This window comes from Xenopus laevis, chromosome 5S, assembly GCF_017654675.1.
Source record: "Xenopus laevis strain J_2021 chromosome 5S, Xenopus_laevis_v10.1, whole genome shotgun sequence".
In the NCBI taxonomy this organism is placed as follows: Eukaryota; Metazoa; Chordata; class Amphibia; order Anura; family Pipidae; genus Xenopus; species Xenopus laevis.
This window is the reverse complement of record NC_054380.1, coordinates 8,558,831-8,630,919: the sequence shown is the minus strand read 5'-3', so window position 1 is coordinate 8,630,919 and position 72,089 is coordinate 8,558,831. Positions and strand designations below refer to the sequence as shown.

General features: G+C 39.7%; 1 protein-coding gene across 1 annotated transcript; it reads right to left on the bottom strand.

Annotated features, from left to right (window-relative positions):
* Positions 1–44,023: 44,023 nt before the first annotated feature.
* LOC121394348 (cAMP-dependent protein kinase type 2-like) lies at positions 44,024–47,928 on the bottom strand. Its single transcript, XM_041565175.1, has 9 exons — positions 47,382–47,928; positions 47,003–47,097; positions 46,304–46,471; positions 45,701–45,792; positions 45,562–45,624; positions 45,209–45,341; positions 44,901–45,062; positions 44,638–44,760; positions 44,024–44,173 (listed from the first exon to the last, which is right to left on the bottom strand). The coding sequence occupies exons 1-9, from the start codon at positions 47,926–47,928 to the stop codon at positions 44,024–44,026; spliced, it is 1,533 nt and encodes a 510-aa protein (XP_041421109.1).
* Between the last annotated feature and the right edge of the window lie 24,161 nt (positions 47,929–72,089).

Sequence of the window (72,089 nt, the reverse complement as noted above, 5' to 3'; positions counted from 1 at the left end):
TTCACTAAGCTCGAGTGAAGGATTCGAATGAAAAATACTTCGAATTTCGAAGTATTTTTTGGGTACTTCGACCATCGAATTGGTTAAATTCGTTCGAATTCGAACGAAATCGAACGAATCGAAGTAAAAATCGTTCGACTATTCGACCATTCGATAGTCGAAGTACTTTCCCTTTAAAAAAGACTTCGACCCCCTACTTCGGCAGATAAAACCTACCGAAGTCAATGTTAGCCTATGGGGAAGGTCCCCATAGGTTTGCTAACCATTTTTTGATCGAAGGATTTTCCTTCGATCGTTGGATTAAAATCCTTCGAATCCTTCGATCGATCGATCGCAGGATTAGCGCTAAATCCTTCGACTTCGATATTCGAAGTCGAAGGATTTCAATTCGAGGGTCGAATTTCGAAGTATTTTTAACTTCGAAATTCGACCCTTAATGAATCTGCCCCTAAAATCACATTCTACTATTATATTTTTTTTAGGGATTCACCGAATCGGGGATTGGGTTCAGGATTTGGCCTTTTTCAGCAGGATTAGGATCCTTCCTATGAAAAATGAAAAATTCAGCAGCAGAAAAAAAAGAAGTCAATAAGAGATGAGTGCTTTGCAGCTTTTTTTAAAAAAAAATAAGGATGCACAGAATCCACTATTTTGGATTCGTCTGAATCCCCAAATCCTTCACGAAAAACGCGGCTAAATACCGAACTTCCGAGTTCCTAATTTGCATATGCAAATTAGGGGCGGGGAAGGCAATCACATGACTTTTTGTCACAAAACAAGGAAGTAAAAAATGTTTTCCCCTTCTCACCCTTAATTTGCATATGCAAATTGGGATTCGGGGGTTTGGTATTCAGCCGCATTTTTCGTGAAGGATTCGGGGGTTCAGCCAAATCCAAAATAGTGGATTCGGTGCATCCCTATTTTTTTAAAAAAAAGCTGCAAAGCACTCATCTCCTATTGACTTCTTTTTTTTTCTGCTGCTGAATTTTTCATTCGAGTTTTCAAGTTTTATTCATTTGAGTATTCTGAAAAATCAAAGTTCGAAATTATATTCGAAATTACATTCAGATTATTTTGAACATAATCATGTAATCACTTTGTCTTTAAAATATGAATCACAGATAAAAGCAATCTTGATGTTTAAAAAATCAGCCCCATAGAGGCCTATTAATTAAAGGGCTGGTTCACCTCTATGCAGATTTATCAAGGGTCGAATTTCGAAGTAATGGGAGTTTTTCTTCGAACTTCCATAACTTTGAAATCGGAATAAAAAAAGACCAAATCGAAATTTCTTTAAAAATCTAAGTTTTTAACTTTGGGTGAATAGGCAATGTAGAAATCATTAAAATCTAAGTTTTAGCGAATTCGATCGAATTCGAAACTAAGGGGTGAATTTATCAAAGAGTGAAGTTCCGCCACTAGAGTGAAATTCCGCAGCTCACAATTCATTTCTATGGGATTTTGAAAGGCGTATTTATCAATGGGTGAAAGTGAAAGTTCACCCTTTGATAAATACGCCTTTACAAATCCCATAGAAATGAATGGAAAGTGGCGGAATTTCACTCTAGTGGCGGAACTTCACTATTAACTTCACTCTTTGATAAATATACCCCTATGTATTTGCCACAAAAAATTTTGGTTTTTCAAAGTCCACCAAATGACTCCAAGTAGGTTCTAGGAGGTCCTCATAGGCTAAAACAACAATTCAGCAGGTTTTAGATGGCAAATGGTCGAAGTCGAAGTTTTAAAGAGACAGTACATGATAAATTTCGATATTCGAATAGTCACATTTTTTTAAAATTCAAATTGAATTTGGGGGTATTCGATAGTCAAAGTACACAAAAATAGCTTGCAATTCAATTTTTTTTACTTTGAATTTTCTCTTGATAAATCTGCCCCCTAGTATGTTCTAGTATGGCCAACTTTTCCGTTGGTGTTCGTTATTTTTTTTAATAGGTTTTTTTTTCATTATTTGCCTTCTTTTTTTGACTCTTTCCAGTTTTCAAATGGTGGCCACTAACCCCTTCTAAAAAACAAATCCTCTGTAAGGCTCCACATTTAGGGGCAGATTCACTAACTTCGAGTGAAGGATTCGAATGAAAAAAATTCGAATTTCGAAGTATTTTTTGGGTACTTCGACCATCGAATTGGTTAAATTCGTTCGAATTCGAACGAAATCGAACGAATCGAAGTAAAAATCGTTCGACTATTCGACCATTCGATAGTCGAAGTACTTTCCCTTTAAAAAAAACTTCGACCCCCTACTTCGGCAGATAAAACCTACCGAAGTCAATGTTAGCCTATGGGGAAGGTCCCCATAGGTTTGCTAACCTTTTTTTGATCGAAGGATTTTCCTTCGATCGTTGGATTAAAATCGTTCGAATCGTTCGATTCGAAGGATTTAATCGTTCGATCGAACGAAAAATCCTTCGATCGATCGATCGCAGGATTAGCGCTAAATCCTTCGACTTCGATATTCGAAGTCGAAGGATTTCAATTCGAGGGTCGAATTTCGAAGTATTTTTAACTTCGAAATTCGACCCTTAGTGAATCTGCCCCTTATTGTTATTGCTACTTTTTATTACCCATCTTTCTATTCAGGCATCTCCTATTCATATTCCATTCCATGAATGTTTGCTAAACTAATTGGGACCCTAGCAACCAGATTGCTAAAACTGCGAACTGGAGAGCTGCTGAATAAAACTCCACATAACTAAAAAAACGCAAATAATAAAAAATGGAAACCAATTGCAAATTTTCTCAGAATATCCCTCTCTACATCATCTTAAGGGTCAGATTCCTCAAAGTTCGAAATGAAAATTTGAATTAAAAAAATTCTAGGGAATAGTCCAAATTCGATTCAAATTTGAAAAAAAATTGAAAATTCGAATATTAAAATTTATCATGTACTGTCTCTTCGACTTTGACCATTTGCCATCTAAAAACCTGCCAAATGCTGTTTTAGCCTATAGGGGACCTCCTAGAACCTATATGGAGTCAATTGGTCGACTTTTTAGAAAAGAATTTGAATCAAATTCGATAGAATAAGATGTTACTTCGATTTGTACGATTCTAATTCAGATGAAAACGGCCTATTCACCCGAAAAAATGTCAGTTGCTATTCGAAATTCCACGCTTGATAAATCTGCCCCTAGAAGTTAACTCAAAGGTGAACAATCACTTTAAAGGTTGGATTTTAGTGGTCTAAAACCACAAATGTCATTGAATTTATTAAAAGAGCTGAATATAAAAAGTACAAATGGAAAAAAAAAAAAATCTGAACAATACAAATGCCTTGAAAATCTAAAGTCCAAATTGATTAAAAGCGGTCCAATAAGAACAGCGCAGCTCCCACTGACTTCTATAGGACCTCAACAACTTTAACTTGGCAAAGTTTTGCTTTAGAGGTTTTTGTGGTTTTTATACTTATTAAATCTCAAATTTTTAGAATAAAAAACTGCATTTCGATTGTTAGTAAATGGGCCCCTTAGCGTGCCAGTGATGAGCTAGAACCTTGGTTGGACATGTCTTTTAAATATCGACTTTCCCCGCGCACAGACCCACAATAAACACATTTAGGGGCCGATTCATGAAGCTCGAGTGAAGGATTCGAAGTAAAAAAACTTTGAATTTCGAAGTGTTTTTTGGGCTACTTCGACCATCGAATGGGCTACTTCGACCTTCGACTACGAATCGAACGATTCGCACTAAAAATCGTTCTACTATTCGACCATTCGATAGTCGAAGTACTGCCTCTTTAAAAAAAACTTCGACCCCCTAGTTCGGCAGATAAAAGGTACCGAAGTCAATGTTAGCCTATGGGGACCTTCCCCATAGGCTTTCCTAAGTTTTTTTGATCGAAGGATATTCCTTCGATCGTTGGATTAAAATCCTCCGAATCGTTCGATTCGAAGGATTTAATCGTTCGATCGAAGGAATAATCCTTCGATCGTACGATCGCAGAATTTGCGCTAAATCCTTCGACTTCGATATTCGAAGTCGAAGGATTTTAGTTCCTAGTCGAATATCGAGGGTTAATTAACCCTCGATATTCGACTCTTGATGAATCGGCCCCTTATTGTTTGGAATAACATTATAAATATGTACTGAGCTGAGTTCTAGAGTAACACGTATTTAATTCAATGACAAGCGTTTATAATTACTGTCATTTATCATTAATTGGAATGCAGATCTGTAATCTCTTTTTTTTTTCCCTTCGGAGATACAACTTTAAAGCAGTTGCTTTGTATGCAGACATCGATGTGCCTCCCGGAGAACAGACACAACATATATTTGCATAGGCATTATAAAATCCAAAGTGTTGGAAATTTCATGTATAATGTTTATGTAATAGCAACATTTGCAATTTATAAAGCATTTAAGAGATGGATGGTTCCTTGTTTTTGTCGAGCTTATGTATGGCAGAGTTTGCATTTGTCTCTGCTTGCCGTACCCCAGTGAATCACTGCTTGCAAAAACAGCAATTTCTAACTTTGTCTAAAATCTCTATTCTGGCTGATTGTGACGCGATGAGAACGGAAAAAGGATTTTTAAAGAAAGCAAAAACAGTGCCATATTATAAGCAATAAATCTTATTTTTGTTCTTAGCAAAAAATACTTTCTCACCATTTAGAATTAGGGATGTAGCGAACCGCCGAGTATGTGTTCGCGAACGCCGTTCGCGAACACCGGCAAAAAATGCGAACAGTTCGCAAACTGTTTGCGAACTTCGAACATCCGAAAATCGTTCGATTCGAACGATCGAAGGATTTTAATCGTTCGATCGAACGATTTTCGTTAGAATCGAACGAAAATCATTCGATTTTAGCGATCGAATGGTCGAACGATTTTGACGCGAACGCCTATTGGCGAACGTCGCGCGACGTTCGCGAACTTGCGGCGGACGCGAACAGTCGAAGTTCGCGCGAACTAGTTCGCCGGCGAACAGTTCGCTACATCCCTATTTAGAATAGAAGGGCCCATATTTTACTGATGCAGGGTCTTCTTTTAGGGGCAGATTTATCAAGAGTCGATTTTCGAGTTTATGGGAGTTTCTAAACATCAATTAGGGGCAGATTTACATAGGGTAGAATATCGAGGGTTAATTAACCCTCGATATTCGACTGCCGAATGTAAACCCTTCGATTTCGAATATCGAAGTCGAAGGATTTAGGGGCCGATTCATCAAGGGTCGAATATCGAGGGTTAATTAACCCTCGATATTCGACTAGGAATTGAAATCCTTCGAATATCGAAGTCGAAGGATTTAGCGCAAATGCTACGATCGAACGATCGAAGGATTATTCCTTCGATCAAACGATTAAATCCTTCGAATCAAACGATTCGAAGGATTTAAATCCAATGATCGAAGGAATATCCTTCGATCAAAAAAACTTAGGCAAGCCTATGGGGACCTTCCCCATAGGCTAAAATTGACTTCGGTAGCTTTTAGCTGCCAAACTAGGGGGTCGAAGTTTTTTTTAAAGAGACAGTACTTCGACTATCGAATGGTCGAATAGTCGAACGATTTTTAGTTCGAATCCTTCGATTCGAAGTCGTAATAGCCCATTCGATGGTCGAAGTAGCCCAAAAAATACTTCGAATTTCGAAGTTTTTTTACTTCGAATACTTCACTCGAGCTTGATGAATCAGCCCCTTAGCGTTATTCCTAGCGAACGTTTCGAATGATTTTAATCCATCGATCGAAGGATATTCCTTCAATCAGAAAATTGTTAGGAAGCCTATGGAGACCTTCCCCATAGGCTAACATTGGCCTCGGTAGGTTTTAGGTGGCGAACACAGTACTTCGAATAGTCAAACGATTTTTAGTTCGAATCAAAGTCGTAGTCGAAGGGCGAAGTAGCCTATTCCATGGTCGAAGTAGCCATATTCGACCATTCGAAATTCAAAGTATTTTTTCTTCTATTCCTTCACTCGAGCTAAGTAAATGGGCCCCTTAATTTCTTTTTAAACTCGAATCGCATTTGGACTATTCCCTAGTCGAATTACACTAGAATAAACTCGAAATCTGAATTTAAAAATTAACATTTTCAATTGGACCCTTGAGGAGCAGATTTATCAAAGGTCGAATTTGGAGTTTATGGGAGTTTGGCTTCTAAAAAGGAGAGCCTAAAGCACTGCATATTTTTTTTTTTTTTTTTTTTTTTACGGTTTCAATAATTTTTTATTAAGTATTAGTCAAAGTTTTGGAACTCTGGCTAAGACCATTCCTTCCTCTGTGCATATAGGGGCAAATTCACTAAGTGACGAAGCGCCTAACGCTAGCGTCAATTCTCTAGCGTTGGTCATTTTCGTCACTTCGCAAATTCACTAACGCGCATTGTACTGAACGCTACCTTTTACGCTAGACTTTCTTCGCCACCTCAGACCAGGCGAAGCGCAATAGAGTAGATAGGGATTGCTTCAAAAAAAGTTCACATTTTTTCTAAGTCCCAAAACACGCTGGCGTTTTTTCTATATTATGGGTGATAGGCTGAAAAAGATCGAAAATTTTTTTTGGGCTCCCCTCCTTTCCCCCCCTACATTTCCTAACTCATGGCAACTTAACTATACAGTGGGCACATGTGTAGGGCAAAATAAACATTTTATTTGATGTTTTGAAGGTTTCCCAGGCTTGTGTAGTGATGCTACATATTCCTCCATTGAAATTTGAATTTGGCGCCGTTTGCAAATTAACCATCGCTAGCGTAACTTCGCTTCGCTTAGCGAATCAACGCTAGCGCAACTTCGCAACCTTACACTACCCCTGAGCGCAACTTTGGATTTTAGTGAATTTGTGGAGTGCTGGTGAAACTACGCCTGGCGAAGTGCGGCGAAGTTACGCCTGGCGCAACTACGAATCTTAGTGAATTTGCCCCATAGTCTTACAATTCATGGTATAAATGAAAGAAACCACATCTAAAGATTGAATGGACAACACACTGACCATGGATATATACTTATGCTACAGGTATGGGACCTGTTAAGAAAACTCCAGACTAGGGGTTTTCCTGGATAAATGGTCTTTCTGTATTTTGGATCACTATTAAAAAATCATTTAAAACTTCATTAAACCCCATGAGATTGTTTAGCCTCCAATAAGGATGAATTATATCACAGTTGGGATCAAGTACAATGTACTGCTTTTATTATTCCAGAGAAAAAGGAAATCATTTTTAATTAGTGATAGGCGAATATATTCGCCAGGTGAGAATTTGTGGTGAATTTCCTCGTTTCACCACCGAATAAATTTGTGAAACTGCTGTAAAAATTCTCTAGCGAAAAAATCCGCTGCGTCCAAAAAAATGTTGACGCCTCACAATAATTGCGCGTCAAAATTATTCTGGCGCCCATTGACTTTAATGTACTTGGACAAAATAGGTGCGTATATAAAAATGATGCCTATTGACTTAAACGCGTTTTGTGAATTTTTAGGCGAAAAACGGGACAAATTCGCCCAGCACTGTTTTTAATTTTAAATTAGTAGTAGTTTGATTCAAATTTAGTCTGTGGGAGATGACCTTCCTGTAATTCGGAACTTTCTGGATAATGGGTTTCCGGATAACAGATCCCACACCTGTACTATCAATGGGAAACAACTTGACTGGGCATTAAAATGAGCAAAAATCAAAGGCAAATATAAAGCCTGGGGCTCCGTTGCACCTCTGGGTGAACTTCAAGTCAACTTGGTCCCAACCTATTAATGCTGGTGTTTTGGTTTGCGCAATTCTGTGTCTGATAATAACTAAGAAGATCCACTATATATTGTTTGATGTTTCTGTTCTGTTCCTTTAAACGCTTTGGCTTCTGTTTGGCAGTGGAATTTCTAAGGAGGTATTTGAGGGGACCTGTACAATGCAGCAGGTATTGTGATTAGTTGTGTAAGGAAGCGGCTGCCAATCTTGTGGATCACTGCAGTCGGGGTCGGACTGGGGGGGCCGGGGACCACTGGCACTGCTGTCTGTTGCCCCCCTCCGTCCTCCTGCCCCCCTACTGTGAAAGGCGCTATGTGCGATGCAGACATTTTTTTCTTTTGTACAATCTGAATATCGGGCGAATCTCGCCCCGCTGGGGTCCATGCACGTCAGGCCCATCGGGTTTTTTCCCGGTGTCCCGCTGGGCCAGTCCAACCCAGACTGCTGTGTAACTAAAATGTGACACCTCCCACTATTGGGAGACAAGGGGGCAAATTTACTGAAGGGCGAATTTTCGCCTCAGAAGTCTCCGCCACAATTCGCGCAACTTCGTCAGTTGCCAGTTTGGCCAGTGTGTTGACATTTTAGCATACGGGATATGATGTCACTGACATAAGATTGAGGAGGATGTTGCTTCATCTTATCAGTTCGCCGGGTCTAAGCTGGTGAAGCAGACTCTGGCGAAAAGGGTAATGTAGTAGAAACTTCGCACTTTGATGAAGACGATTGTGAAAATTTGCCTGGCTAAAGGCCATGAAACTTCGTTAGCGCTGAGCTCTTTCGCTAGTGTATTGTCCGCTACGCCTTTTAGTAAATTGGAGATGTCCCTGCAATTTTCACTGTCACTTTGCCCTTTAGTAAATTTGCCACAAGTCTATGGGGCAGATTCGCCAGCGTGACATCATTTCGTAACCTCGCCAATTCCCTAACAGGTGCAGGCGTCACTTCGCTAGCGATGGAGGTAGACGCTAGCGTTGCTTTGCACTCTTAACGACAGGTGAATTTTCGCGCTGGCGAACAGACGTAACTCTGCAAATTCACTAAGATGCGGATTTTACTGAACATTACTGACTTGCCTTCACCAGCTCAGACCAAGTGCAATGGAATGTATAGGACTTCATCAATTTTTACTGCAAAATTTTTCTAAGTCCCAAAAAACGCTGGTGTCTTTTCCTGCAAATTTTTTGGGGTAACCGGGTTCCCCCCTCCATTTTCTAACAAATGGAACATAAACTATACAGTGGGCTCATGTGTAGGGCAATATAACAACTCTATTGTCTTTATTAAAGGGATCCTGTCATCAGAAAACATGTTTTTTTCAAAACGCATCAGTTAATAGTGCTACTCCAGCAGAATTCTGCACTGGAATCCATTTCTCAAAAGAGCAAACAGATTTTTTTATATTCAATTTTGAAATCTGACATGGGGCTAGACATTTTGTCAATTTCCCAGCTGCTCCTGGTCATGTGACTTGTGCCTGCTCTTTAGGAGAGAAATGCTTTCTGGCAGGCTGCTGTTTTTCCTTCTCAATGTAACTGAATGTGTCTCAGTGGGACATGGGTTTTTACTATTGAGTGTTGTTCTTAGATCTACCAGGCAGCTGTTATCTTGTGTTAGGGAGCTGTTATCTGGTGACCTTCCCATTGTTCTTTTGTTTGGCTTCACCGATCGAGATCTGGCCGAAATCGGATGGGACAAAAAATCCCTTCGGATCGCGGCCGCATCTATTCGTTGATGCGGTCCCGTGATCCGACCGCCCGTTAGGCATCGTTAAGGTGGGCATATCGGAGGGAGATCCACTCGTTTGGCGACATCGCCAAACGAGCGGATCTTTCCATGTATGGCCACCTTAACTTGCAGTACAGCAGTAAAGAGTGATTGAAGTTTATCAGAGCACAAGTCACATGACTTGGGGCAGCTGGGAAATTGACAATATATCTAGCCCCATGTCAGATTTCAAAATTAAATATAAAATAATCTGTTTGCTCTTTTGAAAAATGGATTTCAGTGCAGAATTCTGCTGGAGCAGCACTATTAACTGATTCATTTTGGAAATTTTTTTTTCCCCATGACAGTATCCCTTTAAGGTTCCCTGGACTTGTGTAATGTAATGTATTTGCTGCAACATACTGTATACGTCCATGTAACTTTGTCATTTCCTGCCATATGCAAATAAGGCAACGCTAGCGCTAACGCATCTTCGCGGCGTTCGGCTCCGTGGATGCAATTTCGCACTTTAGTGAATTGGCGTTGTCTTATCAAATTTACGCCTGGCGAAGTGTTGCGATGGCGGCAAAGCCGTTGCTGGCGAACTTTTGCAGGTTAGGGAATTTGCCCCTATATGATGTCTTTATGAAATGAAGTTCATGCATCCAACGTATTCATTTTAAAATGGCTTTAGAACCCATTCATATTCTTTATGTAACAGTCTTTCCCTCCGTAAATATAATCTTTTCCAATGAGCACAATGAGCCACTCAACTCTTACAGATAAAGGTCAAGAGTAAAACTGTACAAGTAACCGGCTGCGTTTTATCTGAAATTCTCCGGGGCGCATATGTCTCCGAGACCCCTGTTGATATTCAAGATGATGCAGATTAATTACATATTCTTCTCCAGTCCTTTCTCAGATCATTCTTTCGCTGCATAATTCACCCCAAACCCCTACAGAGTAGTCAAGGTTATACTTCCATGTCTTTCTAAATGTATCTTTTGTGCATTCCGGATACAAACGATCGCCTGCTCGTGCCGGAATCTAATATTCGAATGATAGATTTTACCAGTAACACAATCCTTATCGAATTTGCATATTTACGGTAACTCTCAGGCTTTGATAAAGAGAACCCAGAGTTTCTTGTTGTTTATTGTCCCGTGTGCCGCGTCCCCTGGAGCTGCGATTGGCGTCTTCTGTAAGAAATCAATTTCTTTCAATCTCTTTAAGCGATCTGCCACTTAATTGAGATGCATGTCATGTAAATATTTTGCAGTGAAAGATGAGGTCAACAAGACATGGAGATTCACGGAGAATAGAGAATCACGTTGGGCCCCTACTTTGTTGCTTCATTTAAATCATTGGCATTTTTTATGATTTTTTCCTAATGATCTGCATCCAAGCTGCCAAACAAGGAGGAACCTGCACATTAAAAGAACAACATGTTTGAGTGTTTGTATTAAGTGAACGGTGACATCTCACTGTCTAATGAAAGGTCAATCCAGAATGTACGGTCTCAAGAAATGCATTAATTTATCCTGACAGGCATCACACACTCGGGGAAATTGATGTACCTCACGTCTCAGCAATTTCTGTGCCATTTCATTTCCAAGGTTTTATGCAGATTTCTTTTCCCTTTACGCATTTTGTTCAGTACTTATAAAAAGTTATTTCTTTCTACACAAATTTCTATCCATATTTCAACTCTCTGGTACCTGCCAATTAGTGCCGCCATGGCCGACACTATCCTAACAAGGTCCAAGGTCACATTACATTTTGCACTTATTAGTAAATTCTGTGAGAATGGGCATGGGAAGGGCAAAAACACATGGGATATGGGTGAGCACTTGTAAAACCTTCTATAGAGATGTTAAATATACAAGCGCAACCAGGAGTGCAAGGGCAATGTATATGGGGATTTTATTTGACACAATTCTGGGCCTTAAGATAATAAATGCACCATATATTGTGCTCTGATAAACTTCAATCACTCTTTACTGCTGTACTGCAAGTTGGAGTGATATCACCCCCTCCCTTCCCCCCCAGCAGCCTAACAAAAGAACAATGGGAAGGTAACCAGATAACAGCTCCCTAACACAAGATAACAGCTGCCTGGTAGATCTAAGAACAGCACTCAATAGTAAAATCCAGGTCCCACTGAGACACATTCAGTTACATTGAGAAGGAAAAACAGCCGCCTGCCAGAAAGCATTTCTCTCCTAAAGTGCAGGCACAAGTCACATGACTGGGGGCAGCTGGGAAATTGACAAAATGTCTAGCTCCAGGTCAGATTTCAAAATTGAATTTAAAAAAATCTGTTTGCTCTTTTGAGAAATGGATTTCAGTGCCATTTTGAAAAAACATGTTTTCTGATGACAGCATCCCTTTAAGATAAAATAAAAAAGAAAAATCCTTAAGGTGGCCATACAGGGGCCGATAAAAGCTGCAGACAGACCGTGTCAGCAGCTTATTGGCCCGTGTATGGGGCCCCCCGACGGGCTTCCCCGATCTCGATCGGATGGGACAAAAAATCCCGTTGGATCACGGCCGCATCTATTCGTTAATGCGGTCCCGCGATCCGACCGCCCATTACTATTCAGCCCGATATTGCCCACCTCAAGGTGGGCATATGGGGGGAGAGATCTGCTTTGTTGTGTCAGCAGGGATACTTAAGTACCGTGCCTCTCTCATTTGCAGTTGTAAGAGATAACTATATGAGTAGGGATTAGCAGTACTGTGTTTGTTTGGTTTTTTTTTTTGGCAAATCCATTCTATAATTTCACGTGTGCTCTTACCTGGAAAAAAGATTATTATTATTGATCCCTTACCTTTCATATCAACCAACTGAATCTAAGCCCTCCCTTACCTCTCCACTGTCTGGGTGCCATGTTTAGAAGAAACGGGTGTCCAATGTAAACATGACAGTATAAATAGTGATAAGCGACATTTATCTACAAGTTTGCTGCAAAAATTACATTAAAAAAAAAAAAATTTTGTTGCTCTTTTTGACACCCATAGGGGCTGATTTACTAAAGGGCAAATTGTCGCCAATGACCGCTTCACACACTTCGCACCACTTCCCCGGGAAAAAATTTGTTACCACTGCGCTAATTCACTAAAATGTGTGAAGTTGCCTCCTGGGTGGCGTACGCTGGCGACTCTTCGCCAGCGTTACTTTGGCAGTGCGAGCATTTCAAGGTGGAATTATGCTAGCGATTGCTTCTGCCTAGCGCAAACTTCCTTCGTCTTCTTACGCTTAGGTCAATTTAAATAGGGCGGGTACATTAAAGTCGTAGGGACGTCTTTATTAGAGATGTTGGTGGCCATTTTTTTTACAAATATCCAAGGAATCTGAATAAAGACAAAAGAGATCAGATAATGCCGTACACATGAGCCCACTGTAAAATGAATGTTCCATGGCCCTGAAATGTCTGGGGAAAAATGTTAACACAAAAAAGTTCAATAGTTTAGACTTTTACAAACAGTCCCGCTTAAAAAAAGGAAAAGTCTCCAACGTTTTTACAACTTTAATTGCATTTTTGGCAGACAGGATATGATGTAAGTGACATAAGATTGAGGAAGATTTAGCTTCAGTTTATCAGTTCGTCTGGTCTGTGGTGGCAAAGTCAACTCTGGCGAAAGAGGTAGCGTTCAGTAAAATTCGCACTTTACTGAATTTGTGGAGTAATGACCAAGTGAAAAGTCGCCTGGCGATAAAGTGCTTTGTGAATTGTTGCCTACGCCTGTTAGTTATTTGGCGATGTCCCTGCTAATTGGATTTCTGGTGAAATGTTGCTAGCGTTAGCCACTTCGCCCTTTAGTAAATCTGCCTCATAGACATTTTGCCAATTATTTGCCGTTTTGTGCATTTTTAGCAAAACGGGTCAGATTTGCCCATCACTATGAAGCCTTCAGCATCACTTATACAGTTAGGTGCCACTGGCTAAAGATTGACCATGCCCCCCCACCTCACGAAGTGTCACCATATTTGTTTTTGTTATGAATGACATTTCCCAATTCTCATCTCAGTATTATATTCAGTCTGATCTCCAGAGTATTGTAAAGAAAAAATTTCCTGCTCCATTGATTCTATTATACCCAGGCACAAAGAGACGCCTTAATAGGTTCCTAATGATACAGCCACACGTACTACTATTTGCTTTTCGCTTATGCTGTGAGCCCTTACCTCCCACAGGGAATATAACGCTACAGAATCTGGCCTAACAGGCTGGTGTTCAGAGCTTAATGGAGTAGACCTCAGGAGGTGTATTTACCAAAGGGAAGGACTTTCAGTTCACCTCACCTTACATACAAGTCATTGAAAGACAAACAATGTGATATCTGTCAGGGTAATTCTGCTGACTGAGGTGCCGTGGGTAGCGATGGGCGAATAAATTCGCCAGGTGCTAATTCGCGATAAATTTCTCACATTTCGCCACCGGAGAGTACATTTACGAAACTCTCTCTAAAATTCACCGCGTCGGAAAAATACGGACGCACGTCGCGCGCATAAACATTGTCGTGTGTCAAAATGATTCAGACTCCCGTTGACTTTAATGCATTTGGCCAAAATAGGCGCACGTATAACAATTGTCTCGGGCGTTGAAAATAATTTTGACGCCCCTTTGACTTCAATGCGTTTCACGGATTTTTTGCCGTTTGCGAATTTTGCTGGAAATTCGCAAATTTTTCGGCGAAGCCAAACGGGACAAATTAGCCCATCACTAGCTGTTGGTCTAGTGATGGGCCGGCTTAACTGAAGTCTCTGAATCAAACGATTTAATGGAATGTTGTAAGGAGAACACTGTATTAATAGTTGTGTGATGGTTTTTGTAGCACCTTCATATGCCAGCTGGAGGTTGATTGAGATATTTTATATATAGCAATGGCAGGAAAGGCAAAGACACACATTGTGCTTATCCAGGATCAAAGGGATTGGATGGAGTGACCTGCTGCTTGTGAGCCACTGGTTGGCTGATCTAGTGGGTCATAATTTCTCAAAATTAGCCCTTTCATAAACTGTTATTGATACCGTAAACATTTGGGAGCCGTTCTTTTTTAATGCAGTAGTGATCGGTAAATTTATCCCATTTCACTTCGCCAATTTTCCGTGAAATTTTGACACCGGCGTTAAGGTCAATGGGCGTCCGAATAATGTTGACGCAAGATGGATTTGATGCAAGCAACTTTTCCAACACGCGTCCAAAATCTTTTGACGAAGGTGAAACGCAGAAATTTGCAGCTAATTCGCGCCTGCCGAATTTATTCGCCCATCACTATGTACTGCCGAATGCAGCCAGTGCCTTGTATAGATAGATAGGCACAACTTTTTGTGTACCATTCCAAAAAGAATCATGCCTTAGAATGTATGCACTTTGCACCCGGCCCCAGTTTTATATAGTAAAAAAATGTATATTGTTTTTAAAATAAGCGGTGCGGAGGAGTCAACCAGAAACGTATGGAGACACAAGAGAAGAGCTGGTGTGATGTCAGAGGAATGAAGGGAATGTTGTGCTTTGTGGGAAATCATAATAATGACTTCACCAGGGCAGGGGCCTGTTCTCTTTTGGATGAGACTGTAATGGGGAGAGATGAGAGTTAAAGGAGAAGGAAAGCTACAGAGGCATTTTATTGCCAATATATTAGCTGCAATAGTGCAAGCTAGAATGCTATATTTATTCTGTAGAATGCTTTACCATATCTGAGTAAAAAGTTCTAGAAGCTCTGTTTGTTTAGGATAGCAGCTGCAGTATTAGCTTACTGTGACATCACTTCCTGTCTGAGTCTCTCCCTGCTCACTTATAGCTCTGGGCTCAGATTACAGCAGAGAAGGGGGGAGGAAGAGGAGCAAACTGAGCATGCTCAAGCCCTAGCCCTGGAGGTTTAAATGGAAGGCAGCAAGTCTGATACAGAAGCCCATGAGTACACAATAGAAGGAAAGAAATGCTGTGTTTCTTTTGACAGAGGACTCAGAGCAGCATTACTTTGAGGGTTTACTGGTATATTTAGATGGACCTTTCTGATAAGGCTTACTTAGTTTTAACCTTTCCTTCTCATTTAAGGAGCCAGTTAGTAGCAGTTTGCTGTAGTCCAGGTGGGATAGCATGAGAGCATACATGAGCATTTGTTGCTTGTGACAGAAAGAAAACATTTTTTGGCAATACTGTATAAGAAGAAGTGAAGGTTTTAAAAGTGGTGTTAATATGGTCAGAGAAGGAGGAACCAAAACTAGTGATGAGTGAAATTGTTCACCAAGTTTTGATGCGAAAAAGACGCCCATAGACTCTAATGGGTGAAAAAAATTGTCAAAAATTTGTTGCACAATCATCATTAAAACTACCCCCAGACAGGGTTAATGAGTTGACAGGGTTAAGGAGCACGTCATTACATAATTTCGGCCCTGCTAGTGCAGCGAGGACAATTGCACTCTATGCATTAGCATTGTGGCCCCTCCTTGCTCCGCTCAGGTGCTATGAAAGGAATGTGCCCGGTGCAACTGAAATGCCACCTAAGGGCACCAACATGGCCAGAAACACCCCTGTGTGAAAGCACATGGCTATTTTGTCTATTATTATGACTATTTGTCATAATGAAGTGGTACAGGATGGCTTTGCCTCACTAGATGTTGTTAAACTACAAGTCAAACCTTTCCACTGGCATCTGAAGGTGCAACAGCTGAGGTTCTACCAAACAAAGTCCAGTGGAGAAAAGAAAAACCTACAGGCTCGAAAGCTGACATTCAATAATTATGTTATGATGTTGCTGTTGCTTTAAAGTCCCTACTGGTATTACAACAATTGGAAATAGTAATGGCCCATGCGTGTGGGTGATTCATGTGAATCCCTATACTGTCAGAGCAATAACAAGCATCACATACAATTGGATGACAGCACTGTACATAAGACAGCCTCTCTCTTCATAAAAACACCTGCCCGATACAATTCCAGCAACACATTAAGTCACGAAACATAAGAAAGTAGACAAGATGCGACCCCTGGAGTGCGGATGATAACATTATAAATAGAAAGGATAATTAAAATGACTTTGCTTCTCAAAAGCATGAAGGTAACAGTAAGTGGCAGGATTCTATTCGGAGTTATCCTTTAGAGACGTAAACAGATCATAAACACCAGCACTTTCAACAGGCACCCCACTAAACCTGCAGAACCCCCAAGCTGGATGCATCCAACCTATTGGCCATCACCCAGAATACAACAAATTAGAGCGCTGATTCTGTCATAGGAGGCCGCTCCTGCAATGCTGCCCCCCCAGCTTACCTGTTGGGAGGGGAGGCAGGAACACTAGTGCGGAGAGCGCAATTGCGCAATTGTACTCTCTCGCAATAGTACAGCTGAATTTCCGGTTTAAAAAACGGAAATTCAGCTCTTAAAGGTGCAGGAGCGGCTTTTTGCCGCCCCTTGAAACCTCTCCAGCACTGCCGTCTGAGGCGAGCGTCTCAGCTCGCCTCATTGGCGGAGCACCCCCGAGCGGAACCAATTTCTAAGATCTGTACCCGCAGCCCACGACTCGAACCGCAACCCGGCATATTTACCCACTTTGATCCGCTACCCGACTTGGACCCGCAACTGCCTTATCCGCAACCTGACCCGCAATCCGCCAACCACCATCAAACAGGAAGTGATGTTGCTGCAAACCAGAAGTGACATCATCAAAAGTGGGCAGGGACAGAAACAAGTTTTGTAAAATTTTAAAAGGAGTAAATAGACAATATAACATAAGATAAGAAATTTAGATGAGACCCGCAACCCACATACCCGCATCTATACCCACACCTGAAAATCCTACCCTCATTCCGCAGGGTACCAGATTTTTTTGCGAGTAACCTGTGGATACCCGACCCACTGCAGAACTCTACAACAAATGTGAAACTTAATAATCATATGAGTTATTTTTATAGTGCCAACTCATTGCTCATCAGTTCCTGTCCCACTGGAGCTTACAATCTAGGTCTAGTTTTATCAGCAGCCCATTAAACTGCCTAAATTTTATGAGCATGGGAGAAAGTGGACCCCAGCACAATAAGGCAACAGTGCCAACCAATGAACTTCATACAGATACATTCATACAAATGCATTGCAGTGATCAAAGATTTCAGGGTTTGGAGAAATGTGGCACATGTTTCAGCTCTGGGACTGCTATGTGGTCATTCAATTCAACTACAAAATTGGATTGATTAGGCAAGAAGTGCTGCATATGTTGGTACTACATATAAAACATTTGGGTTGTCTCCATTAGTCTGGATAAAGAGCTAAAAAGAATTCACATTCAAAAGGCAAAAGCTTACAAATGTGTGAGTATTCCCTATTCTGCTCTTACTCAAGCTTGTTGGGCAAACACTCGAAATTCCCACTCTTTCCCATCAACATTGAAAAAGGTGCTAGAATTGCAGAGGAAACAAGACAACAAAGAGTGATTGTTTTATTGTTTCTGTATCCAAATCAAATATTCAGCAAAATGAATCATGGGAGGTTTCTGTTTTTGGAAATACTTCTGTGCAGTTTTGCAGGTTCCAGATAAATATCTGCCTTGAGAAAAATGCAAAAAATGTGACTTTGAATCCCCCTGTTTGATATAAGTTATGACCAAACCATATTATGAGGAAGTAAAATGTTTTATTAGTTAGATTAATAATGGCATCAGATAAAACCATACCAGGAACCTATATTTTCCTTCCTATTTCCATCATTCCTTTATTTTTCTTCAGAAAGAGCTGAAAAAACATCCAGGTTACAAGTGGGGAAGGTCACTACACACTATTGGCTCCAAGAACGCGGGATGAAGAGCTGACGAGTTTGAAAAAGCAATATATAAGGTGACTCGTACATTATTTCTGCTCTCATCAGAAGATTAATTCCCATGCATGCTCCTGCTGAGAAGATTGTGATCCTGTAGAATATTGCATTTAAATTTGCTTTTAATCCAGGCTTCAAAAAGAACCTCATTGTTTTCTATTTATCGTTCTGTCTCCTGTTTGTGTGAAGAGGGAATGCACCAAGGAGAGGAACCATTGTTTTAAAGGATATCAGTTTGGTTCTTGTGTAGATAAATGAATGCAGATACAGAATGAGAGACCCTGCCCACACAAAAAGGAAGTTAAGGGGCAGATTCACTAAGGGTCAAATATCGAGGGTTAATTAACCCTCGATATTCAACTAGGAACTAAAATCCCTCGACTTCGAATATCGAAGTCGAAGGATTTAGCGCAGATAGTTCGATCGAACGATTATTCCTTCGATCGAACGATTAAATCCTTCGAATCGAACGATTCGAAGGATTTAAATCCAACGATCGAAGGAATATCCTTCGATCACAAAAAGTTAGCCAAGCCTATGGGGACCTTCCCCATAGGCTAACATTGACTTCGGTAGATTTTAGATGCCGAACTAGGGGGTCGAAGTTTTTTTTAAAGAGACAGTACTTCGACTATCGAATGGTCGAATAGTCGAACGGTTTTTACTGGACCTTCACCAGATAGAAGTGAAGGTGAGGGGTGAAACAGAAAGAGGAACTATAGATGGACCTTCATCTGATAGAAGGGAAGGTGAGGAGTAGACATAGAATGAGGAACCGCAGATGGACCCTGCCCAGGCAGAGGGGGAGGGGACTGGTACATACAGAATGGGAAACCAGCATAGATGAACCATACTCAGAAAGAGGGGGAGGCGAAGGGCACATACAGAAAGAGGAACAACATATGGAGCCTGCCCAGACAGAGGGGGAGGTGAGTGGTACATACAGAATGAGGACCTACAGATGGACCCTGTCTAGACAAAGGGAAGGATGGGTACATGTAGGATGAGAAACGACAGATGGACCCTTTCCAGACAGAGGGGGAGGTGACTGGTACATACAGAATGAGAAACCACCACAGATGAACCATACTCAGAAAGAGGGAAGGTGATGGGCACATATATATAAAATATAAAGAGGAAGATTAATTCCCATGCACGCTCCTGCTAAGAAGATTGTGATCCTGTAGAATAGTGCATTTAAATTTGCTTTTAATCCAGGCTTCAAAAAGAACCTCATTGTTTTCTGTTTATCGTTCTGTCTCCTGTCTGTGCAAAGAGGGAATGCACCAAGGAGAGGAGCCATTGTTTTAAAGGATATCAGTTTGGTTCTTGTGCAGATAAATGAATGCAGATACAGAATGAGAGACCCTGCCCACACAAAAAGGAAGTTAAGTGGTACATACAGAAAGAGCAAAAACTTATGGAGCCTGCCCAGACAGAGGGGGAGGTGAGGGGTACATACAGAATAAGAACCTACAGATGGACCCTGCCTAGACAAAGGGAAGGATGATGGGTACATGTAGGATGAGAAACGACAGATGGACCCTTCCCAGACAGAGGAGAAGGTGAGTAGTAAATACAGAATGAGGAACCACAGATGGAGCATTTTGGACTGTTTTCTGAATAGTGTTGGTTTAAAACAGGATAGCATTGTTCTTCTACTAAACCTTAACCGTCATCTTCTACTTTTTTTGTACTTATTGGGTCACGATTGCCTTGAGGACAAGTGATAGGGATTAGGCCAATACACATTTAGGTGCCTCTGAGAGGATAAAAGTGTTAGAGGTCATCCTTATTGCATATCCGTGAGACCCAATATACTCTATTGGCAGGTGTGGTGACCTACTAAGTTAATGTATACCGGCTGTACTGTTCATTATTCAAATTGATCTTATACCCTTCGTTCACTATTTCCATATCTCCCAGATAGCAAGTTTACTGAGTACAGGTCTTTTTTTTTGGTCAGATGTGATGATCTAGGTGTCATTAATTTATCTGTAGCACACCATTGAGTGTACTTTTGCTGTGTATTAAGGCTGTGTGTGACCAGGCTAAAACTGCTTGTAGTGTTCCCCGGACCCCCAGTGTACCCGTGCAACTCCCTGAAACTCCCGGTACCTGGTGTAGATCAATCCAGCAGGATATTCAGCCAGACAGTTTCTTTGCAGTAAACTATAACTTGTTTATTTACAGAGAACAAGTTATAGAGAACAAGGTAGTATTTCACAAGCACTTTGATGTTCACAGCAATCATAGGAAAGCTTCAAACAGCAATATTCCCTCCAGGGGGTACAAGGTACAGCAGACAGGCTAATATTCAATATATATCAAAGTTACAGCAACAATAGACTTGGGGAATAGTTACCACTCTCACTGGGCACTATCCCTCTGGTTGAGCACTAAGGCATGGGTTTCTCAGCCTGGGGTCTTGTATCTTGGCACTGGACTTGGTCCTCACTTCACCCACTGTATTCAGCCTGGGGTCTTGGGTCTTGGTATCCTATCTGGTCCTCAACTCACCCACTGTAGTCCCTGCTCTAGTGGTTCAAATACCACAGGGTCCTAACCCCACTTTTTCTCCTCGTTGGAGCCACATCTGCTCACTAGCTACCCTGTGCTGACTCTCACTCCTAGAGTGACTATTACTGCATTTACTATCACTAACTCACACTTAACTAACTTCACCGGCAGACCTGGACCTGTAGTACCTCTCAGTGAGGCAAAGTTCCAGGACAAACCCCAACCACATGGTGCTAAACACCTTTATATTATCACATAGTGCCACCTAGTGGACAAACTCCGTGAACTAATGTGGACCCAGCAAGGGACATAGCTTCCAGAGTTAACTAAAGGACCCTTAGGTGTCCAAATACTAAAGGGGAACTGCCTGAGTGATTTAACCCCAAATCTCAGGGTCCCTACATATCCATTGTTATTACCCAGTATAATCCCGTAAATCCAGGTCTACACATCACAATTATTTTTAAGTGTTTTTAACCCCATGGATTTTCCATTGATTTTAACTGACCAATTGTTACGTTTAGAATATTACAGCACATGATCTTTGCTCAATATGAACCATCAGAGTGATTAATACAGGGCACTTTATTAACTGGAAGCAATTTTTATTTATGATTCAATAATCTCACCATAAATTCAACCACACGAACGATTCACGATGTTTGATACAAATTAATTTATTGCAAATGTGCACAATGAATTTTTCTGAGAGTCACAAGAATTTTCCATCACCTTGAATTATTCTATTAACTTTCTTCTCCTTTTTATTACACTACAATTATGGTATGTGGATGGCGCAACACAGTATAACTCTTCTGGTAGTTCTTCTGTACAATTCAGTTAATGGAGTTGTCTGCACATCCATTCTCCTCCAATTTCTACCTTTTAGGCAATGATGATGCAGCTCAGCCTTCTGCCTATAACAGACACCTTTGGCTTCAGGTGGAGCTCTCCACTACTCGGGGTCTTAAATTGAGAGGACCAGGGCAAAGGTTGTGGGCGATAGAATAAGGACTGAGGCAACTTTCAAGAATCAGAGTCAGGCAGGCAGGATTCAGAAGAGAAGTCAAACAGGCAAAGGGGTCGCCAAGGCAGAGTTCCGTTGAAGTCAGGATACAGGTAGGGGGTCAGGAACAGTAGAAAAGCGAGCAAACCTAGGAGCTAAGATAGAAAGACCCATAATGGGCGTGGAAGGAACTGAGGGGTAGGGATTTATAGGCTGGATGATTGAAGATTTAGAACAGAGATCACCTATAGCCATCATACCTGCCTGGAAAATAAGGATATTATTGAAATGAACCAGGAACCGAGCAGTTTGCTGAAATAGGTGAGAGATAAGGAAACTACATAGTAAGCAGTGGGTTTCTGGTTCAAATCGAAACCGGACGTTACAAAGTAAAATCCTGATTTCTTCCCTTTCAGATTTATTTAACATACATTCATTTCAAATATATGATAACTATGACTACTTTGGCATGTTTCAAAGGCAGTAGCTTTGGTAACAGTATTGATTGTGGGAGAATAACAAATGTCATTCAATTGACAGTGTTGCACTAGATCTTTCCCACAATCAATAAGGCACAGGGAATAAGCTTATTTGCAAAGAAAACCTGCAGGGCCACAAATAGGAATTCAGGTGCGTTTAATGATTAATATAATGATTAATATATGATTATATTCAGTGTATTAATTAATCACAGATACGTTCACTTTGGGCAGATAATTTGACATGATATCCTGTTTTCAAGTCTTTTCAAGACCTTCCAGCAACTTCACTACATTACTGTTTCCAGTTGGATTAATGATCAGTTGAAGCTTTAGTTGCCCACCTCTATCAGCTCCTGTAATAGGACTAGTGATGCACCGAATCCAGAATTCCGTATCGTGATTCGGCCAGGATTTAACCATTTTTCAGAAGGATTTGAATTCGGCAGGATCCTTCTACCAGACCGAATCCGAATCCTAATGGTGGGGAGGGAAATCGTGTGACTTTTTGTCACAAAACAAGGAAGTAAAAAATATAAGGATTCGGTTCGGTATTTGGCCGAATCTTTCAAGAAGGATTCGGGGGTTCGGCCGAATCCAAAATAGTGGATTCGGTGCATCCCTAAATAGGATTATGCTCCCAATGCCCCTGCTGAACCTCTCACAGTTTGTATTACATTTTAACGAGGAATTAAGACACTGTCACTTGTTTATTTCAAATTTATTAACATAAGCTGTATAAGTTAACAATACAATACAATAAAAATACAAAATGTTCCCAATTTTAGTGGTATAGTTAAGGCCCACATTGTCTTTTGCATTAACAAGTTGATAGTAGTTATGGTCGAATTTATTAACCAGGTGCGAATTTGTGGCGAATTATCGCATTTTTGCGGGCAAATCAATTTGAGAATTTAGACCCAGGCAAAGATTAACGGATGCCTATTGGCTTTAATGGGTGCCAGCGTCAACTTTGACTACAGTGCCAATTTTGATGCGTCAAAATCCATATTTCACAAATTTTTCACCCATTTCGTGGTAAGTGAAACGGGACAAATTTTCCCATCACTGCTTGATTGTAGTGGGCCAATCAGATGTTACCCCATGTATCACAGTGGGGCTTGTGGATTGTAGGACGTAGGAAGGACGGTAGTGTCAGGGGGCCTATCGGCTCCCAGTTGGACAAGTCCGGAGCAAGGAGGAAACTTAGGGTTAAAGTCCAAATTCGCAGTATCCAAAAGGGGTCAGGCATAAGCGTAGTCAAGTTCAGGCAAGTGTTCAATAAGGCAGGCAGCAAGAATCAGGGTCAAGCCAAGGGCCAGGAGGCCAGAAACCAAGAATTCAGGAAGCCCATGAACACGATTCAGCAATTCCTATAATCTGCATCAAACCCGTGACCTGGAAGTCCTTTTATTTTCCAATTTCGCGCAGGGTGCTTGACGTCATAACGCTATCTTGATGCCGGAGACGGTCCATGTGGATCATGGGCGCCACCATTTTGGAAATGATGACCCGGAGACGGGATCACCAATGGGCACTCCTGACAGGTAGGAAGGTAGGCAGGTTTGGTGTTGATCTCTGTGGCTGATGTCTCTTCCAGTCCTACAAGATGACAGCAGTGATGGATTTTTGCAGTGAATTTCCATAAAAATTTGGCGGCGTCAAAAGTTCTGGACACATGTTGGAAAAGTTGCTTGCGTCAAAACCTGTCGCGCGTCAACAATATTCGGACGGCATCAAAATTGACTCAGGCATCAAAATTTGCATTTCGCACATTTTTTGCATATCGTGAATTTTGCTGGAAATTCACAAATTTTTCATCGAAACGGGACAAATTCATCCATCACTAGATGGCAGCTATGTCAATCTCCTCTGAAGATTCCTGTGAAATAAAAATACATCTGTTAGTAAGTTGATCATTAGAATGGACAGCTACATGAGGTGCTATTGATATTAAATCCTGAATCTGCCCTTGGCACACACAAACAGAGCATGTTTTCTGTATATCCACCCATATCCCCTTGTATGAATTACCCATCGGTTTACTAATGTACTAGGTTGGGAATACCCAACTACCAAGTACTGTTGGAGGGGGGAGCCAGCAAGTTAACTTTTTAGTTGATGTCCCAATGGTTGTGCATATTGCTATGTCTGCAACTGGACTATAGCACTGATCTGTAGTGTATGGCTCTAAAGTTATAAAACTACAACTCCCAGCATTCTAACAGCAACATTTCCAAGCCAAATGAGACACTTCATTACAGTAAGTTGCCTGTCTGCATTCATATTGTAGATCAGGGGTCCCCAACCTTTTTCAACAGTGAGCAACATTCAGATGTAAAAAGAGTTGGGGAGCAACACAAGCATGTAAAATGTTCCTGGGAGGTGCCAAATAAGTGCTGTGATTGGCTATTGGTAGCCCCATAATGGACTGGCAGCCTACAGGAGGCTCCATTTGGCAGTACATCTCTTTTTATGCAACCAAAACTTGCCTAAAGTCAGGAATTAAAAAATAAGCATCTGCTTTGAGGCCACGGAGAGCAACATCCAAGGGGTTGGGGAGCAACATGTTGCTCACGAGCTACTGGTTGGGGACCACTGTTGTAGATGGTTAAACATTGGTCACTGATTCCATTGTGTCTGTTTAATGTGTCTCTATGTTTTTCTGTAATTAAGTCATTATATATCCACTTACCTCATGGATATTCAAACGTACAGATGGATTCTGTGCCGGTAATGGACACTTCTATTGATTAGTCAATGTGCTGTTGCCTTGTGCTGGATCAGAATAGGGATCATGGGTTTTTCAAGTCTTGCAATTCTTTACATATGAATGATAACCCCTTAAACTTATCCTGTTGGCGGGTAGAAATGGGAGTCTTGTCTTCATCAGAGCCGTCTAGTTCCTTGTATGGAACAGGGTCCTGTATTTGCTTTGCTGGAGGCTGAAAGAGGAAAGATTTTATTAGAGATGAAGAAAGACCAGTATCTAAATATTTAGTTTCCCTTTTTATAACCACACCCATCTGAGCCCTATCCTCAAACTCCCCCTAGACCTCTCAAGAAGGTACTTTCTCTACATAGCTTTTTCTTAAAACATGAAGAAACATTACCATATCCCCAATTGTGTCAGCTTGTGAAAAGACAAGAGAAAATCAAATAAATGGGGGGGGGCACTGCTTTTATAAATTCCTAACCAGCATCCTTAGCAGAGGTGCACCATGCTGCCATTGCTCACAGGTATACACAAGCTTGGGGGGCCCCATACACAAAACACCCCAACTGTTACTATAAGAAAACCTTGAGAGAAGATAATGGCAGGACTGTATCTTGGTTTAGTTAATTTTATCTTTTTATTGAAAAAGAGCAGTGGCCCAAGGCAAAAAAAAATATCTCTTTTGCTTTCTGTTCTGATCAGTGATATTAATGTGCCTAAACTAACCAGAATCAAATAAGAAAAATAACTTACTAGTATAACAGGAGACTCCGTTTCTCTTGCTTCTAGGGCGTCCCAATTAATGGGCCTAAAAAATGGATGTTTCCTTATGGAGAGAACATACTTTCTCCTTTCAGGCCAAATGTTGCATGTTAGCTATGAAATAAGAAAAGATTAATAAATATCATATAGATTAACATCAACCCAGCAATCTGACAAATCAGCATTATACTCACCTTCAGAATAACGTCCCTGAGGTCAGGGTCGAGGTTCTCTAAACATTTTTTGCCCTCTGGTAAATGTAGGTATTCAGCATTCAACTGAGTAGCCAACCGGAACATTACTACTCCCAGTGAGTAATAATCTGCACAGCCGTCATACATCTGCTTGTAGAGCATCTGCAAGTGCACCAATGAGAGAGTTTATTAGGGGAATAATTTAAAGGATTAATATATTTTCAGGTTTATTTTTCTATCATTGAGTCCTTACTTTTGATGTGATATTCTGTAATATAAACTTTTATAAACATAACACAATAACAAGAGAAAATGGTAACTTACCTCAGGAGCTATGTACCCAGGTGTTCCAGCTCCGCCTTTGGCCATTCCATAGGTCGTTTTTAGAGCGAGACCAAAATCCGCTACCTTGATATGACCTTTGTCATCAAGCAAAACATTCTCCAGTTTTATGTCCCTGTAAGAAAAGAGTGTAGGTCATATAAGTCCTATTGGCTTGTAAGTTATCTGGTCAATAACACACGGCACTGGTTCAGCCTTCCAGCCCATTAGAAGTGGTGTATAAAATCACTCAGTGCCAATCCCTGATCACACTACCCCACTGGGCAGAACATTCCCACCGCTGTTTATATGGCAGGTTTGAGGTTTAGCTCCCAGCTGATAACGAGGCTACTTACCGATGGATAATAAAATGGTAATGCAGGAACGTCAGTGCGCAGATCATTTCTGCTGCCATGAACCTAATGAAGGAAAAACAGTTTATTAGACTCAAATTTTGTATTTTTATCAGATAGACACAAATAACTTTCCATGCTACCTACCTTATTGTGTCGATATCAATGGAATTTCCATCACGAATAAGATCGAATAAGGTTCCTCCAGATGCATATTCCATAACAAAATAAATTCTGTCCTGTTAGAGAAACCAGAGAGAAGAGGTTATAATAGAGGAATGGAGCCCCCCAACAGGATACAGAGTATGTGCAGTACAACTCTATAGGAAGGTGAGCAGATCATCTGAACTATCAAGGCCCCTTCCAAAGGATTGGTAAAATTATGGGCAACACACCACCATTTTTAATTGTTAGCAACAAATGAAGAAGTTCTGGGTGGAGCAGGAGTGACAAGCAGCAGTGGGTCCTTCAGTGACTTACACACCCCCTCGAGTCGGGTACCCGGTGAGCCCTAAGTAACCCAGTCCGACTCTGGACACAGACATATAAGTCAATCCCTCATGTATTTAGATGACCTAGTGGACTGTCTGTATGGAAGGGCAGACAATGAAAAAGACAAATCACGTCATTGGTACCTCAGTCTGAAATGCTCCAAAGGCTCTTGTAAGGAAGGTGCAGTCCTGTGCTATTTCCAGTATCTTCTTCTCAGACATAACGCTGTTCCTCCTGCCTAACAGTGGCCTCTTCTTAATTATTTTTATGGCAACCCACTGTCCTGTGAGAAGGTCTCGTGCCAGGACCACCTGAAGGAGATAGAAGGGAGAGATGAGATGGCAAGTTACAGGGTCAGTCATTTGGCAGAATAAGTATGTAATTATGTGACAATTAGAATAGAATGCTTAGCTGGGGTTGTTATTCTGCTCTTTGTGATGCATTATGACATAGTATTGACCCTTAATACTACTATTAGTTTCACCCACCAAGAGCTCATACACTCAGAATCACTACACATATATATGTAATGGTTAATGTGGGATTTTCGAGCTGTAGTTTAACAGAAATCTTAATAGTTGAGGTTTGACAGCAGTGATTTGGGTTTGTTTGGGTTAATATTTACCCACTCATACAGTGTCATTTATTGACCCCCTATGCACTTTTATAATTAGGAATTTTGAGATCTTTATGTGTCAGCCTTCAGCCACAGTATCTACATACGGACACATCATTTACTGGTACATTTCAATATCCTTATCACTGATACTATAGGAAGTGTGATATCCTGTATTTCTACATGATTTTATCTGTTAGTGGTGCACATAATGTACCTTTCCAAAGGCTCCTTCTCCAAGGACTTGATGGAAACTGAATCTGTTTATTGACAATGTGGTGTCAATGGGGATGGTACTTCCACCTGTTGGAGCTGAATAAAAAAGAAGTATTAGAAAGTAACAAGTACACCCGGAGCCTCATAGTATTAAACTTTTATAATTTCATTAGGGAGCAAATGGCAGTTAAATGTCAGTTGGAGATGATTTGCCTGAGCAGCACTAGATACACAACCCAGAAAGTACAGTGATTCTCTATGGGGTTGATGGGTGGCTAGGAAAACTAATAGGCAAGTTATCTCTGACACTTGTAAGAAACACTCTGGGAAGCGCATTCATCTATTTTATATCCAGTATAAATCTCTGATTCTCTACTTACTTGGTGCAGGTTGGGTTTCTGTGTCATCGGTGGATTGTGTTGCACTTCTGAATCTTTTCACTTTTACATCTTCTTCTTCTTCTTCTTCTTTGTCTGATCTAAGACGCTTTATTCCTTGGTTGGGGAAAGGACCAAAGAGCTTCCCTTTCTCCCAACTGCATGGAGCGCGTTGGCTTGATTGAGCAATATTATCAGGCGTGTTGGCTTGCAGCTCGGGCAAGTCTCTGGCAGGTGTCATTTCTGGTGGGCTGAGGTCTCCAGGTTGGGTCCTGCTCTTCTTTATCGGGATGATGTTTTCCTCACCGCTTTCCTCTCGCTTTCTCTTTGTTTGCGCGACCATCTTCTCCTCCTGTTGCTCCTTATTCAAAGATGATCGAGTGAAAGCAGCCTTTATTTTCCTATGGATGTTTCTCAGGGCAGTGAAAAATCGGTCTTTGAAGCCCAGGGTCTTGCGTATCCCAGTGTTTTCACTCTTCTTGCTTTCACTGCCATGTAATCTGCTTTTTCTTTCTTCTACTTGCATTCTTTCTCTGCTGTCTTCTGTCATTTTATATTTTTCAAGGTTTGAACTAATTTTGTTATTTGCAAAGTCTATCAAAGTAAGAGAAATAGTAACACTACTCCTCCTTCTTCGACAACTTCACAAACACTGAACAGGAAGTGACCGTTAGTAACACTTACCAGCTGTGTTGATGACATCACAATGACTTTGAGTTTGTTTATCTGTGATGTCACAATGGGCTGTTGTTTATCTGTGATGTCACAATGGTCTGTTTACCTGTGATGTCATAATGGGATGTTGTTTATCTGTGATGTCACAATGGACTGTTTATCTGTGATGACATAATGGGCTTTTTATCTGTGATGTCATAATGGGCTGTTTAGCTGTGATGTCATAATGAGCTGCTGTGCTGGTGTTTGTGTGTGATATTATCTTATGCAGCAGTATAACACATGGCAATGCCTGTTTATTATGCTGTATAAAAAAAGGTAACTAAATACACCACAAATCACCAGACATCACTGTGTATCAAGCTGTTTGATTTTTAGCAATCGTGTACCTCTGTGTAACAATCTGGTGTCATTGGAATGCTATGGGAAAATACAGCATTTGTTCATTGCGGGTTTTCTGCATTTTTTTCTGCTTGAATTTTTTTCTTGCTGCTTGAATTTTTCCCATTTATGAATGGATTATGCAAGGTTTTAACTAGTGTAAAATAACAGCATCAAATCTGGCGTTTGCGCAGCGTAAAATAAAAATATATATATTTTAATAAAGTCGCCATTTATTTTATACATCTTTTTACACCATTTTTCTGGCTTTAATTGTTTTGACACAGTATAATAAATAGGCCATAAAATGTAGTTACCGTATTAACCATTATCTTTAGTTCTGAAACAAAATATACAAAACCACAACATTTAAAGCAAAGGTCTTACAGGAAAACTATAAATATAATATGACGCTTGGTCCAGGGGTTAAGTGGGAAATTCACTATAACAATTAACTTTTAGCATGTCATAGAAAATACATTTCTCCAATGAAATACATGAAATCACAACTATTTAAAGCAAAATCTTAGAGGAAAGCTAAACGTATAATAAGGCACCAGGTTTATGGGTTAAAGGGGAAATTCACTTTAACAATGAACTCTTACATGTCATAGGAACAAGTATCCACAGTCTCTGATTGGTCTTCATATATTATTATTTGTACTTTTTCAATTTCTCTGCTTTGTGTGACTCTACACTACAGAGTGTCAGTGAATATCAGTAACAGAAATAATAACAAATGCGTGGCCTGTAGATCACTGATACAGACAAGCAGCATTTTAAATTGATTTAAAAAAAAAAAAATAATTATGCAATGAAGAGAAATGTTGATTAGAGCTGGACAATCTATATCATAATAAACAGTCATTTCAAGGGTAAAGTTTCACAGTTTAAACTTAATCTACTGAAGTCTAATACAGGTATTTCCTTGGTTTGAATGATATATCCCGAAAAACTGCAGAATTATTGACTGAATTACCAAAATCATTTGCATGGGCGGATGGTACATGACTTACCCATTAGAGACAACCCATATTACAGTTATGGGATCCATTATCTGGTAACCCGTTATCCAGAAAGTTCTGAATTACGGAATGGCCATCCTTATTGGAAAAAGAACCAGCCTATTGGGTTTATTTAATATTTAAAGGATTTTCTAGAAGACTTAAGGTATGAAATTATGGAAGGATCCATTATCCGGAAACCCCCCGGTAGGCAGAGTAGGCGCCCGCCAAGGTCACAATCATGGGGGGGGCGCACTTTTAAGGGGATTTTTTTCAATTTTATGAACCCTCTGTTCCAACTCCCTTTTGCCTGTGATTCATACTGCAGCAAAAGCACTCCCCACCTCCCTCTTCGCAGCTGCTGGTACAAATAGGGTTGTCACCTTTTCAGGAAAAATACTGGCCTTATATAGTTATCTTTTTTCTCAAAATAACATTGGGATCAACCGGCATTTTTACTGGCCAGGCTGGTAAAATACCAGCCAGGTGGAAAGTAAACAGATGATTAGGGGCAATATGATAGGGTTTTTTTCTGCTGCTGTCACAGAGAAATATTTGGGGGCAATATGATGGATTTTTGACTGCTGCTGGCACAAGTACATATTTGAGGGCAATATTGTGGATTTTTGGCTGCTGTTGGCACAGATACAGATTGGGTGCAATTTGAGGGATTGGCTGTTGCTGGCTCAGGTACATGGGGCAATATGGTGGCTGCTGGCACAGGTACACAGATGTTTTGGGCAATATGATGGATTTTTGGCTCCTGCTGGTACAGGTACAGGGGGCAATATGAATGGTAAAGTAGTAAATGGTAATGCAGGACCGGGTGGGGGGCACTGATTGAAGCCTTTGCCTAAGGTGCCAAAATACTTTGACTGACACTGATGGACACACACTATAGGACTCAATTTAAAAATGACCTGCCTTCAGTTGGAACACTGAGCATAACTGGATAATATCACCCATAGAGTTAAAGGAGCAATATTGTGTAAAACCATCTGTGTTGCTGAATTTATGTGATTTACATGTACGAAAAAAGCTGTTATGTTTTGCTTCATATGCAGAAGCCTAAACCCTGTACCTTGTGTAGAACTTGTGCCAATACAGAGCTAGAAATGAGAAAGGCTGAATTATTTGTGTCAAACTTTGTGCACTGTGCAGGAGTCCCTATTTTGTACAGGTATGGGACCTGTTATCCAGAATGCTCGGGACCTGGGGCTTTCTGGATAATGGATCTTTCTGTCATTTGGATCTTGATATCTTAAGTCTACTAGAAAATTATTGTAGGGAATTAGTGCAAAACCATTGCACTTATTCCTATAAGAGATCAAGCACAGAGCCAGGGTCTGTGTGCTGTAAGCTGTTACCTAGCAACCAGCTGTTCAGTGCAACAGGAAGTGACACAGCAGCTAGTGAGTGGCTGGCAGGAAGAGGAAGTCACAGAGACTGGCAAAAGAAGAAAGCCTGGCATAGAGAACCACATGGTGGACAGAGAGAGAGACCAGAGAGCTGCTGGTGGGCCCAGAGAGCTGAGAGGCTGCACCACAAGTATTCATTTGGATCAGGCTGCACAGGGAAGCCACATACTGTGCCTGGAGGGACAGAGAGTGAGAAAGGAATCCAGACTGGAGGAACAACCAGCAGGAGATTCCTATCTGAGCATCCAAAGGGGCTGCTAGTCTCACTGTATGTCTGACTGTGCTGGACTCACCTGAAGACAAACTCTAAAGCATCCAAAAAGGATTTGGAGTGAGAATTGATATTTAAAGTGACAGCGTATTAAAGGAGCGCTTGAAGAATACTACTATTTTGTATTACTTGGCTGTGAGGAGCCATCCATTACTTTAAAGGACTTAACCAGTTATTTAGTCAGACAGATTGCACAAGCAAGTTAGTTAGTGAGGCCATATTTAGGAGTGCTGCATGTACTAGTTGCCCCTTTATTTTAGATAAACATTTATTCAGTTTAACCAATACTGTGTGTGTGTTATTTCTGTATTCCTAGTGCTGCCACCCACTGTGGGTGGCTCAGGTTTGTCCCGTGTCATCAGGTAAGCGCCACACATGGAGTGTAACAGCGACAAAGGGCTGCCGAAAGGGTTACATCATGTAAACATTAAATAAACTTAGGCTGGTTTTGCTTCCAATAAGGATTAATTGTATCTTAGTTGCGATCGAGTACAAGCGACTGTTTTATTATAACAGAGAACATTTTTAAAAATTTGGATTATTTGATTATAGTGGAGTCTGTGAGAGATATCCATTCTGTAATTTGGAACTTTCTGGATAATAGCTTTTCTGGATAACTGTACTTCAAGGCTCCCTCTTTTTCCGAAAAGATCACTATCTGTGATCCTGTAACAGAGGGGGATCTCACAGAATGTAAATGCAGAGCTGAAGTGAAGGATTTATTGAAAAGAACAGGAACTTCTTCTGAGGGGCACTGACCTTTGTAGCACATCATTACAAAATAACATAGTAGGGTGTTTGCTGCTAGTCTTCAGTATCCTCCAATATACCCCAACAGCTGCGTGCAGGACCTGTCCTGTTTCTGTGCTCCCACCTCAAAATAATTTACATAATAATTACAGGGTTACTTCACACAAATCAGTTTGATCCTTCCTAATCTTACAGCAGCATTAGGTATTGGGAGAGTCTTATTCAGGAGCCGATGTTCCCACAAGGCAAATCCAACAACGCCCCAATTGGAACCAGCAATGTATCAACAAAACCAAATCTTCCAGGATATGCAGGTTGTAGGTTTTTTTGCTCTTATTTAGGAATGTATTATGCATGTTTGTGGAGGTTTAGCCTCCCCAAGCCTTAATGAAAATCCACCTATGGCTACAGCCTTCCGTATCCCCTTATGTTATTTTCCAATCTTCTAAATAGAATTCATGATGTTGTAGTGAATTCGAGGGATGAGTGAAATATTTGGCAGAGAGGAAACACCCATAGACACCCATATAATGGATAGAGATGAGTGAACTATTTCTCCTTGTTTTGCCAAGAAAAATACTCCCCTAAACCATAATGGATAGTAAAAAAAATTGTTGCACAGTTTTAAAAATGTCACACTGTTTGACAGTTTTTTGTCATTTCTGAAATTTTTGGCAAAGCAAAATGGGTCAGATTTGCCCCTCACTAAAAATGCTGCGTGGTTTACAAAGTGTCGTGTGGTTTAAAAAATTGTCTCATGAAAAACTGGCAATTTACTTCAATGCTTTTGCGACTTTTTTGCCGTTTTGTTTATTGTTGGCAAAGCGAAACGTGTCAGGTTACCCCTCACTAGTGAATTCTAATGACAACAGTCAGCCAGAGACCTAAGTGATAATCTTAATAGCAAGAAGAACTTTCAGATTTTGCTTCTTTAAGTTTCTACATCCAGCAAGCCACCTATTTCACCACTTCTGGTAGACTTATCTCCTTTGGGAAGGGCTACAGTAGATCTATGTATTTATACAAACAAAAACAAAATTGTTTCGGTGCCTTTTATCTTCTCTATGTATATTGCCTGTTTGGTTCACTTGTGTCAGTATAAGCCAAACTCTTCCTTATCTGCAAACACTTGCATTTTATAGTTTATAGTTACAGTAAACTAGGGACATGACGGCATCATTTGGTGTTCAGTAAATATCTATTATAGCTGAGGTCAGCTCATCATTTCTAAATAACTTTCCGGGATCCTGCAGCACAACATGTGGATTGATAATGTATGTAAGAATGAGATGAATTGCAAACTTTCTTTTTCATTCTACGGAATATATTTTTCTCCGGTAGAAAAAGCATCAAGTGAACAGTGATTTGCCCTTCTTTACAGAAGCAAGAAACGTCTGAGATAATCTAGTAAATATAACCACAATGATATCTGCTCATAACAAGTAAACTATGCGCCCGGCTGCCTGGGACATTCCTTTTAAATAGAAATTCAATTGTTCTTTCAGTGGTACTTAACTAAGGAACTAATGAACCTTTACACATGCACAGTCACTACCCCATAATAAAAAAAAAAGTTATAAGAAATGTTAGTGGACCACACAAAAACACTTTGGTGGCCCTCCTTTTAAAATAGAAGATTGCATTTTTAAGATGCCATCTTTGCAATCATGCATGGTTTCTACTAAGGTTGAAACAGCAGGTTTAATTGAATTGTTTGAGCATGAGAAGAGTGAAGATTCTTTCAATGAAGATTGGTAAGAAGAAAGGATTTAAATATTACTGATTCTTGAACTCCAGAACTAAAGACTTCTTCTGGATCACCTGGGACCTAACAGAAATACACTTTAAAAATACATTTTTATTAAAGGTTCAGTTGACAACATCTCAGTTGGACATCTCCCATCTTCAGGATTACCGAAATATCTATATATAAGTAACTTTATAAGTTGTGTGAGCTTCAGGTAGCGAAACCCAAGGCCTCGGCACAGTTTTCAGCACAGAGAATGGAGACTGACACCGCCTTTAAGTTTAAATGCAGCTTTGCTGATTTTTATTTGGCACAAACACAAATCTTCAGCCCACTGGCTTCACATTGGGGATAACATTAGCTTCACATAAGCAATAACAGTCCCAATTCACACCCTCACTGGTGTTAACTTTAACTCACAGTTTCCTTAGCCCTCACTGGCTTTTGGGTGGACCGCAAATCCCAGAATCCTCTCTGGGCACACTCAAGACACACTTGTCTCCTGAGACGGGTTTCTCTTTTCCTCTCCAGTCCTTTAGAGCTCTCTCAAAAACACAGGTCAGCAGGGAATCACTCTCCTTCCCAGCTACACACAGGCACCTTAACTCAAGAAGGTCCTCACATGGCCCCACACCCTCCTCCAACTCCAGGAGATATCCAGGGGAAGAAGCCTTGAGGTGTTGCTCCACACCTCCTTTTAACTGCAGATCACCTGTAGCTTAATTAGTTAACTGCCGCAAGCTTGGCAGCTGAAAACCCTTACTGAAGCAAGGAATGGAAGCCCACCCTGCTCTCTTCCATTCACTCCAGGGACCCACTATCCAGCTTTTCCTAAGCCAGAATATAATTAAACAGCATTACTTGCTGCAGCCACACAGACTTTTCCCTGGAGTTTATACTTCACCAGCCTAATGCTGGTAAAATACACATAATAGTGGGCCCTTTTGACACGCATATCCTACAGTTGTTATCGTTCTTTTCCAACTCTCGTTTATTCTTCTTGTGAGCAGGTGAGCTTGTAGAGCAGTGGTTCCTAAATGATAGGGCTAGCCTCTCTTTAGGGGTTCAGAGCTTTGGTTGGGTGGGGGCCCAACCTGAAATCAGTTAGGCTTCTCATGAAAGCCTATATTTGAGGTTAATTTGTTCAAGATCAAGGTGAACATTTCTTTGATCTCCTAAATATCTGAATCTGACATATGACTAATTAAAGGACAAGGCAGCCCCTGGCAACTGCAATCCTCCCATTTTAAGTGCTCCTTTGTGCCTCCTGAACTGCTAGTTTTTTTTTATTTACATACTTTTTACAAAATACTATACAATGCAATACGAGGTTTGCACTGTATCCTTTATTGCACTGACATTTACCCCCACTGATGTCACCAAGATGGCCACGGTAGATACTAAGGCCCACGATTATAGTGTCAAAGAGGCTTTATCTGTAGTTTTATGCGCAAGGATGGAAATGTCGTTTGTGCAAGGTCTTGATCTTGGTATAGACTGAAGAATTATCGGGAACTCGTGCCAGCCAAGGTGGCAACATTTTTAAGAGTATTGAGCCGGTACAGGGAAAGCTTACATCACTGAGAAGATTTATCAGCCGGATGTCAGTATTCAGTAAAAATAGGCTTATCTAATGACATGGTATCTTTTAGAGGTTTGCCTTGTCCTTTAAAGGGAAATTAAATTCTAAAATATAATAATGCTAGAAATGCTGTATTTTGTATACTAAACATAAACATGAAGTTACTGCACCACAAGCCTAATCAAACAAATGATTTATGTTTTCGAAGTTGGCCACAGGGGGGTCACCATCTTGTAACTTTGTTAAACATCTTTGCAAGACCAAGACTGTGCACATGCTCAGTGTGGTCTGAGCTGCTTATTGATCGTCATAAATTATCAAAACAGCACAAATCAAATAATATCCACCATAGAAGCAGATATAGCAAGACTAATAATCAGAATATACAGACTGCACTGGGTCCTGTGTTGTCATGTAATCTAACGTGGATTTTGTAGTTTTTGTATTATTTAATACAAACTTTCTCCAAATAGAATCCCAGTTTATCTGTTTAAAGGAGAAGGAAAGCTTCAAGACAATTTATTGTGAACAGATTAGCCACAATAGTGCAAGCTAGAACGCTATATTTATTCTGCAGAATGCTTTACCATACCTGAGTTAACAGCTCTAGACACTGTCTCTGTTTGTTTAGGATAGAAGCTGCCATATTAGCTTGGTGTGACATCACTCTCCCTGCTCACTTACAGCTCTGAGCTCAGGTTACAGCAGGGATGGGAGGAGGGAGGGGGAGAGGAGCAAACTGAGCATGCTCAAGGCTGTGCCGTGGAGGTTTATGCTGAAAACAGGAAGTCTGATACAGAAGCCCATGTGTACACAATAAAATGAAAGAAATGTGATGTTTCTTTTGACAGAGGACTCAGAGCAACATTACTTTGAGGGTTTACTGGTGTATTTATATAGACCTTTCTGATAAAGTTAACTTAATTTTAGCCTTTCCTTCTCCTTTAAATCTGGCTCCATGATCTTTGTCCCTGCAGCTGGATTAGCCTTTCCTTCTCCTTTAAATCTGGCTCCATGATCTTTGTCCCTGCAGCTGGAGTTGGAAACATGAAAGAGGATGTAAAGTCAAAAATAAAATACCATTTTTACTTTATTAATTGAAAAAGAAACCTATCCCCATTATACCTCAATCAAAAAATCTGTACAATTTTTGTAAGAACTCTGACTTATGCAATGTGTAGAGATTCATATCAGCAGCAGGAGATTGGTTTATTTTTCATTAAAGAAATTAGAAATGGAATTTTATTTTTTTGCCTTTAAATCCCCTTTAAGCAATGTTTTCATAAATACCTCACACTAAACACAACTCAAGTTTGCATAAATAGCATCTAAACTTTCTCAATAGTATATGACCATACATTAATTATACAAGCCAGAGTATTGACCAAAGAAAATGCCATAACTTCAGGAATGTCATACCATGTATCCATCAGTTGTTGATTTTGATCTAAACCAGCGGCTGATTGACTTTTTTTTTAATTTAAACCCCACTTGGGGTATCAGCTTTGTTCAGAGACCCCATCAACTTATAGCAATGTTACAGATAAAGGAAACCATTAGTGTATAAGTCCAAGAATATCTTTGACTTCTTACCTGGGCATTTAGGAGTAAGAGCAAATTGTCATTGTCCCTAAATCTGAACATGAATGGCCTTTAAGATGAGCCACCCTGCCCCTGCTCCATGATCCTCCCACTTAGGGGGCACAATTTGGAAACCCCTTCTCTAAAATGAGCTACATTTAGGGATCTGCAGTTTTTTTGCCCCAAACTACAATTCCCAGAATACCTTAAGCTTTTTAGGGAGGAGTCATTAGGCTTCACAATCAGGCTCATAATCCAGACTCTATCCATTGGTTAAATAAATGAATTCTGAATCAGTTCATTTCTTTGAATATCATTTTTATTTAGGAAATTACATCTACATAACCAGTTAGAGGAAGAAAATCTGAAAGAGGCAGTGTTAATCTTCAATGGAAAACCTTTCCATCACGCTTTGTGCAATGGTTTCATTTACATAGAGATTTCTCCTGGTCCTCCATCCACTATGGATATTAATATTTGTCATTCAAATAAAGAATTATTTTTCCAGCATACAGAGCATTCATCCCGTGAATATGACAATTTAAATCTCGCTAATCTCTTGGATTTATTCCTTTCTGCCAGGCTTGATCGTTTGCTATGGATAACATCTTTCAGAAAAGACAAGTCAGCATTAAAAGACAGATGAGAGAAGATACATCAGTCCTGGCACCAGGCTGTACTGATCAGGGAAGGCCCGGGAATGAATGTTTTGGCAGAGATATCATCTCTGTACATAATTTCCATTGGCTCCATTGACAATCATGGATTTTCAGGTCTGCAACTGTTGTCCACTTGCAAATAAAGCTGTTACTGATTACACAGTTTAAAAGGGAATAAAGCAATGACTAAACATATATTGTCAGTATTTCTAGGAGGTATGATTGTATTGCTACTTCCCACACCAATAGCCCAATGCCACTCAAGATGGAGCTCCTCCCATCATAATAACCATCAAAATAACTTCCTTCTCCAAGTCTTCAGTTGCATTGTGCGTGTGTCATTACACCAGCCATTTGTGTTCTAAATAACCACACGTATGTAATGCAGTTTTAACAGTCAGCATTTTGAGCATGATCATATTCTAGCATGAGCTATAAAAAGTACAAGAACGTGCAACTAAATTGGTAAAGAATGGTAACAATTACATCTTCAAGAAAGCCTCAAAAGTAATCTCTTTCCACATATGTTGGAGGCCACCTCGTTGGACTGGAGGAGGAGTTGGCTTCTTCTGAAGATGAACTGTTCTTTACCATGAGGCTGTGAAATGTTTCCTGATGATGATTCCCTTATTGCCTTAAATAGAGACGTGGATATCTTTCGTCCTTGGCGAACTATGCTGGCCAATTTTCACTAGCCTTACTTTGGTAATGCGAGAAAATCAAAGCGAAGAAGCGGGGCCGGAACTAGGGGTAGGCAGAAGAGGCAGCTGCTTAGGGCGCAACAATTGGGGGACGCTGGGAAGCTACCTCTTCTGCCTACCCCTAGATCAAACCCACCTGGAACTCTGCTTGCGCTATGCAGCCCGCACATGCGTCTTCCAGTGGGGTTACGGTGCATACGCTAAGTTATGGTGCGCACGAGTGGTGTTACTCTGCTTACTGCAGGAATGGCTTTACTGCGCATGTGCTCGTGACAGGGGAAAGGAGGGGGCGAGCTGGCTGGCTGGGCTGCCTAAGGCGCCCGGCCTGCTTGGCCCGCCTCTCGAAGTAGCGCCAGCATTCAATTCTGCTAGAGGTCTTGCACTCAAGCTAATTTGCATACGGTGGGAAATAGACCTCTTTATGTTATATGGTACATCTAATACATTACATTTACACTGATAACTACACATGCCAAGGGAACCCTAATAAAGTCAATAGAGGTGTTATAATGCCCTACACATGAGCCCACTATATAACAATGTTCCATATGTTATATAATGTATAGGGGAACCAGGTTACACAAAAAAAAGAAATTAAAATACTTTTGCAGCCTATCACCCTGCCATAAAGGAAAAGATGCCCGCATTTTATGCTCTCAAAATATAAGATGTAAGTAACAGAAGATTAATGCACTCCATTGCACTTCACCTGGTTTGAGCTGGCGAAGGCAACTCTGGCGAAAGAGGTAACGTCTGGCCCGGATTTGTGGCAAGGCAGGAATTCAGGGACGGCATGTCGCCCAGCCGCATATTCAAGATGTGCGCATGTGCAAATAAGTCATGGCACAGGTGGAGGACAACGTGGACAGGAAGGGGAGGGAAATGGGAACCAACAATAAATGTGTAGCTTTACAAAGCATTTTTTTTAGATGCGGTCAATAACCCCAATTTAAAAGCTCGAAAGATGTAGAAGAGGAAGGAAAACAATTCAAAAACAAAAAATAAATAACGAAGACCAAGTTGCTTAGAATTAGCCATCACATAACATACTAAAAGTTAATGTAAACTTTACATGTAAAAAGGACATGAAATTGAGGTTTCACTGTATTATAATGATATAAGGCAAAATGTACCCCCTTCTGAAAATGATAAGGATATTAGAAGTCACTGAGGGGTTTTTCTGTGACCATATAAAGGCACAAGGCTGTAGGCTGAGTTATACAGGGAACTCTGAGTATCACTCATGTATTATAATGTAAATTAAAAGGATATAAATAAGCAATTAAAGACACAAGACTGCAGACAAAGTACCACTCGTATCAAAAAATACTATTCAGGCCTGGTTAAGCGCTAAACAATCAGGTACTAGAAACAGCAATGTAACAAAAACAGCAAAAACATACAGCTAGTTGTAATTAGGCTACTAACCCCATTTATTCACAGGCAATTGCAGTGACCATTATATCCTTGTTTTAGGTACATACAGTTGAAGTTGTTGAAAACTTTCATTTACAAACCTTGATCTTTTGGTTAATGCAATGCAATTTGGCTTTGCATAAATGAAATAAATTCCTAAATTTGTATGTAGGTGTTACTTTACCTGCTAAATTCTCTGTGTGGCTTATGCTGCCATAGTTATATGGGATCTCTCTGTACAGACTGTGAGCAAACTTAGGTGGCTGTTCCTGCTGAATTGTGCACTTACAATCAGAGTTTCTGGCTCACTTTGCAGTTTGGGTTTTGTCCAGACCACCATTGTCTCTCAGGGTAGCTACAGGCTGTGCACGAGTTTTGTGCAAGTAGCACGGGATGCATGTTGCTTAAACTGTGCAAGTTACTAGGTACCACTGGATACATATCACATATATTATACAAGTAGCAATGTACACCATACATATATTGCTGTGTGAGTACCTAGGTACGACTGGATACACATTTCTTATACAAGTCTGCTCACTAATAACTTATTTATCAGAGGTTCATTGTTTGTCAAAATCTTTTTAAAGTATGTGTTTGATAAATACAACGTAGCCCACCCAAAGGTAGTGATGTCACCTTTCCCCATCCCCCTTTCCAGGTTGGTATGATGATATCATGGGACGGGAGGGGCGATGACTTCCCAGGGCACAGCAATGATGTGGGGATCGGCCTGGTTTTCCTAATTGGGAAAACCGTCAGGCAGTAGTGATGGGCGTTTTTTTACCTGCCATGGATTTGCGGCAAATTTCCAAATTTCACCATCTGCGAACTGTGGCAAAAATTCGACTCATAAAAATTTGGGGAAAAAAAATGTTGCAGAGAAAAAATGCCCACAAGAACAAAGAAAAGAAAGAATAAATTCCCTTTCACTTAAATGTATTTGGACAAATAAGGGCACCTACAAGTAGGGTTGCCATCTTTCACCAGTGACATCACAGAGTTGGCCGGTGACATCGCCAGGTGGTTCAGATGATATCATGGGGCAGGTCTATGCCACAATCATCATTTCAGTCTAGGAGTAACCTGCCTGGTTTTCCTAACTTCTAAATCTGGGCAGGCAATTGTCTGAACTGTCCTGGTGGTAACCCTACTTACAAGTGCAGGAGAACTAGATGTAAAACCTGTAATTGACATGTCAAAACATTCAATAGTACAGTTACCGATGATACATATACAGTAATATTAATCAGTATTTTAACTGTTTGTCAAAATGAATTTTATATCTTGCTACTCGCAACTGTGGTTCCCAGTAGTGATGAGTGGGTCGGGTAAAACCTCCCGTCCCGTGCCCGTGAGTTGTGGCGTGAGGCTATGAAATGCTTTAAGCGTATGGTATGAGGTGTCCTTATTATAATTGATTGTAAATGGAAACAATAAAAGTGACATTTTATGAAATTTTATTTGATGTTATATTCTTTTCCATGAACAGTGATGGCTCATTGGTGAAAGTCCATACTAATCCTTCTAGATCTTTCCGCAGCCTTTGACACAGTTGATCACGCACTCCTCCTAGACATTCTATACTCAGCTGGCATTCGTGACACTGATCTTTCATGGTTTATATCTTATCTGTCTGACCGTTCCTTTAGAGTTGCCTTCTCTAACTCTACTTCTACTACGTTCCCTCTAGTTCCTCAAGGCTCTGTTCTAGGCTCTTTGCTGTTCTCAATCTATACAACTTCGCTTGGAAAACTTATTCAGTCATTTGGACTTCAGTATCACCTTTATGCTGATGACTCCCAGCTCTACTTGTCTACTCCTGACCTCTCTCCTTCTTTCCTTTCCCAAGTTACAGACTGTCTCTCTGCTGTCTCTTCCTGGATGTCACAGTGCCCCCTGAAACTGAACCTTTCTTAAACAGAACTCATATTTCCTCCAAGATCTTCCCCTGTCCCTCAGATATCACTCACAGTAAACAACACCACCTTTCATTCCACCCCACCGGCACGCTGCCTAAGAGTTATCCTAGACTCGCATCTGTCTTTTTCACCACACATCCAAACACTTGCAAAATCTTTTCGTATTCAACTGCTCAACATTGGCCGAATACGACTATATCTCAGTTCAGAATCAACCAAGACACTTATTCAGTCTCTTATCACCTCCCGTCTTGATTACTGCAACCTACTCCTGGCAACTCCAATCTGTTCTAAATGCTGCTGCTAGACTCATACATCTCACGCTCAGCATCAGCTGCTCCCATACGCATGTCCCTCCTCTGGCTCCCACCTCCTCTTGAATCAAATTCAAACTTCTCACACTTTAAGGCCCTTCACAGTAAAGCTCTGATCTCCAAATTCACTCCTTCATGCAACCTTCGCCTCGCTTCTCCTCTCATCACTTCTGCCCATTCTCGTCTACAAGACTTCTCTTCCTTTTTTCCAAACTTTGAAACACTCCTTAAAGACCCACTTTTTTAAAGAAGCTTATTCAATGTACCTTAATTAATCAATCATTGCTGTATGAAAAATCACAAAATTGTTTCTAACATACTAATGTCTCAATTATACCCTAACCTTTAATTTGTAAACTCTAATTTGTAAGGCCCTCTAATCCTATTGTATTCTGTAACCCTTGTTTGTTATCCACCATTTATACCCTGTTTGTTATAACCAAGGTAAAGGGCTTGTGGATGGTAGGACATAGGAAGGACAGTAGGTAGGACATAGGAAGGACAGTAGGTAGGACATAGGAAGGACAGTAGGTAGGACAGTAGGTAGGTAGGCAGGTTTGGTGTTGATCCCTGTGACTGACGTCTCTTCCAGTCATACAAGATGGCAGCTATGTCAATCTCCCCTGAAAATCCCTGTGAAATAAAATACATCAGTTATTAAGATGATCATCTGGTAGAATGGACAGTTACATGAGATGCACCCATATCCCTATGTATGAATTACCCATCGACTTAACTGTACAAGGTTGGGAATACTCAGATACCAAAAGTACTGTTGCAGCGGGGGGGGGCAGCAAGTTAACTTTTTAGTTGATGTCCCAATGGTTGTGTATATTGTTATGTCTGCAGCTGAACTATAGCTCTGATCTGTAGTGTATGGCTCTAAAGTTATAAAACTACAACTCCCAGCATTCTAACAGCAACATCTCCAAGCCAAATGAGACACTTCATTACAGTAAGTTGCCTGTCTGCATTCATATTGTAGATGGTTAAACATTGGTCACTGATTCTGTTGTGTGATTTTAATGTGTTTCTATGTTTTTCTGTAATTAAGTCATTATATATCCACTTACCTCATGGATATTCAAACGTACAGATGGATTCTGTGCCGGTAATGGACACTTCTGTTGATTAGTCAATGTGCTGTTGCCTTGTGCTGGATCAGAATAGGGATCATGGGTAGCGATGGGTGAATAAATTCAGCTGGCGATAATTTGCGGTGAATTTCTGCATTTCGCAAATTTTTCAAGAATTTATCCCTGTTTCGTGAATTTCGCAGGAAATTCAGGTTTTTTTTGGCGAAGTGAAACTGGAGAAATCCGCCCATCACTAATCATGGGTTTTTAAAGTCTTGCAATTCTTTACATATGAATGATAACCCCTTAAACTGATCCTGTTGGCTGGTAGAAATGGGAGTCTTGTCTTCATCAGAGCCGACTAGTTCCTTGTATGGAACAGGGTCCTGTATTTGCTTTGCTGGAGGCTGAAAGAGGAAAGATTTTATTAGAGATCAACAAAGACCAATATCTAAATATTTAGTTTCCCTTTTTATAACCACACCCATCTGAGCCCTATCCTCAAACTCCCCCTAGACCTCTCAAGAAGGTACTTTCTCTACATAGCTTTTTCTTAGAACATGAAGAAACATTACCATATCCCCAATTGTGTCAGAAACAAATAAATGTGTGGGGCACCATTTTTTTTTTTTGCTCACAGGTATATACAAGCTTGGGGGGGGGCACATGCACAATACACCCCAACTATTGTTATTAGTAAACCTTGAGAGAAGAAAAATGGCAGGACTGTATCTTGGTTTAGTTAATTTTATCTTTTTATAGAAGAAGAGCAGTGGCCCAAGGCAAAAAAATAGCTCTTTTGCTTTTGTGTTCTGATCAGTGATATTAATGGGCCTAAACTAACCAGAATCAAATAAGAAAAATGACTTACTAGTATAACAGGAGACTCCGTTTCTCTTGCTTCTAGGGCGTCCCAGTTAATGGGCCCAAAAAATGGATGTTTCCTTATGGAGAGAACATACTTTCTCCTTTCAGACCAAATGTTGCATGTTAGCTATGAAAAAAAAAAAAAGATTAATAAATATCATATAGATTAACATCAAAGAGCTTACTTGTCCTTTAAATCCCAGAACTTGTGATGCATACACATTTTGGATTCAACTCAGCAATCTAACAAATCAGCATTATACTCACCTTCAGGATAATGTCCCTGAGGTCAGGGTCGAGGTTCTCTAAACATTTTTTGCCCTCTGGTAAATGTAGATATTCTGCATTCAACTGAGTAGCCAACCGGAACATTACTACTCCCAGTGAGTAATAATCTGCACAGCCGTCATACATCTGCTTGTAGAGCATCTGCAAGTGCACCAATGAGAGAGTTTAGTAGGGGAACCATTTAAAGGATTAATATATATATAATTGAGTCCTTACTCTTGATGTGATATTCTGTAATATAAACTTTTATAAACATAGCACAATAACAAGAGAAAATGGTAACTTACCTCAGGAGCTATGTACCCAGGTGTTCCAGCTCGGCCTTTGGCCATTCCATAGGACGTTTTTAGAGCGAGACCAAAATCCGCTACCTTAATATGACCTTTGTCATCAAGCAAAACATTCTCCAGTTTTATGTCCCTGTAAGAAAAGAGTGTAGGTCATATAAGTCCTATTGGCTTGTAAGTTATCTGGTCAATAACACAGGGCACTGGTTCAGCCTTCCAGCCCATTAGAAGTGGTGTATAAAATCACTCAGTGCCAATCCCTGATCACACTACCCCACTGGGCAGAACATTCCCACCGCTGTATATATGGCAGGTTTGAGGTTTAGCTCCCAGCTGATAACGAGGCTACTTACCGATGGATAATAAAATGGTAATGCAGGAACGTCAGTGCGCAGATTATTTCTGCTGCCATGAACCTAATGAAGGAAAAACAGTCTATTAGAATTTAGTATTTTTATCAGACAAACACAAATAACTTTCCATGCTACCTACCTTATTGTGTCGATATCAACGGAATTTCCATCACGAATAAGACCAAATAAGGTTCCTCCAGATGCATATTCCATAACGAAATAAATGCTGTCCTGTTAGAGAAAACAAAAAAGAGAGCAGAGGTTACAATAGAGGAATGGAGCCCCCCAACAGGATACAGAGTATGGGCAGTACAACTCTATAGTAAGGTGAGCAGATCATCTGAACTATCAAGGCCCCTTCCAAAGCATTGGTAAGATTATGGGCATCTGGACTCAGGTCTTACTCATCGGAATGGGGTCTGGAAAAATCCTGACCCTGTTGTTCCCTGCCTGCAAGCCAGCTGCCCACAGCCAACACCGCTCCCTGCACCACTGCTGTGTGGTCTACTGTGGAACACACCACCATTTTTAATTGTTAGCAGCAAAAGAAGAAGTGCTGGGGTGGAGCAGGAGTGGCAGTGACTTACCCAACCCCTCGAGTCGGGTAGCCAGTGAGCCCTAAGTAACCCAGTCCGACTCTGGACACAGACATATAAGTCAATCCCTCATGTATTTAGATGACCTAGTGGACTGTCTGTATGGAAGGGCAGACAATGAAAAAGACAAATCACGTCATTGGTACCTCAGTCTGAAATGCTCCAAAGGCTCTTGTAAGGAAGGTGCAGTCCTGTGCTATTTCCAGTATCTTCTTCTCAGACATAACGCTGTTCCTCCTGCCTAACAGTGGCCTCTTCTTAATTATTTTTATGGCAACCCACTGTCCTGTGAGAAGGTCTCGTGCCAGGACCACCTGAAGGAGATAGAAGGGAGAGATGAGATGGCAAGTTACAGGGTCAGTCATTTGCCAGAATAAGTATGTAATTATGTGACAATTAGAATAGAATGCTTAGCTGGGGTTGTTATTCTGCTCTTTGTGATGCATTATGACATAGTAATGACACTTAATACTACTATTAGTTTCACCCACCAAGAGCTCATACACTCAGAATCACTACACATATATATGTAATGGTTAATGTGGGATTTTTGAGCTGTAGTTAAACAGAAATCTTAATAGTTGAGGTTTGACAGCAGTGATTTGGGTTTGTTTGGGTTAATATTTACCCACTCATACAGTGTCATTTATTCACCCCCTATGCACTTTTATAATTATATCACTGTGGAATTTTGTGATCTTTATGTGTCAGCCTTCAGCCACAGTATCTACATACGGACACATCATTTACTGGTACATTTCAATATCCTTATCACTGATACTATAGGAAGTGTGATATCCTGTATTTCTACATGATTTTATCTGTTAGTGGTGCACATAATGTACCTTTCCAAAGGCTCCTTCTCCAAGGACTTGATGGAAACTGAATCTGTTTATTGACAATGTGGTGTCAATGGGGATGGTACTTCCACCTGTTGGAGCTGAATAAAAAAGAAGTATTAGAAAGTAACAAGTACACCCGGAGCCTCATAGTGTTAAACTTTTATAATTTCATTAGGGAGCAAATGGCAGTTAAATGTCAGTTGGAGATGCTTTGCCTGAGCAGCACTAGATACACAACCCAGAAAGTACAGGGATTCTCTATGGGGTTGATGGGTGGCTAGGAAAACTAATAGGCAAGTTATCTCTGACACTTGTAAGAAACACTCTGGGAAGCGCATTCATCTATTTTATATCCAGTATAAATCTCTGATTCTCTACTTACTTGGTGCAGGTTGGGTTTCTGTGTCATCGGTGGATTGTGTTGCACTTCTGAATCTTTTCACTTTTACATCTTCTTCTTCTTCTTCTTCTTCGTCTGATCTAAGACGCTTTATTCCTTGGTTGGGGAAAGGACCAAAGAGCTTCCCTTTCTCCCAACTGCATGGAGCGCGTTGGCTTGATTGAGCAATATTATCAGGCGTGTTGGCTTGCAGCTCGGGCAAGTCTCTGGCAGGTGTCATTTCTGGTGGGCTGAGGTCTCCAGGTTGGGTCCTGCTCTTCTTTATCGGGATGATGTTTTCCTCACCGCTTTCCTCTCGCTTTCTCTTTGTTTGCGCGACCATCTTCTCCTCCTGTTGCTCCTTATTCAAAGATGATCGAGTGAAAGCAGCCTTTATCTTCCTATGGATGTTTCTCAGGGCAGTGAAAAATCTGTCTTTGAAACCCGGGGTCTTGCGTATCCCAGTGTTTTCACTCTTCTTGCTTTCACTGCCATGTAATCTGCTTTTTCTTTCTTCTACTTGCATTCTTTCTCTGCTGTCTTCTGTCATTTTATATTTTTCAAGGTTTGAACTAATTTTGTTATTTGCAAAGTCTATCAAAGTAAGAGAAATAGTAACACTACTCCTCCTTCTTCGACAACTTCACAAACACTGAACAGGAAGTGACCGTTAGTAGCTCTTACCAGCTGTGTTGATGACATCACAATGACTTTGCGTTTGTTTATCTGTGATGTCATAATGAGCTGTTGTTTATCTGTGATGTCACAATGGGCTGTTTATCTGTGATGTCATAATGGGATGTTGTTTATCTGTGATGTCACAATGGGCTGTTTATCTGTGATGTCATAATGGGATGTTGTTTATCTGTGATGTCACAATGGGCTGTTTATCTGTGATGTCATAATGGGCTTTTGTTTATTTGTGATGCCAAAATGGGTTGCTATGCTGGTGTTTGTGTGTCATATTATCTTATGCAGCAGTATAACACATGGCTAGTGATGGACGAATTTGCGTTGTTTTGCTTTGACGAAAAATTAGTGGATCTTGTGCAAAATTCGCAAAACGTCGGAAAATTCGTGAAACGGCGCGGGCATCTCGTTTTTGACACCGGTGTCAGTTTTTTTGACTCCGGCGTCCGTTTTTTGGCGAAAATGCATCTGCGCCCAAAAAAACTGACGCTGGCGTCCATTTTTTTTTTGTCGCCGGCGAATTTTCGCGCCCGTTTCTCAAATTTATTCGCCGATGGCAAATCGCGCAAATTCGCGCTTGGCGAATAAATTCGCCCATCACTACACATGGCAATGCCTGTTTATTATGCTGTATAAAAAAAGGTAACGTAAAGGTAAATACACCACAAATCACCAGACATCACTGTGTATCAAGCTGTTTGATTTTTAGCAATCGTGTACCTCTGTGTAACAATCTGGTGTCATTGGAAGCAGCCAATCAAAATGCTATGGGAAAATACAGCATTTGTTCATTGCAGGTTTTCTGCATTTTTTCCACCCTAAAGTTCTTGCTGCTTGAATTTTTCCCATTTATGAATGGATTATGCAAGGTTTTAACTAGTGTAAAATAACAGCATCAAATCTGGCGTTTGCGCAGCGTAAAATAAAAAAATATATATTTTAATAAAGTCGCCATTTATTTCATACAGCTTTTTACACAATTTTTCTGGCTTTAATTGTTTTGACACAGTATAATAAATAGGCCATAAAATATAGTTATTAACCATTATCTTTAGTTCCAAAATGAAATATACAAAACCACGATATTTAAAGCAACGGTCTTACAGGAAAACTATAAATATAATATGACGCTTGGTCCAGGGGTTAAGTGGGAAATTCACTATAACAATTAACTTTTAGCATGTCATAGAAAATACATTTCTCCAATGAAATACATGAAATCACAACTATTTAAAGCAAAATCTTAGAGGAAAGCTAAAATATATAATAAGGCACCAGGTTTATGGGTTAAAGGGGAAATTCACTTTAACAATGAACTTTAACATGTCATAGGAACAAGTATCCTCATACAGTCTCTGATTGGTCTTCATATATTATTATTTGTACTTTTTCAATTTCGCTGCTTTGTGTGACTCTACACTACAGAATGTCAGTGAATATCAGTAACAGAAATAATAAAAATCGGTGGCCTGTAGATCACTGATAAAGACAAGCAGTATTTTAAATTGATTTAAAAAATGTTTTAAAAAATATAATTATGCAAGAAAGAGAAATGTTGATTAGAGCTGGACAATCTCTATCATAATAAACAGTCATTTCAAGGGTAAATCTACTGAAGTCTAATACAGGTATTTCCTTGGTTTCAATGATATTTCCCGAAAAAGTGCAGAATTATTGACTGAATTACCAAAATCATTTGCATGGGCGGATGGTACATGACTTACCCATTAGAGACAACCCATATTACAGGTATGGGATCCATTATCTGGAAACCCGTTATCCAGAAAGTTCTGTATTACGGAATGGCCATCCTTATTGGAAGAAGAACCAGCCTATTGGGTTTATTTAATATTTAAAGGATTTTCTAGTAGACTTACGGTATGAAGATCCACATTATGGAAAGATCCATTATCCGGAAACCCCCTCTTAAGCATTCTGGATAGCAGGTCCCATATCTGTATAACTGTATTACTATGGGAAATTAAAATGAGAAAAAAAAACCTGCTGAACTTTAACACATAAGAGCTTGTTTATGACCACAAGTGCATGAAGATCCACATTATGGAAAGATCCATTATCCGGAAACCCCCTCTTAAGCATTCTGGATAGCAGGTCCCATATCTGTATAACTGTATTACTATGGGAAATTAAAATGAGAAAAAAAAACCTGCTGAACTTTAACACATAAGAGCTTGTTTATGACCACAAGTGCAACCATGGACACAATGTAACATGTGTTAAATATATTTTTGGATGGGATGAGCGTTAGTGCTCGATGCTGAGATCTAACACACTGTGGAAACTGAATGTGACAAAATCTGACTTTTCTTTAACACCACAGGAAAAGGAGTAATAGCCTGTAGTCCATGTATGGCCACGATTAGTCCAGACAGAGCACCACACGTGTCATTTATCCATCTCAGCTACTAACAGGTTGATGTATTAGAACATGTTTGCCATTAGCTGGAGGAAAGGTGGGTGAATTGTGATACAGACAATTTTGTCTCTGGTGAAAGCAGGGTGCCTCCTGCATTATTATCTATTGGTCTCAGACTTTGGGGCACATTTACTAAAAGGCGAATTGTGTTTTTTTGGCAAAAATTTACCAAAATGACAATTTGCTAGTGATCGGAGATATTCAGCATTTCGCCACCAGCGAATAAATTCACGAAATTCATAAAAAAAATACCGCGCGGCAGAATAGTTGTGCGCATAAAAATTGTCAAGCATCAAAATTATTTAGACGCCCATTGGCTTTAATGTATTTGGACAAAATAGGCGCGTGTATGGGTCAGTGCTATAGGCAGAGGGTGGTTTTTTAGTTTGGGGAGGCTAAAAGCCAAACAAAGGAACAGATCGAAAATCAGTATTCAAGAGCTAATACGGGACACACACTATAGGACTCAATTTAAGAATGACCTGCCTTCAGTTGGAACACTGAGCATAACTGGATAATATCACCCATAGAGTTAAAGGAGCAATATTGTGTAAAACCATCTGTGTTGCTGAATTTATGTGATTTACATGTACGAAAAAAGCTGTTATGTTTTGTTTCATATGCAGAAGCCTAAACCCTGTACCTTGTGTAGAACTTGTGCCAATACAGAGCTAGAAATGAGAAAGGCTGAATTATTTGTGTCAAACTTTGTGCACTGTGCAGGAGTCCCTATTTTGTACAGGTATGGGACCTGTTATCCAGAATGCTCGGGAAAGTGAGGGGGTTTAACGACTTTTTACTGTGGTGTGGGCGTAATTTGGGGTGGGGCTTGGTGGAAAGATCTGGGGTGGGCGGGGACCAAGGGGCCCAGAAAATGTTGCTCTATGGGGCCTGTGATTTCTGATGGCGGCCCTGTCCTTGAGAGCCCAGAACAGGGGCTTGGGTGGGCAGGTAGGGTAAGAAAATGCTCTTCTAGATTATCTTTGAAGATCAAATGCTGTCCAATGATCAATGACTTTTTGTTGGACATTAGCCTACATATCAATAAATATTCATCCTGAGAAAATTGCAGTCTGCTTGTGAATAAGATATCTGCCTGTCAGTCATCAAACAAGCACATTTTCCATTAAATAATCAACATATTTATATACGGCTCTTTTGTACAAATCATTAACGTTTTTGCACTTGAGTCGTTCTGTGCTGAAATGATGTCTCTGTATCTCAATGCCTCATTAGTTCTGACATGAAAACATAATCGAGACTAGCGTTCCATACATGCGTTTATGATCGCTGATGTGTTTTGATTTAAAGGCTGACTCGTTGGTTTAATATTAATTGCCAGTCTATTTAAAGACTTTGGATTAAAAAAACAAATGTCAAAGGTGGAAGTGCAGGAAGCCGGTCCCTTTTAGCCTTTAATAAAAACATTGTAAAGATTCCACGGAAATTCTTGCATTTCCAGGATTTAATAAAAATCTAATTAATCACTGGACTGTTTGTTTGCATTTGGGAAAAATATCATTAACTACATATAGATGTTTCCATGAATCTTTAATATTTTGATAAATATTAGGCTTTTTGCTTGAAATAAATTACCGTAAATACTTCTTCGTCATTTCCATGCAGACCATAATGGACGTTTCTCAGAATTTTGCACTGTATTTCTGTTTATAGATTTTTATACATTTTATTGTACTTGTAAACTCCATGCATTGAACAGCACAGCTCTATTCACAAAATGCCAAATAAATTCTTCCTTCCCAAACATCTAAGAGAAAGTCCATGCTGCTAAGAGCACATACGGATACAGTACATATTGAAGGCAATATTTTTAGACATACGTTTATGACCTAGGCCACGAGTAGTGATGGGCGAATTTGTCCTGTTTTGCTTGCCGAAAAAATCGCGAATTTCCTGTGAAATTCACAAAACACATAGAAGTCAATGGGCATCAAAATTATTTTTACGCGGGACAATTTTTATGTGCACTACTATTCTGACATGCCCCAAAATATATTTGATGCGCCAGATTTTTTGCCAGAGAATTTTGTGTCAGTGTCGAGAATTTATTCGCCGGCGGTGAAACGTGGAATTCACGCCTGGCAAATTCGCACCTGCCTAATTTATTCGGCCATCACTAGCCACGGGTAATTACAGTTTCCAGTAGCGACAAATCAGGTCTTTTATTTTATTTTCTAACTTGCAACAGTTCAAAATCAATTGCTGATGCATTGCTATTGGCAACTGCACTTTAAAGTTTAGCGCTTATGCTTGTAAATCAGCCTATTAGTTCATGACTGTAACCATATATAAATATGTATATATATATATATATATATATATATATATATATATATATATATATATATATATATATATATATATAGTAATAGAATGCTGATGCACACCAGGATTTTCTTTTTGAAAAGAAAATCCTGGTGTGCATCAGCATTCTATTACTATATAAGTCATTCTGTCTTTGCACCCAGGTGAAGTTTTTTCTAAGTGTGTGCTCAAGCCTTTATATATATATATATATATATATATATATATATATATATATATATATATATATATATATATATATATATATGTATGTATGTGTATATATATATATATATATATATATATATATGTATATATATATGTGTGTGTGTATATATATATGTGTGTGTGTGTATATATATATATATATATATATATATATATATATATATATATATATATATAGACAGAAAGTCTGGTCTTATTTTAAATATTACATTCTGATACCTTTCAATTGAGTTAATGATCGTGTGAGCAAAGAAAAATAATATGTTTAAGTGGCACAGCAGAAATTCATGTTCCAATGTAAAGGCTTCTATTCTTATGAAATACCCTATAAGCTCATATTCTCCCACTGGGTTCTAAAGCACAGCTATAGGAAGTAGAGTCCTGCGCGGGTCCATTTTTTGGAACCTGTACCCGACCCGTACCCGCAACCTGCAATCCACAACCCAGACCCGCGACCATCAAGAATCAGGAAGTGATTGTAAACCAGAAGTGACGTCATCAGAAGTGGGCGTGATCAGAAAAAAGGAGTAAAACAGGAAGTGCTTATATAGTAAACCGGAAGTGACATCATCAGAAATAGGCGTGATCAGAAAAAAGGAGTAAAAATCCCTGCAGCTGGAAATTCCACCCGCAATCTGCAGGGTACCGCAGGTTTTTGCGGGTAACCCGTGGGTACCCAACCCGCTGCAGGACTCTAATGGGAAGTGATGATCTGATGCAATTGGCTATGACTGTTACTGGAGATCATCATAATAACGTAGGTTTATGATTAGCATGCCAAGCCAAGGGGTTTGGTATAATCTACACAGTGAGGAGAACATGGTGACCAAAGCTTTGCTTCCTTTGCCTTCTTCTGGGCGGGTTCCCTCTAGATGTTGAAACATTGTTGCTGGGAGTTTTGCCATTCAGTCACAAGAGCATTAGAGAGGTTTGGCACTGATGTTGGGGATCACATTCAGGGATCCAATTCATCCCAAATGGGTTCAGTTGGTTTGAGGTCAGGCCTCTGTGCAGTCAGGTTCTTCTCATCTCAGCAAACACATTATTTATGGACCTGGCTTTGTACTTGGGGCATTATTATGCTAAAACAAGAAGGACCTTCCAAAAAAGAATGCAAATATATAGTAGGGGGTTCAGTTGCTTTTGACCATATCACAAAGTGTGGGGTTATTTAATAAACTCCGAATGCAAAAATCACAAAAAATCTTGATTTCTTTTTTATATATAAAATCGGACTTTTAAAAAATCGCGATTTTTTCTGAATTTATTAAACCCAGAGGATGGAAAAGTCCGAATCTGAAAATCCGGCATCTCAGACCTGTCGAGGTTGCATATAAGTCAATGGGAGAAGTCCCAATTACTTTTTTGATGTGCGCTGGGTTTCGTGAAATACCCGGGTGAAAATTCCATAGAAATTGGATAAAAATCTGAAAAAATCGTGAAAATCTGAAAGCAAATTTTCGGGAAAATTTAATAATAAATAAGCATAAAAAAACCCGAGCAGATTTGATCGGAGTTTGTAGCAGAAAATATTGAGATAAATTCGGACTTTGATAAATAACCCCCTTATATAAATGTATTCTTATTGTAAAGGTTTAGGGGTTGTCTAAATGGCTTTTGAGGGGTTAAATTCAAACAGTCAAGTGATGGAGTAGAATATACAAGCTTCTCTGTGCAAAATAAGGATTGCTTCCTCTGTTCTACTCTTGACCCATTAAAATGTGATTACCAACCGTATATAATGCCTCACCGCTTCAGAAACTAAAATATTTATAGCATTCCTTCCAAGTTTTTCAGATTGTAGGCTTGTCTGGTGCTAAGAAATAGCCTTATATCAGCTAAACCTGCTATCACATATTACTGTGCCAAGAGAAAAAGAAATATGTTTCTATCTGTACATTAGGCAAAGCAGAAGGCAATCACCCAGCCAAAACAGAGAACTCCAAAATTATACTCATTTATCAAAATCATTTCTATGGCATACACATATTTTACTACTTTGCGACATTCAGGTTATTTTGTATCATCATTTTATACTTTCAAGGGTGAGCGTCCGCATCTATAAGAAATGTTATTAATATTACAGATCAGGTATAAAAGCCAGTCTAGAGTGAATTTAATCCCCCTGATATTGAAGTGAATATTTAATATGTATATTTAAAGTAATTCTGCACTGGAAAACAGAAGCTTTTACAGAAACTGTGTTTTTCCACCAAGGCTTCCCAAGTAGTGATAGGTGAATAAACTTGCCAGGCGCGAATTCGCGTTGAATTTCCGCATTTCGCCGCCGGCAAATAAATTAGCGAAACTGTCGAGAAAATTTGCAGTCGCAAAATCTGCTGCGTCAAAAAAATTTGTGCGCACGTCAGAATAGTCGAGTGCATAAAAATTGTCGTGCGTCAAAATTATTCAGAACTTTAATGCATTTGGACAAAATAGGCGTGCGTCTAAAAATTGACATAATATAATAATAATAATTTTGACTCCCATTAACTTCAATGTGCTTCACAATTTTTTCATGGGAAATTCGCTAATTTTTCAGGGAAGCAAAATGGGACAAATTCGCCCATCACTATTCCCAAGGATGGCTTTAAAGGACCAGTAACAAAAAAAATTTTTAAAAGAAAAATGTGTTACTTTTTAACGAAAATAAAACACCAAGACAGTTTTGACTTTTAAATCTCAACGCTTTTATTAAGAAATTACTTACAGATTCTGTGAATGCACTCCTCGTCAGAAACGGCGACAGGGCGACGATCCATTGTGCGGCACTCGATTTCTCCTCCCTGCCTTGTATAGGAGATAGCCAAGGAGGAGAAATCGAGCACCAGACAATAGATTGTCGCCGTTTCTGAAGAGGAGTGCATGCAGAGAGTCGCTAAGTAATTTCTTAATACAAGCTTTGCGATTCAAAAGTTAAAACTGTCTTGGTGTTTTATTTTCATTAAAACAAACAAATTTTTTTTAAAATTTTTTTATGTTACTGGTCCTTTAACACAATATGAACAAAGTCCAGCCCATAAATCTAATTTTATCATTTAGAAAGGACTATTTGCATAGAATGTAACAATTTGGTGGAAGAAGAGTCAATGGAGCAGATTTACTAAAGGGCGAATTGTCGCCATCGACCGATTCACACACTTCACTACCACTAAGCGAATTCATTAAAATGCGAAGTTGTGACCTAGGAGCCGAACGCTGATGACATTTTTCACTAGCAATACTTCTTCAGTGCCAGCATTTTCATAGCGTTGGTTTATGTCTAGCAAAAAGTCGCTAGTAATCTTATGCTTAGATCAATTTGAATAGGGCGGTCTTTATTAGAGAAATACAAATGCTTGAAGTGGCCACTTTTTATTACAAATGTCCCAGGAACCTTAATAAAGACAGAAGAGATCCTCTAATGTCCTACATATGAGCCCACCCTAAAACAAATGTTCCATGGCCCTCAAATGTCTGGAGAAAAAATGTTAACACAAAAAAATTCAATTTAGGATTTTTTCAGACAATCCTGTTTAAAAAAATGAAAAGTCGCCAGCGTTTTTTTCGACTTTAATGCACTTCTGGCAGACAGGATATGATGTCAGTGACGTAAGATTGAGGAGGATGAAACTTCATTTTAGCAGTTCTCCTAGTCTGAGGTGGTGAAGGAAATTCTGGTGAAAGAGGTAACGCTCAGTAAAATCCGCATTTTAGTGAATTTGTTGGAGCAACGACCATTCGCCTGAACGAAAAGTCACTTAGCGATAAAGTGCGAATGAACGCTAGCAATGGTCTCTTTCACTCGTGAATTGTCGTCGGTGCCTGTTAGTGAATTGCCAATGTCCCTGCGGATGTGATTTCTGTCGAAAAGTCGCTAGCATAAGCCACTTCGCCCTTTAGTAAATCTGCCCCAATGTATCTTCTTGAACTCTGTATCTACATTATTTTTCCCATTTTTATTTGTAATTTCATGAAGCCAAATGTAGGTAGAAGTGATGATCATTAATGGTATCCCTCTCCATAGGATTAAAAAGATTCATCATCATCTCTTTGACGGGTTTCAGTTATTGGAGATACTAGGGAGGATTGTGGATGCACACCTAAGGCCAATTTCAAAAAGTTTAAAGCCTTTTTTTGTCACAAAGTTATGATCATAATATTGATAAGCCACCATACCACGTCAAGGTAAAACCCCACATGGTGGTCCCTAACTTATTTATCTTTAGTCATAGTAAAAAAGGTACATTACCTCTCTGAGTAGTAACAATTCTTTATGTAAACATCTCCTGTGCTTTGGTTTCAAACTCTGTGCTAAAATCTTCCCCCGCCAACTGCTAAGCGGCTTTTAAGTGGGAGAGACTGCCTTAACCAACGCCCATTTTAGAAAAGTAGAAATCAGGTGTTGTAATTAAAAATCAAAGTAGAGTGATATGTGCAGAAAGCAAAGAATGAAAGGGTGTAAAAGAGAAATAGATGAAAGACAGTAGTTGTGTGTGTACATAGAAAAGTGTCTAATGGGACGTTGGTTATTGGAGATGTCTAATGATTAGTGATGGGCGAATTTGCGCCGTTTTGCTTTGCCGAAAAATTTGCGAATTTCTCGCCCGATTTTTACGCCTGCGACGATTTTTTTGACGCTGGCCCCCTTTTTTTTTTACGCTGGCGCTTGTTTTTGAAGTTGGCGTCCGTTTTTTCGTGAAATTGTTTTTTTTGACGCCGGCGATTTTTTGACGCCGGCGAATTTTTGCAGCGATTTTCGCAAATTTATTCGCTGGCGGCGAATCGCGCAAATTGGCTGTGAATTCGCGCCTGGCGAATAAATTCGCCCATCACTACTAATGATTTAGAGAGTGAGATTTAGGACTGAGGCAGTGGAAGCATGAAGGCCAGTTAGGGGCATATTAATCAAGGGTCGATTTTCGAATTGAAAAAATTCTAATTCAAAAAGATCAACTGAAATTAAGTCGAAGTAACTGTGCATTCGCTTGAATTCAATTTGAAGTTTTTCCCCCAAAAAAAAAATCGCCATCTAAAACCTGCCGAATTGCTGTTTTAGCCTATGGGGGAACCCCTAGAACCTATTTGGAGTCAATTGTTGGACTTTGAAAAATCAAAGGGTTTTTTGGAAAAACTTTGAACCTAATTCGATAGAATGCACTGTTACTTCGATTGGTACGATTCTAATTACATTGAAAACAGACCTATTCAGCCAAAAAAAAAACTTTGATTGATTTTGATTGGTCATTTTTAATTTGAATTTCGAAATTACAGGAGTTCAAAAAAAACTCTGATTACTTCGAAATTCGATCCTTGATAAATCTGCCCCTAAATCTATATTTTTTTTTTACATTTTTTTTTACACTGACATGCCTGATTCTACTGACTGAAAAGAAAACATGATAGTCTGTATCTGTTCATAGGAACAATTTCCCCACCCCCACTTAGGCTCACAGTGTAATGCCGCCACCACTCACTCACTTTGTTCTATTGTGAAACACTGATTCATTCACTGGGCCACAATATAATAATTATAATTTATATACTACTAATAAACTTAGGGGGTTATTTATCAAGGTCTGAATTTATCTCAGTATTTCTAATATCCAACTCTGAGGAACTCCAAATTCCCGAATGGACCTTATTTATGAAAAAAAAAGTCATAGGGTTGGGCAAAACTACAATTTTTTCTGAGTTTTCTGAGGTTTTTGTGCCGAAACCCTAGAATCATCAGACATCAGCACAGACACTGGGACCTTCCCCGTTGACTTATACAGGACCTCGAGAGCTTTTAGATGCCGGGGTTTCGGATTCTGAGCTTTTAGGCCATGGGACTTTAATAAATCTTGAAAAATTTGTAGTTTTTTTTTTTTGCTCAGAAAACTACGAATTATTCGAGGTTCAGATATTCAGAGCTTGATAAATAACCACCATCATTTTCTGCTTGTGTGGAGTAAAGTATTCCCTCATAGTCCTGTGATCCCCGCAGCTTGGATCTAAAGTAAATCTCTTAAAAAAGAAAAAATAACAGCTCGGGGGGCGTTATTTATCAAAGCCGAATTTATCTGACTATTTTAAAAAGTCCATCATGATTTTATTGGATCAGGGACAAACACGAAAAAATCAAGAGAAAATCCGAATTGTACGATTTTTTTAAGATTTTTTCCTGAATCGTTAATTTTTTTCTGACTTTTTCCCCCAAAAAAGCCCAAAATAGTTGGATTTTCAGGCTAATTCCAGCACAGACCACAGAAACTTCCAAATAGAATAGGGACCTCTCTCATTGACTTATATACAACCTTGGCAGGTCTGAGATGCCTGGTTTTCGGATTCTGACTTTTTCCATCCTCTGGGTTTAATAAATTTCCGAAAATTACATTTTTTCCCATGAAAAATTCAGATTTCATAGGTAAAAAAAACTCAAATTTTTCAAATTTTTTGCATTTGGACTTTAAGAAATAATCACCATAATCTAAATGGGAAGAATAAAAACTGTTAATAAATATTGACAGTGAATCCCTTAAATCTTTATAAATATCAAGGGTATTTTATGACAATGGTACGTATAAATGACCATGGTATTTTTATGAACTAGAACACACTACTAATGCTGGTGATACCGTCTTAAGTTTAGCCACAACACAGCAAAGAAAATAATGGGGATCGAGAGACTTACAGATGCAGCCACTTTGGTTTGTCTGTTTGACACAGAATAACTAAACACAGATATCACATTTATCTCATTTAACACAGAAAACTGTGACATAACATCCCATCTAATTAAAGCATTCACCATTGTGAACAATGGTGCTTTGGTATGCTAATGAAAAGGTTAAATGCATTAAATGAGTTAAGATAACTTTAGATAACACAGTTTCTTCAATTAACTCTGAGTCATGACGCATTTAACTCACAAATCCAAGTGGCTTCATCTGTATTTGCGCCATTATTTTGCAAATGACTTTATAATTGAAAGCCCAAGTGATATTGTTGTAAATGGGACTATTTTACCTTTTTCAATGAAAAGGTCTGTTGGACTGCTTGCTCTGTTTAATTGTTTGCTTTGTATCTTGGCACCTTATCAATAAAAGGTATCAAGGGGGGAATTTACCATACGCTTTTCTCATTAAATTCAGTTACAAAGAAAATATAGATTTCCACATGATAGCAGAAAAAAATAAATACAAATAAAAATATTTGTACCGATGTGCATTAGCCGTCAGCAAGCATTAAATGAGACTGTGTTCCTTTTCCCAATAGAAGTAAAAACACCAGGGAATATATTGGATTTTAAATTAAATTAATACGTATTACTTATTTACTAAATAGTTTGTATTTTTTAGTCCCCAATGATGTTTTAATTTTTTTAACACCCAAACATTTTTAATTTGTATATCCCATGATTTTTTTTAAAAGAAATTTTTTAGTCTCCATAATGTTTAAATTTAGTTCTTTATCCCTAATAAAAAATTGGTATTTGCTATACATATTTTATTTATTTTTAAATCTCATAACTGGTTTTATTTATTTTTTTGTCCCCATAAAACATGTTATCCCTAGTTCACATTTTTATTCTTATTTGTGCAAATTGTTTTGCTCTTTGCGACATATATTACATTCCCCCAATAGACTTTTAGGGGGTTATTTATCAAAGTCCGAATTTATCTAAATTTTTCCTGCTATAAACTCCGATCAAATCCGCTCAGGTTTTCTACGTTTATTTATTATTACATTTTCCCGAAAATTTGCTTTGCAGTAAAAAAATCCGATTTTCACACATTTTTCAGACTTTTTCATCCGATTTTCACGATTTTTTCATAATTTTCACCTGAAAACTTCAGGGTATTGCCCGAAACCCAGCGCACATAAAAAAATCATTGGGTCTTCTCCCATTGATTATATGCAACCTCGACAGGTCTGAGATGCCGGATTTTCAGATTGATTTTTCGTGATTTTTGCATTCGGAGTTTAGTAAATAACCCCCTTAAAGTCCACATTAATGCCTGCAAAAAAAAAAAGCAAGCCTGTTTTGACCCCTGAAATGCCAGTCAAAAGTCCATGCTTCTTATCTGTGCTTTCTGATTGGTTCTTTGTCTGGGATAATTATTCTCCACACAATCACATCATATTGTTAGCTGCTGCTTTGGGTGGGAGAGACACTTTCTGGATTATTTTTTTTCTAGGAACCATTTTACTGCCGCAATAATATTCGGATGGTATAGTTGCATTTTGCACTTCTTCTTTTAAGTTCAGTTATTCACAAACTACAGAACTTTCCCCTTGTTTTGTATGATCTACTTGAACCTGTTGCTTTAAAGAGGTTGTTCACCTTTGAGCATGTAGCATGATATACTGAGACAATTTGCAATTGGTTTTCATTTTTTGTTTGCGGGTTTTTGAGTTATGAAGCTTTTTCTTCAACAGCTCTCCTGTGTCCATTGATAAGTACTGTGTTAGGTAACATATAATCAATAGCTCTGTCATGTAAAGTATAACTGGCCTGTTTCTTCCTGATATGCTTTCTTGCTACTAATGCATATATTGTTCTATAGGTTTTTATTATAATATTTTCCTTAGACTTGGAGTTTCAAAGAAAATTTACAAGCCTAGATGATCAGGTATATCTGAAGCAGTTCTAGGAATCTGACGTAGTACTAATGTGTGTTTTTATTCTCAGGTTGTCTTTGCTGCATTTCTTCATAGTTGGATTTCTTCAAAGTCAGATTTCTTCAAGCATTCAAGAAAGGTCACCATTTCTTCTCACAATTGCCATGTTGAATATATACAATCCAGGATAAACAGGTAAGTATCTAAAGCAGTGTGTAGGACCCATAGGGTTAAGTTTCCCTATGGTCTGAATATCTCCACATGGTTGGAAATCCCCTGCTGTGGATCTAAATTGGATCTGGTCCTTTGTCTCATGTACAATGAGCCCTGCCATCCCGCCGGCAAAATACATTCTAGCTGGAGGGAAGGCATTTAGGGGACATTAGTCACCCGAAGAAGAGGTGATTTGTTGCTGGGCAACTAATCTCGCCCAGTAGCCTCATGTGCCACCACCCTACAAGTTGGGGCACCATTCTACTTGTTAGCAGGGTTCTCCACCCATGAGCCAAAGTGACCAATGTGTCAATATTTGCAGCCTCCTTGTAGTAGTAGTGTGGGCTCCAATGATTCCTGATGCATTATTTGGAGAGTCACATCTGGCTATCACAGTCACATTTGTAAAGTTCTGTTCTAAACAATGTGTCAAGTCAGCGCAGGGGTTCCAAACCCTTAAGCAGATTTTGCTGTTGATACCTGTAACTTTATAAGTTGGAGCTAATTACAACACTCTTGGGAAAGCTCCTATTTGCAGGAGAAGCTTATGACAACAAGTCCAACAGCAGCTAGTAAAAAAGGCTGATCAACAACAGCCAGTATAAAATGTTGATCCAGATGAGCCCTAATTTGTAAACTAAAGGCTCATGTTCCCAGGTCCAGCTTTGCATCTTCCTGATTCTCTTCCAGCAAACAGTGGCACACATCATTCTGTCATCTGTGACTGTCCTGTAATCATTGAGCTTCTAGAGCCCCCGACAGCTCCACGCAACACAAGAATCTCATTCTTCAGATGCTTCACTGGAGACAAAAGTCAACAAGGCTCAGCAAGGCCTTTAGCTTGAAGCTTTTCTCTGTGTTATGAACTGTTTTTTTATAGTCTAGGGATTATCCAGGCAATTGGTATGTGTAGCACATCTTCTCATCCTTGTCTCAACGACCGTGCTCTGTCTGCTATAAGATCTATATCTGAATGACATAGAAGCATCCTTATATTCAATGCCATCCGCCAGCAAAACATGACAACCAGGATGTTACTAGCATCCTTAAAATGCATGTAAAAGAACCCTATCTCCAATATACTTTGATTAAAAAATGTGTACAGTTTTTATAAGAAACTTGACTGTCTGCAGTGACATTCTCAGTTCATTTACTGCTGTGGATAGGAATTGTCAGATGGTCCCTAACTGCTCTGCAGGGAAACAATCATACTTATGAACAGCAGGGGGAGCCCCCGCCTTACTTCTCAGCCCTGCAGAACTCAAGCTGCTTTGTTTGTTTCCCTTTAGAGCAGTCGGCGACAGTGTAGAGATTTGTATTGGATTTTATTTTTGCCTTTACATCCCCTTTACTGTTTCCAACTCCAGCTGCAGGGACAAAGATCATGGAGCCAGATTTAAACCGGGATTCTATTTGGAGGATTATTTTGCTGCAGCCACTGGTTCTGCAGAGTTGGAGAAAGTTTATATTAAACAATACAAAAACTATTAAATCCACATTATATTACATGACAACACAGGACCCAGTGCAGACTGTATATTCTGATTATTAATCAGTCTTGCTGTATCGGCTTCTGGCAGATATTATTTGACTTGTGCTGTTTTGATAATCTATGTCGATTCCTAAGCAGCCCAGACCACACTGAGCATGTGCACAGTCTTGGTCTTGCAAAGATGTATAACAAAGTTACAAAATGGTGACCCCCTGTAGCCAACTTTGAAAGCATAAACCATTTGATTGATTAGGCTTGTGGTGCAGTAAGTTCATGTTTATGTTTGATATACAAAATAGAGGATTTCTAGCATTATTCTATTTTAGACTTTACTTCCACTTTTACTATTATCAGAACCGAAAAAATATATATAATTATTTTTTATAAAGCATGTTCTTACAGAAATCAATGTTTATTTTTTCAGTTTGCATTCAGATAATGAGGCAATAGTCAAATTTGATTTAAAAGAAATCTGCCTCTCATGTTCAATTGATATTCACGGAATATGAAACGGTTATTGATATGGGAATGAAAACTGCCTTGCATTAGTAAAACACAATTATTTCATACTACTTGGCAACTCATATGTTTCCCACATTAGTCAAATTTCATCTCCTCCTTATTGTGACTAGTGATGGGCAAATAAATTCGCCTGGTGTGAATTCGTGTAGAACGGGTGAATGAATAACTCCCATGAATATTCCCAGGTGTCAAAAAGTCCGAAAAGTCGGTCGCATCAAAATCGATGTGCATCAACACTAATCAGACACCCATTGACTTTAATTCTGGCGTCAAAATTGACGCTGACGCAAGCGTCTTTTCAGACGCGCGTCCAAAATTGGCGCTGGTGTCAATTTTTGAGTTTCACATATTTTTCACAAATTTTTTGCCTTTTTGCGAAATTCGTCTATCACTAATATTGACAAATTAATAAGATTCCATTTGGCAATAATGTAAGCAACAAATTATAAATCCCCCCCCCCAAAAAAAGAGAAAAAAAAGCCATGTGCACAAGAGGAAAGTTGAGAAGAATTTTCATATTTTGAAAAAATTACATTAAACTACTCACTATGGTCAAATTTACGCTAAGCTTTAACCAGAAAGACTTAATGCAGATTGTAATTCATGTCTGTCTATTGTTTTAATATTAAAAATGAAAGTTATTTCTGTTGACAACTAATGATGGGCGAATTTGGGCTGTTTCGCTTCGCCGAAAAATTTGTGAATTTCCTGCGAAATTTGCGAAATGGTGAAAAATTTTCGAAACGGCGCCGGCGTCAAAAACACAGACGCCGGCAAATTTTTACATCAGTTTCGCGAATTGCGGGAAATAAATTCGCCCATCACTATTGACACCTATAGGATAAAAAAAAGGTTTAATGTGAATTTGAGATTTACTGTCTTTTTACTTTTTGGAAACTTTGCTCATACCAAACAGAAACCCTTTCTTTTTCAGAAATGTGATTCAACTGAAATACTATTTATGTACTTTAATTTTCTCTTGTGTTAAAAACCAGCCCATATAAGAAAATATATATACATATATATATATATATATATATAATTTTTTTTTAAAAAAAAAATATACTCTCATATGAAATCTTGAAAATGATTAGAACTAGATTATCCAAATTGCTTCTAAATTGTCTAAAATAGCACTGATTTTGGAGTAATTTCTCCCTGACCCAGAGCTCAATTAGACAATAAATGATGTTAATACGATGGCAGAATTTCTGAGAACTATTCATTAAGCAAACAAAATACAAATTCAAAAGCAGTTCTCAGAACTTGAGGTGCATTTAGGTACATTGCTTTCTCCAGTTCCTGAAACTAATTTTTATACTGTATGGATATATGTTTTACTGTCACGTTATTAGTCTACATGTGCAACAGGCAAACACTTCAATAATTTTATTAATGACAAGCTAAAAACAAATTTTAAATCAAACAGAAAATAGACATAACCACTGTTTTGTTTGTTAACAACGTTTGAATAAATCTTGAAAAATTCTATTTTACACAAGATAACGTCCTACTAAGAAATCTAAAAATTCTCTTTGCTGGAATTTTATTTATGGATGAGTATGATAATTTATTTTAAGTTTATTTCATTCATTTATTAAAGTGAAACCGTATAGTGTTTGTTACTGAACTGAACAAAATGTCAAGATGTTCCTCTGTTGTCCATCATTTTGTCAGCAGTAAGTTCGGGAGTAAAACAGGCATTTTTCAAAAAGATTTAGAAGTAGGGATGAGTGAACTTTTTTTTCACCTGATACAGATTCACACCGGAATTCACATTTTGGGGGGTGGAGAAAATTTTAGCAAATCTGTGCTAGAATTTCAGCTTTGTTTCACCTGAAAGGAAAAATTGTCAGAATAACAATACTAGTAAATGATAACACTAAGATAACCAGGAACAATGTCCACAAACACTAAGCAGGTTTAAATACTGTTACTCTCTACATGCCCCAAGGTGAGCATGCACTTGTCTCAACTAGTGATGGGTGAATTTAAATGGACGCCGGCGCAGTTTCGCAAATTTTTCACGAATTTCGCACGAAATTCACAAATTTTTTAGAGAAGCAAAACGACGCAAATTCGCCCATCACTAGTCACAACACACTGACAAATAACACAATGCGCATCTTTGTGTCTAAACTTACTCTAACACTTGCGGGATTTAGGGGGCGTGTGCACATTGGCGGAGGGAGGACACAGGCACAAGCTCCAGTAAGTCCCTAACACCTGTGCATTTCGCATGGGAGAAAACAGCCATTAACTTCAATTAATTTGCCAAAATGTCGGTGATCATTTTTCAAAGATGTCACATAAGTATTGTAGTGATATGATAACAACTGGCCACTAGAGGCCTCACTGTTTTGACTTGTGCAAGGGTTAGCAGGAAAAGACGTGTTGGTAGCTACAGACCCTGTGTTAGGATCCTGCAGCGGGTCGGGTACCTGCGGGTTACCCGCAAAAGCCTGCGGTACCCTGTGGGTTGCGGGTAGAAGTTCCGGGTGTGGGTATAGACGTGGGTCAGCGGTTTTGCAGGTCGGGGTCGGGGCGTGGGTCTTCTCAATAGGGATTTTTACTCCTTTTTCCTGATCACGTCTACTTCTGATGATGTCACTTTCAGTTTACAATGACAGCACTTCCTGTTTTACTCTTTTTTTTTTCCTGATCACACCTACTTCTGATGATGTCACATCTGGTTTACAATGATAGCACTTCCTGATTCTTGATGGTCAATGGGTCGCGGGTCCGGGTTGCAGATAAGGTACTTGCAGGTCGGGTTGGGTAGGTCGGTCCAAGTGGGTAAGAATGTGGGTCCGGGTTCCAAAAAATGGACCCGTACAGGACTCTACCCTGTGTGCAGCAGCTAGGGATGCACTGAATCCAGGATTTGGTTCGGGATTCCGCCAGGATTCTGCCTTTTTCAGCAGGATTTGGATTCGGCTGAATCCTTCTGCCAGGCCGAACCGAACTGAATCCTAATTTGCATATGGGGAATCCTAATTTGCAATTAGGGGAGGGAAATTGCTTGACTTTTTGTCACAAAACCAGGAAGTAAAAAATGTTTTCCCCTTCCCACCCCTAATTTACATATGCAAATTAGGATTCGGTTCAGTATTTGGCCGAATCCAAAATAATGGATTTGGTGCATCCCTAGCAGCAGCTAATGGTTTCTCTTGGGATAAGTTAATAAAGTCTGTGCTACTAGATCCTGAGCTTGTACCTCCTTGATGTAAGTCAAGGAGGTGCAGTAAATGCCTGCAAAATAAAGAAATGATCTTTTAAACTAAAGAAATAAGTGCTCTCCGGCTACCTCTTTTTGTATTAGTAACCTTGGCATTCCAACACGGGGATTGCAGCACGTAGAGAAGCACACCCATACGGATGGATACATAAAGGACTCTTGTTATAGTTGTACCTCCTTGATGTAAGTCTCCCATCATAACATGGTGGCAGCAGGGAACTGAGTCTTGGAGTGAAAAGCTGACTGGAATCATTGGGAGTGAAAGTAAAGCAACATCCAGAAGCTGTGACTGTACCTCCCTGATGTAAGTCTACTTTTATAATAATTAATATATATATTGTTATTACAATTGCCTTTATGTAAGAAAACACAGATTTTTGCCATTTCTTTTACAAATTACATTTTTAAATTCAGTATAGTTATATTTTTAAGTTCAATTGTTCTGTTGGATCCCACTCCACTACCAAATGATCTGATCTGGTATATCTACATTGGATTCTTGACCATGAAGTAAGACGCGACTCTTGAGCTGCTGCAAGAAAGGAAGTAGAGACAGTCACAACCCAATGTACATTTGCAAGTCTCTACTTTTTTAAATTTTCTTTAAAGTCCCCTGTAAATTTAGGTTGGATCGTAACGGGGTGATCTATTCTAATTTTTCAATCTATTAGCATGGGATCCTCCAGAATCCTTTTCATGTGACAATACCCTAAAAACCCAGTACTGCATTCTACAAAACATCTCCAGTCTCCACTAATGAAAAGCTATACCCTCATACTGTACTGTCTAAGACAGTGATCCCCAACCAGTAGCTTGTGAGTAACATGTTGCTCTCCAACCCCTTGGATGTTGCTCTCAGTGGCCTCAAAGCAGGTGATTATTTTTGAATTCCTGGCATGGAGGCAAGTTTTGGTTGTATAAAAACCAGGTTTACTGCCAAACAGAGCCTCAGTGTAGGTTGAGAATCCACATAGGGGCTACCAAATGGCCAATCACAGCACTTATTTGGCACCCCAGGAATATTTTTCATTCTAGTGTTGCTCCTCAACTCCTTTTACTTCTGAATGTTGCTCACGGGTTCTATAGGTTGGCACCTCCTCCCAGTGTCGGACTGGCCCACCGGGATACCAGGAAATCTCCCGGTGGGCCCAGGTGTCAGTGGGCCCTCTTGCTTCTAAACATTTGGTCTATTTCATGGTCATTCCCAATTTCTTTATGGGAATAAAGAGGCTTAATAATGGAAGAATAGAGTATAGTAAGTAGAGATAAAAGTCTAGGAGAATAAAGAGGCCAAGAGAGGAGAGAAGGAATAATAGTTTGGAAAGTGGGCCCACAGTCTAAGGTTTTCGGGTGGGCCCCTGGCATCCCAGTTGGACACTGCCTCCTCCCATATGTATCAATACAAATATACAGAGAAGGAATGTTCTGGGCACACAATAAGCTATACCCTCATACTGTACTGTCTAAGGGAATCAATATGGCACCTCCCTCCTCCCATATGTATAAATACAAATATACAGAGAAGGAATGTTCTGGGCACACAATAAGCTATACCCTCATACTGTACTGTCTAAGGGAATCAATATGGCAGCTCCTCCTCCCATATGTATCAATACAAATATACAGAGAAGGAATGTTCTGGGCACACAATAAGCTATACCCTCATACTGTACTGTCTAAGGGAATCAATATGGCACCTCCTCCTCCCATATGTATAAATACAAATATACAGAGAAGGAATGTTCTGGGCACAGAATAAGCTATACCCTCATACTGTACTGTCTAAGGGAATCAATATGGCTCCTCCCTACTCCCATATGTTTAAATACAAATATACAGAGAAGGAATGTTTTTTTGCACACAGTAAGCAATACTCAGAAATACCAAGTACATTTGCAAGATACCTATATCTAAAGTATAGATGACTGCTGGACTGACGCATTTCATGCATTTATAACCACCAAAAAAAGATTTTTCATTACAGTTTTGGGACCGGTTATCCAGAACGCTCAGGACTTGGAGCATTCTGGATGAGGGATCTTTCTGTAATTCGGATCTCCATACCATAAGTTTACAACAAAAATAATTTAATATTAATTAAACCCAATAGGATTGTTTTGCCTCCAATTAGGTTTAAGCATTATCTTAGTTTGTATCAAGTACAAGCTACTGTTTATATAGAGAAAAAAGGAAATAACTTTTAAAAATTAGAATTATTTCATGAAAATGTAATCTAGGGGAGATGGTCTTCCCATAATTCGGTGTTTTTTGGATAATGGGTTTCCGGATAACAGATGCCATGCCTGTATATGTTTTCCTGTGTTGGGGTGTAAACTGAAACCAGTGAGAATTAAATACCCAGTTCCTTAGCCCCAGTGCTGTACTGGAAGTATTGGAAACTATTGTACGTAACATGACTTGCAGCAGCAATAAGCAAAAATAATAATAACTTGTATCATTCTTGCATCTGTAGAAAAGAGCAAATCCCTTGCATTGAAATAACTGATTTGCATCTCCTTAACAGCCAGTCGTTTTTAGCAAGATAAGTTGCCGGCAGAAGACAATAAATCCATTGCGACTAATATTCTGTGCCTGGACCCGCTGCATCTCTCGGCATAAGCCAACGCCAAGAAATCACTCTACGGAGTCGTTCTCAATTAGTCTGTTATTTAATAAACTGGGAGCGTATGTCCATATTCGATTACTTGTGAATAAAATCTACAATGCGAGAGTAAGTGGGTATTATACTTTCTCAGCCTGGAAAGATTTCCTCCCCAAACTATATTTATATTTATATAATACACAAAAGCCATGAATATCTTGTAAATTATATCCTTATAAACGGTGAGTTCTGATGTCATCAGTTATAAATGGTGAGTTCTGATGTCATTTCTGTCACATGACTCACTGAAATTTGTTTATCATAATAAATAAAGTCCCCCCAGTTGCAAAATATGAGGATATTAGACGTTACCTCAGAGTTCCATGACCTGTATAAAAACACTCAGCCTTCGGCCTCGTGTTTTTATATGGTTATGAAACTCCTTGGTTACTTATAATATCCTTATATTTTACAAGAGGGCGAACTTTATGCACTATATACACACCATAGCTGGTTGGACTGTCACATTCCTTATAATTAAATAATCCCCTGAGCATGCATGATGAAAGGGGAAGGTACCATTTAAGGCAGGGATCCCCAACCTTTTTCACCGTTGAGCAACATTCAGATTTAAAAAGAGTTGGGGAGCAACACAAGCACGGAAAATGTTCCTGGGTGGTGCCAAATAAGGGTTGTGATTGACTATTGGTAGCCCCTATGTAGACTTGCAGCCTCTAGGAGGGTCTGTTTGGCAGTACATCTGGTTTTATTGCAACAAAACTTGCCTCCAAGCCTGAAATTCAAAAATAAGCTCCTGCTTTGAGGCCACTGGGAGCAACATCCAAAGGGTCGGAGAGCAACATGTTACTCACGAGCTACTGGTTGGGGATCACTGATTTAAGGAGAACTAAACCTTAAAAATGAATGTGGCTAAAAATGTCCTATTTTATATAGTGAACTTATTGCACGAGGCTAAAGTTTCAGCTTGTCAATAGCAGCAATGATCCAGGACTTCAAACTTGTCACAGGGGGTCACCATCTTGGAAAGTGTCTGTGACACTCACATGCTCAGTGGGCTCTGATTGGCTGTTGAGAAGCTAAGCTTAGGGCTCGTCACTAATTATCCAGCAGAAAATGAGCTTCCCTGGCTGTAATATAAGCTGATGCTACAGGTTTGCTGATTATTCAATTCTGATGCTAATTGCACTGGTTTCTGTGCTGCCATGTAGTAATTATCTGTATTAATTACTGTAGGGGCCCCTACTGAGTAATCTGCCCTGCAGCTTTAAGGCCCCCACCTTTTTCTTAGAGTGATCTGCCAGGAGAGAATGACACGCCCCTGCTACACTGCTATATAGTGAGTGTAGGGAGTGGCCACTTCCTCTTTGGCCTGTGGATGGTGATCCAGCTGGGTGTGCTCAGGGGAGCCTGGGTACAACTAGGCCCAGAAAGGCCCATGTGCTTTGGAGAAGAAGTCGGGGACCAGGTAACCCCGTGAATGAGGAATAGTTACACTAGGGCAGACTTGTCATAGTCTCTCTAGGAGAGAAAGGCAGAGAGGTGAGAGAGAAAGAGCAGTTCTGAGCTCCAACAAGGATTTGCAGTAAGGGAGTAGCTTCCCAGAGGCTTTATGTGTTGCCTCCAGTCAGGGACCTCAGTGAAGAGGGACTGTAGGGTAGAAGCTGCTTCCTGACAACTTCCAGGAGGGAATGTGTGTGAATACTGCAAATGCCTAATGGAGACCTTTCCTCTGTGAGAAATGCCTAATGGCTGCAGCTCTGTGTGAGAAATGTGCTATTGCCTCAGCTCCTGTGTGACTACTAAACCTGTGGTCACTTGCCTCGTGCATAGTTAAATAAACCGTTTTCTGTTTTACTGCAAGAACCTCCTGGCGCCCATCTTTTGTTGTCTGCACAGTAGCCTGGGGGATGTAGTTGCACTACACCATAGAGGGAACACTTCCACATGGCGAAGGCCCTGACCCTGTTGTGTGAAGTCGCGTGTAACCCATGCTTCTACTGCTAGCTGGACAGTTTAACTATTTGTGTGCTATGCAGCCCAAATAGGCAGGGCCGGTCCTATCAAATGTGGGGCCCAATTGGGACCATGTTGGCGGGGCCCCTAGACAAAGTGTTGCTGGCTACTGACACACCAAGTATTTAGGAAAATAAGGGCATACAGGCACAAAATAGAAAGGAGAGGGGCAGACAAGGTAAGAGAGTGAGAGGGATGAAATAGGGGCACATAATAGGGGCACACAGGGTAAGAGAGAGAGGGAGGAAATAGGAGAGTGGACTGGGCCAATTAGTTTGGGGCAGGCTGGGCCGATTCAGCTTGGGAGCAGGCTTGGTTGGATTGGGGGCAGGCAGGGCCTATCA

Bases quoted from the DNA above. Each gene is read 5' to 3' on its own strand.
- LOC121394348 (XM_041565175.1), bottom strand. From the start codon at position 47,928: ATGACAGAAGACAGCAGAGAAAGAATGCAAGTAGAAGAAAGAAAAAGC. The intron at 47,098-47,381 runs GTAAGTAGAGAA...TTTTTTATTCAG, and splicing joins AGAAACCCAACCTGCACCAA to CTCCAACAGGTGGAAGTACC. The intron at 44,761-44,900 runs GTGAGTATAATG...TTTTTTTCATAG, and splicing joins TCAGGGACATTATCCTGAAG to CTAACATGCAACATTTGGTC.